Source organism: Rhinoraja longicauda, chromosome 8 (assembly GCF_053455715.1).
Source record: "Rhinoraja longicauda isolate Sanriku21f chromosome 8, sRhiLon1.1, whole genome shotgun sequence".
Taxonomy (NCBI): Eukaryota; Metazoa; Chordata; class Chondrichthyes; order Rajiformes; family Arhynchobatidae; genus Rhinoraja; species Rhinoraja longicauda.
Window position 1 is genome coordinate 31180524 of NC_135960.1, and position 72089 is coordinate 31252612.

Below are 72089 nucleotides of genomic sequence, written 5' to 3' on the forward strand. Positions count from 1 at the left end.
TCGTTGGATGCTTTCAAGAGAGAGCTGGTAGAGCTCTTAAGGATAGCGGAGTGAGGGGGTATGGGGAGAAGGCAGGAACGGGGTACTGATTGAGAGTGATCAGCCATGATCGCATTGAATGGCGGTGCTGGCTCGAAGGGCTGAATGGCCTGCTCCTGCACCTATTGTCTATTGTCTATAATAGAATATTGTTGCACAATTGTCAATAGAAGCGATAGCTTGGCAATTTTAACAGTCAATTGCAGTGAAACTGATGGGACTGTTCTTGAGAGACAATGATGTCCAAGGACAATGATGTAAGGAGGTTGCATTGAAATAGTTTTTCCCCGCAATAACCTAATAATTGTGCATTTCAGCCAATAACCACTGTGTAAAAAGATATCCCTCAGTTATCTTTTAAAACCCCTTCCTCTCACCTTAAAACTAGGCCATGTTTCTTTGGTACTCTTATCATGGGGAAAAAAGATTTTGACTATTTGCCTTCTTATTTTTATGCCTTCATAATTTTAAATCCTTTGTCAGGTCACCCCCTCAGTCTCCTTCACTCCAGGGGAAACAAGCCCAACCTATCCAATCTCTCCCTCTAACTTAAGTCCTCCAAACCGAGCCACATCCTGGTGAATCTGCTCTCCACTCTCTCCAGTGCAATCACATCCTTCCTATATTGTATAAGAAAATAACTGCAGATGCTGGTACAAATCGAAGATATTTATTCACAAAATGCTGGAGTAACTCAGCAGGTCAGGCAGCATCTCAGGAGAGAATTATATTGTGACAAACAATATTGCACAGTATTCCAAAATACAATCCAACCAGTGTTTTGAGTTCGTTCATGACAAATCACTCCAATTGTGTTTCAAGAAAGGGAGACAAAACTTGAAACTGCAATCTGTAAAGAACACTGTCTGTTCAAATCATATTGCAAAGTTAATCAAGTACTATAGATTAGTAAAAGCCTTGGAAACAAAGAATGCAAGAAAATACCTTTGAATGCATCAGAATCCATTTAAAGATGTGGTGTAACTGGGTGGAAATAATTGCCTGTGAGTTTGAACAACCAGTTTTGTCCCACCCCCCCCCCCCCCCCCTTTAGACCAGCTTTCCACATTCACCCCAGTCATATTGAATTGGCTGATTATAAGAAAAGACCACTCAGGTGTTCAAACTCATTCTTGCTCTAACGTTACTGAAAGGGACAACAAAGTACAGTAAAAATCCTCCAGTTTAAATTGTCTTAAATTTGACCCCAACATCGCTGGTTTATCCAATAGCTTTCATGTAGATATGGGTACAGTTAAATGTAAGTGATCACGAAAAAGGAATTTGTGTGTATGTGTGTGGTGGGGTTAGTTCTCTGAGTGCTGTACCTCATGGCTCCACGGTCACAATCAGTAACACTGAGGATGGTTTTTTTTGGTGCCAGCTTAATTACATAGAAACATAGAAAATAGGTGCACGAGGAGGCCATTTGGCCCTTCGAGCCAGCACCGCCATTCATTGTGATCATGGCTGATCATCTACAATCAGTAACCTGTGCCTGCCTTCTCCCCATATCCCTTGGTTCCACTAGCCCCTGGAGCTCTATCTAACTCTCTTTTAAATTCATCCAGTGAATTAGCCTCCACTGCCTTCTGTGGCAGAGAATTCCACATATTCACAACTCTCTGGGTGAAAAGGTTTCTTCTCACCTCAGTTTTAAATGGCCTCCCCTTTATTCTTAGACTGTGTCCCCTGGTTCTGGACTCCCCCAACATTGGGAACATTGTGTTCACATATTCTGTTCTTATATTCTGTTGTGCTGCAGCAAGTAAGAATTTAATTGTTCTATCTGGGACATATGACAATAAAACACTCTTGACTCTTAAAGGCCGTTGGTTATGCCACCTTGAAATTCATTTATCCAGACAGATCCTTGCAGTGATATAATTTATCCCAAAGTTGTAACCAGGAATAATACGAGGCAACAGCCCAAGTGTTTTCAGTAAGGTAGCACAGAATGAAAGAGATGGTTCCTATGTTTGGACCCCTTCAGATGGGAGATTCCTAATGATTACATCTTGATCTCTAAAACAGCACTGAAATAGGATTCATTATTTTAATAGCACTAAAGATCACAGAAGCTGCCATAGACTATTACATTTTGGGTAAATAATTAAGTCATTAACCATGTACTTGTCCCACTTAAATATAAACATTCATGCTCCCTGTACAGATTCAGACCATTTACCAACAAAACAGGTGGTGCTGCTAGCTTTAGGCTTGGGTATTTGGAGAGTTCCTCTACATGCCCTACTGTGCTGGAAAATTAAACTAAACCTTCATTAACCTTCATTAATTAACTTCTAACTTGAAGGCAACACATGGATTGAATTTTAGCATTCAGCTTCATGAATGTACCTTTTTTTTAGTTTCGTTTATTATCATCACATTTACTGAGGTACATGAAAAGCTTTTGTTTGCATGCTATCCAGTCAAAGAAGACTGAAAATGTATACAATCAAGCTGTCCACAGTGCACAGATAAATGATAAAATGGGGTACATCATTCAGTGCAAAATATAACATTGTAGTCCGATTAACGATAGTTCTAAGGTCTCCAATGAAGTAGATGGGAGGTCAGGAACGCACTCTAGCTGATGGGAGGACCGTTGGCCTGCTTCCATGCTGTATGATGCTATTCCTAGTACCATTTCCAAAACATCTGGGATATGTTTGAGGATCGCAGAGTGCAGCAATCCACAATCTCCTCAAGGCGTCAACCTGAACTCTAGCTTGTTCACAGATGCAGAAAAAACTAGAGGTTCTGCTAGGGACAGTTATATTGGTCCCTGGTGTCAATTGGTATTGCTTTATTATTTTCATTTATAATAAGATAGTGAAAAGTGTTTTTTGCATCTTAATTAAAGCAACTCATATTATACATGCATACAGCCAAGCCATACACAAGTAAAACTAGTAGTGCAAAGAGAAAATATCAGTGCAGAATACAAATATCATTACAGTTGCAGAGAAAAAGTACAGCATCCACAATAAAGATAGGTTGGAAGATTGGAACTTCTCACTAACCTACGGAAGGATCATTCAGTAGCCTGATAACAGTGGGGATGAAGCTGTTCCTGAGTCTGGTGGTCCGTGCTTTAAAACATTTGTATCTTCTGCCCAATGGGAGAGGAAAGAAGAGGGGATGGCCAGAATAAAAAAATGTCTTTGTTTATGTTGTTTGCTTTCCCGAGATAGTGTCAATTGTAGAAGACGGTGGGGAGTCTGGTGTGTGATAGACTGGGCTACATGCACAATTCTCCACAATTTCTTGCAGTCTTGGGAATTGTTCCCAAACCAAGCTAAGAGTTGTTGATGATGTGCCAAACTTCGTTAGACTCCTGCGGAAGTAGAGACATTGGTGTGTTTTTTTCACCAGATTCAATGTGGCTTCCAGGCAGATTATTGGTGATATTTACACCTAGGAACATGAGGCTCTCGACCATTTCCACTTCGGCACAATTGGGGCATGTGATCCACCATGCGTCCTGAATTCAATACCTAACTCCTTCGACTTGCTGGCTTTACGGAGTTGTTGTTTTGATATGCTACAAACTGTCTATCACCTTCCTATACCCTGTTTTGTCATTGTTTGAGATCTCATCCACTACGTGGTATAATCTGCAAACTTATAGATGAAGTTAGTACAGAATCTGAACACACAGTCATGAGTGTATAGGGACTATAGTAGGGGGTTGAAAATTATTGTCAAGGATGTTTTGTTGCCTACCCTCACTGATTGTGATCTATGGGTGAAAAGGTCAATGATTCAGTCGTGGGGGGGGGGGGGAGGGGGGGATGCTGGCTCCTAGTTCCAGGAGTTTGGTGATGGGATTATGGTGATGAAGGTAGTGCTATAGTCAATAAACAGAAGTCTGATGATGGTGTTCTTGTTATCTACATGTACACGTACATGTAGGGCCAGTGATATGCCGTGGACATGTTGCGACGGTCGGTAAATTGCAGTGGATTAAGGCTATCAGGGAGGCCGGAGATAATGTGCACTATGACCAGTCTTTCAAAGCTGGTCTTCCCTTCAATCGAGAGATGAGCAGAACCTCTACCGACTACTTAGATCACAGATACCCAAGGGCATAACCTGCCCATGCTGAGAGCTCCTGCTGTGCCTTAGAAGGGATCTCGCTTATTGAAAACCACTAAGCCATGAGATCAGAAGCCTGTGGATGCTAAGTGTTTCCACCAGTGGTAATGGACACCAACAAAGCAAAACAATCTAGCTACCAGGACTGAACACATATGTCAAAGTATTAAAAGATCATCTCCAGAACATTAGTCTGAGCAATCCTGGAGTAAAATAATGCGGAGTATTATTTTAACAGAAAGTTTTGCTTACCTTTTCATCAAGTACTTCTGACTGCCAATGATAATTTGGGAGAACATTGAAAAACAGTGGTCTGATTGACAGTGAAGAATGATCCGGCCTGGTAATAAAGTAGCTTCTTTCTCTGTTGTTAACAAACATTTTTTGCTCAATGTACAATATTGAGTTGGGTTATTATGTCAGAAAGCTGACCAACTAACAACACCCAGCAGAAGCCCTCCCATAATAAAAGCTTTCAAGATTAAATTATTTGTTCTGATCAACGGTAAGAATAAGGGTGGCTGATGATATGGTACTCCAGTCACTGGGAGAGAGGTTGATTTAAATCTGAATCAGGTCAAGGAAAAGGTAGATGAATTTATTCCATTGCTACTGCAGTGGTGATAGTGGCTCTTGGGGTCTTCAACATTCTTCACTTCTGACATTATTGGAAAGTAAAAATTGCCACCTTGCTTTGGACAAAATCTGGCTTTGCTCATATAGCCACATCAATAACCAAGGCAATGCTTGGTACCTAGCCCCTCATTCAACTGCAAAGGAAGCTAAAAGTCACACTGTGCTGCCCAAATGTTGTGCACAATTATAAAGAAAGAATAAAAGGAATAATAACAACTTTTCCGCAACTACGGTTTTTAATGAATTAAATAGCACACAATTAATTCAGCCCAGAGATACCATCTGGCATGATACAACAACTTGCCAAAACATTAGTAACATACTCCAGTGAATAGAATAAAGTGCTCTTAAATGCATAAAGCTAAACACAAAAGTAAAGGGGTTATTTTACAGTGTGGAATCAAACTTATTTTACCACACAGCTTATTAGGAAATAGTCAATTAGCCACATGATAGAAACACTGAAGAAAGGAAATGTTGAGTAACACAACTGTACTGAACACTATCAACAGTAAAATCATAGGTACTCATTGATAAACACTATTAGCATTAAGTGGAATGAGCTGGCAGAGATCAGTTTTTAAATCACAGAATTCTACCTTCGTTCAAAAGCTCTGCACGACTGTGCAATTAATTTGTTTGCAGACCCGAGCCAATATTACAGTTCACAACCGCCGCTGTCCTTGCTTGCCCTGCTGTTTGCCGAGGACACATAATGTGAAAAATATATCAATGCCAACCGCCAAGGGCAATCCTGAAACAGCAGGGAAGGAGGTCCTATTAAAATATAATGCGAAATCCATGTACATTTGCAGCAATAGAAAGATGGAGCCACAAAACTGGTAGCAACAGAAGGAATCATCTAATGAAAATGGTAGTAGTTTTTTTTAAACTCATACTCTAATCAAAACAAAAACTTTGAGAGGCTGTTTCACTAAAACATTGAGCTGATACAATAGGCTGAATTTTAAAGTTTAACACTGGAGTTTAAGCCTGATGCAATCCACTCCTGGGAGTTGTACTCAACGCCCAACATCTCACAAGCATAGCAACTCATCCCCAAACAGAGAGCGCTTCCAACATCTTGACTAAAAATTAGGGAACACCTGTTTCATCATGTTCTACTGAGCTGGTGGCAATCCAAAGCTGTAAAGTGGGTGATTTCCAAGAGAGCCTTTAAAAAAAAACTTATTGTCAAAAGAACTTTCACCAATTTAAACCTGCACGATCATTAACTAATCTCTGCTGCTCCAATGTGAACATTCCCAATCCCAGCTGATTTATCACAACTAGTGATTTGCCAATTATTTTAAACTACAACTCAAAATCACTTTGCTAATTACCACCAATTAAGTAAATTCAATCGGAACCTGCAACTATAGTTTTAACAGGATCTGAAGCGAGCGTTATCAAAGACAAAAACCAAAATATTGTGCATCAAACATATTGGGATGGATGCTCAATCCATGGTGCGCCACATGGTTTTGCCTAACAGTACCAAGCCTATCTTCTGCTCCCGGCTTTGGCATCATCTGCCCATTGAATGGCTGTTGAAATCTGTTTGGTGTGGGCAGCAATCGGTTAATAGAAATTAAAGCTTCAATCTAAGACAAATATAGCTGCAACAGTAAAGGTTGTTTTGAGTGTCTGCATTCCAAAGGTGTTTGAATAAGCAGAGGTATTCTCGTCAGTTGAGATGTGCTCCTACTGTAATTATGTAATTCTACAATGCCACTTGTCCATATCGAAAATGCTGAAGTGAATTATTTAATTGTATCTATCAAAACTGTATTTAATCACCAGCTGCTACCTTTGTGCTTAAAGAGTATAAAGCCTCAAACTAGGGAGATTTTACCAAGAGGGTGGCATGGTGGCGCAGCGGTAGTTGCTGCTTTACAGCACTTACAGCGCAGGAGACCAGTGTTCGATCCAGGCTATGGGTGCTTATCTGTACGGAGTTTGTACGTTCTCCCGGTGACCTACGTGAGTTTTCTCCGAGAACTGCGGTTTCCTTCCACACTCCAAAGACGTACAGGTTTCTAGATTAATTGGCTTGGTATAAATGGAACAAAATTGTCCCTAGTGTAGAATAGTGTTAATGTGCGAGGATCGCTGGTCAGTGCAGACTCAGTGGGCCGAAGGGCCCATTTCCCCGCTATATCTCTAAACTAAACTAAACTAAAAGATACCCCACTCTTCCTCAATGTCTGCTTGTGCTGAAGACTTGTCACAACCCCAGCTCTGGTCTTTATGTGGCTCAATCAATGTCACCATGGACAGTATGCAATCATTGGCCTTTCTGCTGATAGGTGTCATGTAACGAACAACCCTGTCAGTTGTTTTTCAGTGCTGTTTCATCCCTTGTCGGTTTTCAGTCATAGACAAACCCTTCGGCCCACTGAGTCTATGCAACTACCAACCACCCATTTTTACACAAATCCTATTCAAACCTATGTCATTTTGCCATATTCCCATCAACTACCCAACCCATCCTCAGATTCTAACACACCTACACGCTAGGATAAATGTACCTACCGACCTGCATTTTTGAATGTTAGAGAAATCAGAGCGCCCAGTAAAAGACCACGCAGTCACAGGAAGAACGTGCAAACTTCACACTAACTCTAGGTTATTGGAACAGTGAGGCAGTGGGCTCGACCGGCTGCTTCGCTGTGATTCCCTAAACTTAAAGTATTTAGCATTTACCTTCCCCTTTTTTCACAAAAAACACATCAGCTGAAATGCATGTCAGTCTTCACCCATTTTAATTCCCCGTCACATTATAACATAGCCCCACATGATCCTGTGCAGCGTATTTTCCCAAATATCAGGCATTCGAGTGAGGTTAAAAAAAGAGGGAAAGAGCCAAGCGCTTGCACGAGGTGTACAGCGGGGGTCAAAAAAATCGAAAATGTTTGGAAATTTACACACAAAATGACCCGTTTCAAGTATCTTTTAGTGCATTTCGAAGTAAAAACGGACATTACAAAATAATGTGAATATGCCACTGTACACTAATGACATTTTGAAGTAAATTCGCACATTAATTGATAATCAGCCCAAAAAGGTGGTAATTGGCTTTTCTGCTGTGTTTTATATTTTAACCCCGTCTTAATTAATTTAGTTATATAATCTTGCACTTAAATTTAATATTTACTCATTACAGTTCCACCACTGATTTTCTGACACTCTTGGTTCCAGAGCTTTGCTGGTTTACCAAGGAAGTCGGCTATGGGGATAGATGTGCTGGCTCCAGCTAGGCTGGAGTTCCAGAGCCCCGGCCGCAGCTTGCAAATTCAACCCACTGATTGGCCATGGAAGCCCCGATGAGGTCGAGATTGGCTGCCTTGCCCAGCTTAGGTGCCACATTTTCGGGGAGACTTCCAGGGCGCGGGGGATTTCTCGCGGAAACCCTAGCAATCTCTAACGGAACCCCAGTGTTCATTACAAGTCTATACATCGTTTATTTTCTTTTTTTTCCGATCTGCGGAAACTTCACATGCCTGAACTATACATACAGTCTAGTGTGTGCGGCATCAACCAGTGCTCAACGTCATAAAATCCTAAATCTGCTTCTCATGCTCTCCACATGGTGAGGAAACAAGCAGCAAGAGTAAAAGGGAATAGATGAATTTGTCAATTAAAATCGGAAAAATGTAAATTTGGCAAGGGGTCTCAAACCTGAAGCATCAACTGTTTCTCTTTTCACAAATGCTGCCTGATCGACTGAGTGTTTCCAGCATTTTCTGTTTCTGTTGCAAATCTCTGAAATTCTTTAGCACAGAATTCTGCCAATAATAAAGACTGCTGCATGCATTTCTGATGAAACTGAGTGTTTCTTGGGAACAAATGAAATCTAGGAATCTAGGAATTAGAGGACTGGCCAGTCAAGTGCATCTAATTTGTAAATTCCGCCTTGTGCATAAGCAGGCTAAAAAACAATGAAATCTGATATGCCAAGTGCAATTTTTCATCGCAAGAAATTCCCCACTTTGGAAACAAACTTATACCAAGTAAGGAAATCCTTTGCAAGAGGAATAGTTCAAAATGCAGAGCCTGAGCAAAGAATTGATTGAAAGCTTCACTAAGCTATTTCAAGAAAACATGCTGGTAAACCTCCGGAACACGAGAAGAGAAAGTGAAGAGGAAAAGTGCGCAGTTTGAAGCCACCATTGGAGCAAAAAATATAGATTGTAAAACGACACACACAAATCCCACATGGTCACAGGGAGAACGTACAAACTCCGAACAGACAGCATCCGCAGTCAGGATCGAACCCGGGTCTCTGGGGCTGTAAGGCAGAAATTATACTGTTGCACTGTGCCGCCCAAGTCCCACTTCCTAGATACTTGGAAAGGTATTCGGAGGTCGAGTTATCCCATAGTCTGAAGTAACAGAGGAGAATAGGCTGAAGAAAATCAGCAGTTGGTTCAAAACTTTTGAGTAATGCAAAGCTAAAGGCCATTCTTCAGATCAAGAATGAAGGTAGTTCTCAGATCTATTACCGAATAACATCACTAAATACCCTCACAGAATTTGACAAGAAGATAAAGAAAACCAGAAAACTTTTGCACTTTACCACAATTTACCACAATCTGCTGTGCAAAAAAACCTGTATGGAAAAGTTTATATAATTATAATAATAATAATAATAAGCATTTATTTTATATAGCGCCTTTCCAGATGCTCAAAGCGCTTTACATAAACAATCATAACATAAAAACAAACAGACAAACTATCCTAACGGAGAAGCGGCGAATAAACAATTGATGCTCAAATCCCATCTGCCAACATCTAGAAATTCAAATCTCTAAAATTCACATGATGTCATCATTCAGGCATCTTTTCCATACTGTGGTGGAAGAAACAATGCCAAAATAAAAAGACTGAAAAACTTGAAAGTACCAAAAAAGACTGAAGGATTCCAACAAGCTAATTGATATTACAACATAGACGAGGACAACCAGCAGTCAATACTCCTATATAAAGATATACCAATTGCCACTTCAAAGAGAGAAATGCCACAACCAGCAAATATTTTGGAGATGAGACTTCAAGAAATTAAGGATCCCTAGTGCCAAGCAAGGCACGGGAATCAGAACAACTGAATTCCCACTAATATTGGAAGTTACTCCAATTGATTGTTCTTAAATCCTGTATCCCACAGCATGCTTCACAAATTACAGCTGATTCAATATTAAATATGTGGAGAATAACTGAGCAATGGGATCTCAGCTCATATCTGGAATATGCCCAGCATCAAACAGCTTAAAAACTATGGAGAGTTAAAAAAAAAGATTTCTAATATAGATGGACTTGTACAGAGCCCACATTAAGATAACATGATGACACAATGAAAGTTTTTAAAAGTTCATAAAAGAACAGGAGGTGTTTGTCACCCTTATACTAAAAAATAAATACATTATGGCAGTAATGGCATTGAGATAATATAAAATCTAGCTGATAGTGCACTTGTGATGTATACCAATTACTCAATTTACAAATTTTCACTATATCATTTTTTCTTTGGGGGTTATGTGTCTTTAATTTATGGAATTACTGTTTGCTGTAGAAAATAATATAAAGGTCTCTGCCCGTAATGCACTCTAAAGAGATTGCAATGATTTAATGGAATTTATTTTGTGTAACCTTCAAGATGGCATCAAAACATCCAGCAGTTCTAAGCAACAAATTTGCATTAATACCATGCTGAATCCAAGTTATAGAAGTGAAAAAAGGATGATTACTGGGCATTACTATTCATCCAATCAAAATCCTTAAAATCTGGACAAAATACCACTTTGTATCCAGAATGTTACCTTTAGAAGCGCATTGCCTGTTATGAAGGGAAGACATGTAATGATGTAAGAAATGAATAAACAATTAAATGTCTGGTAGTGGAAAACCATTCCAAGGAGCCAACATTCATCATTGAGGATGCTTTCCTCTCTCCTAAACAAGTATTTAATGTGGATGAGGCAGGGTTCCGTTGGAAGAGAATGTCCTCACATCTGTTCATTTAAGGCATGAGAAAACTGTTCCAGACTTTATGACAGTCAAAGATCACTGACACTTCTCCTTGGACTTAGTCTCCTTGAGGCGACTGTGAGCTTTAGTCTCCCTTAGTCTATCACTCAGAAAATCTGAGGGCTCTAGAGGAATATTCAACAACTAATCTTCTAGCGATGTAGCAATGCAACAAAAAAAAAAGACAAACCTTGCTATTCCAAGATTACATCACTTCATTTCTCTCTCGCTTCACTCAATCATGTTGTGCGAGGAATAAACTGGACAACAAAGCCTTGTTAATTGTTGACAATGCCTTGGATAAGCAGAAATGGGCTGGTAACTTCCAGATAGTTACGGTATCCCCGAACACCACTCTGCTGTCACAAAACTTGGCTACAATTACCTTCTAGGCTTGTAGCCTGTAATGAGGTATGCCATTTTGGAGTTGAACTGCAAAGGGAAACAAACCATTCTGGAAATTTGGAAAGAGGTACAATTACAAGATAGCCAAAGACTACAACAGTACCTCTTGGGATGATATAACCTAGGCAACAGTAATGGTTAACAAACCTGAAAAATCTCAGAGAAAATATTGTCAAGTTGGCAATCGATTTGAAGTAGATCAATGTGACATGGCAAACGATGGAATCTCATGCTGCAGAGCTAAAAATAATATATTAGTGCTCAAGCCACAGAGATCTCAAGAGGAACAAAAGCCAAGCAACACAAACCACCCCCACCATTTGCCGCAAGGGACTTTATCTGGTGAGAAAGGAGAGCCAACCAGATTTTTACTGAAAACTCTTTTAAGCCTTGTTCTTCAACCAGCTAGGAAAACTCACTCAAAATAATCCTTGCTTCAATGTCACAATGTCTACTGAATCCAGATTCACCACCAGCAGCCAATGAACACCAATAGCAACGCAACTTTTCACCTCCCTTTCACCATTCCAAGAGTCGCCACTTCAACTCGTTGATCCGCCTGAAAAGGGACATTATTTTTATGTCATTATCTTACATGTTAAATTATATTTTATTTCCGATCATTGTAGATTGTTTTAATTGCTAGTTCTGTAACACAACCCAAATGTGTATCTTTAAGCAACATTTTGTAAATCCCAAAAGGTTTTTCTTATTAATTTAATGAAACATTTTCCAGAACCTTTTGTAAATCGAGGAATGGAATTGAGGAATGCAGTGGTAAATGAATAAACCAGAGAGCATTAGAAGGTATAATCACATGTTAAGCTGAAAAAGAACTAATGTGTGACAATAACAAGGTAGATAGCCACGCTCAGTACTTTCAGCAAGAGCATATCAACAAATCATCATAACCATGTGTCTGTCCACCATTACATCTAATGGATAAATCTACTGTGGCACCTAATACCCAAAGCATCTCATTGCCATGTGCATACCTAACAAAAACAAACACTGCTCTCTAATTCCTGCATCATTTGTGAAAAGTAACTGAACAATTAATTTTGTGGACCAGCTATGCCATGACTTGGAAGAGGCATTCATTATGTACTGTGTCAAGTGAGTACGACCAAGTCAGCCAAGATGCTAAAGTAAAAATTGCCAAAACTTCAACACAACCTGCAGATTTCCTTGCAGATGGAACAAAGGTTACAACTTCAACTCCCAAACCATGCAAGCAGATAAATATGAGCTTTACCAATAATAGTCACTTCCTGTGAATACACAATTAAAAAAAAGATAACTTGCTGTATTTTACCTGACAGAACAAGAGTTTTATCCAATTACTGGTGCTCAGCTCAAACCAAAGTCATCAGGTAGTAAACAATATGCTGTCCGACTTCGAACAATGATTTTGTAAAACATTTCAGAGGTTCATAGTATCATTAGTTTAATTAATTATGCGTACATCATTTTGAATCTTTGGGCAGTTCATGTAAAATGCATTGGGATTCATCCCAATGTAGAACAGGTGAAAGATAGGTAACGTTACAGCTAATGCCTCTGCCTCTCTCAAGTGAAACCACTCTGCTTATATCAACAGGTATGTACCCACTGAAAATTCCAAAACATCCTTTTTGTTATCAACAAGTAAAAAGGTACGAATTTCAGCGACTAGTGTTTGATTAACCTACATAATGTTACAAAGATTGATTGATGCCTTAAATTCGCCAAGAGATACTGCATATTATTCCGGGCTTCTCTTGCTTGCTTTATGCCGACATTGTTGTTGATTGAGGACATGGTCATTTCTTTGTGAATTGTTTCTGTTCTTTTCACAAATGCCAGTAATGCAGAATTCCATGAATCTTAACAGGACAAATCTTTTGAACTATTACATGGAAAATAAAGAACAGGAAAGCAAAACATTGCTCTCCAAGATACATTATATCATATTAGTGAGGCAGAAACCAGAATTTCCTGCGAACCAGAATAATCTGCTGCCCCAGATTAGCGCAGTGAAGTTTCAATCCAACAGAAATCCTACAGAGCAGCAAGATGTGATCCTCATTCAGGTGTCTTCATGTAACAGGAAGATTTTGACCGTATCTGGTATAGGCAGTGTTTGGATCAGATTAAGACGAAACTTCCCCAGTGCTCTGCGAATGACTATCCGGCAGGAAGAGGTCAATGTCCTAGGAGTACCTGTTCAGAAAAGAATATCCTTTTAATGAAAATTTCAACGAACAAACGTTAACCCTCTGATTCCCTAACTGGCTAAAAGACTGTGCATTCATCCAATTTATTCCCGTCATGATCTTACACACCTCTATAATTTCTCATCCTCCTGACTCCCAAGGAATATAGTCCTAACCTGAGTGCCTGTTTGATGTTTTTATTGTTGGACTGTGTTTTTGGGGGTTTTAGGGTGTGTGATTTGAATGCCTATTTAATGCTTCTATTGTTGGACTGTGTTTTGGGGGGTTTTTGGGGTTGGGTAATTTGGGTGCCTGTTTAGTGCTTTTATTGTTGGACTGTGGGTGATCATTGTTGGACTGTGGGTGATTGAATTAACATTTTGTTCAAGATGGCCGCGCCGTTGTGTTTGGCTGCCTGCCACTGTATGTTTCTTTTTTTTTTTTCCTAGTCAGATGTGCAGCACTTTGGTCAACGTGGGTTGTTTTTAAATGTGCTATACAAATAAATTGACTTGACTTGACTTGACTCAATTCCAGGCAACGTCCTCGTAAATCTTCCATGCACTCTTTCCAGCTGAACAACATATGTCCTATAGCAGGGTGACCAAAACTGAACACAATAATTCAAATGCATCTTCACCAACATATTATATAACTGTAACATAACATCCCAACATTTATACTCAATACCCTGATTGACGAAGGGCAATGTACTGAAAGCCTTCTCAACCACCCTATCTACCTGTGACGCCTCTTTCAAGGAACCTGCACTGCTGTATCCCTCTGCTCTGCAGCATTTCCCAGGGCTCTGTACAGGACATGCCCTTGTTTGACTTCCCAAAACGCAACATCTTGCACTCATCTGCATTAAAGTCTTTTAACCATTCCTCAGCCCACTTGCCCAACTGATCAAGATCCTGCTGTAATTTTTGACAATCATCTTCGTTATCTATACCACCTACTTTATTGTCATCTTTTATGTCTGATTTTATTTCCCCCGAATCTGCTTCTACCCATCACCAGTTGACTCTGTCTCCCCACATCCTACCTCTCCCATCATCTTTCACCCTCCTCAGTCCACCTATCACTGGCTGGCCCTTTTTTCACCCACCCCCCTCCTCTTTATAGCTGTTATCTACCCACTCCACTCTCAGACATAATGCAGGATCTTGACCCAAAACGTTGATAATTCCTTCCCCATCCAGCCAAGATGCTACTCAACTCACTTGGTTTTTCCAGCAATTTGTTTTTTTGCTCCAGATTCCAGCATCTGCTCTGTGTCTCCATTTTATTTTATGTAAATGTTTGACTGAGACCGAGGAAGATATGAGATCCACCTCTGAAACAATTGTTTTCAGAATGGGCATGCGATGAAACTTCTGAGAAACAATTTAACACATTTTATAATCTTTCTGTCCCGGTGGGCCAATTAATTGGAACAGCTGGTTAACAGGATCGAGCACATTGGCGATGGAAGGAGTATCTGTGGTCTTGGAGATCAAACATCCTGTGTGTAGGATGTGTAAGATCAAGTATCTTGTGTGTAGGGTGGCCATAGTGACAGCAGGAAACCTCTGCTGGTCCTTCTCATGTGTAAGGCTGGAACTCATCAGTCTGAAGCCACCAACAGATTGCCAAAAGGGAAGGCTCCAATGTTAAAAAAAACTTCATTCCATTAACTACAAGTAAACCAGCTCTCATTATTTTATCCACTGTAACAATCTATCTTTACAAATTAATTCCCTCCACTAACCACACTATTAATGCAGCACCTCATCCTTTGCTGGGAAATGCCATTTTCCTTCTTTCTTTGTTCCTTCTCCCCTCAGTTTGCATTTTCAATTTTCCTTTTAACTTTAGCGAAAGATTTGACGAAATGTCTTCAGTTTGTGTTTACATACAACTTGAGGGGTCACTAACCTGACACATTAAATCTGTTTCTTTCCATAAATGTTGCCTTGCTGGTCCAGCTTCTTTAGTTTTAATGTAGTGTAACTGCTGCACTGGTAATTTTGTTCTACTTGAACCTTTTGATTCTAGTTATTCAAGCAGCTCCTCTGAAGAGAATGGGATATCTCCATTGTGCCCCACAGTGAAACCACACTTCTGGTGAGGGTTGAGAACTCCAGGCAGATCGCACATCACTTAAAGAGATTATCAATCGAGACTGGTGAAGTACAATACCACATCAAATGATTCATTGGTAGAATCCAGAGAAAAGAAGAGAGGATCAATGCTGGCACATTGACACAACAGAGCCAGCTGTAGAAGATGCATTGTCCTCAGGGAGGTGGTTCCATCTCAAAGACCCAAAATCATGCATCTGCACAAGGCAGCATCAATCTTAGACATTGTGCCCTGTGCAAGCATTTCATTCAGCTGGACTGTCATGGGGAACAGCCTGACAATTAAAAGTAGCTGAATTCACATCTGTTTAGGGAGACCGAACTTACATTTAAATTGAGCTTATTGTTTTCAAGATATCCCAAAACACTTTACAGCCAATAAAGAACTTCACCCTTGCTATAATGTCAAAAAAAGTGACAATTCTGTGCACAGCATAATCCCTCAAACACCAATGTGCTTAATGGCCAGATTATCTGTTCCTTGTGGGATACTGGTTGAAGGATATATATTGGCGAAAAGGACAGCATTCTTCAAATTATAAGGTGGTATATTTTACATCCAAGAGACCAGATAGAATCTTGACTCAAAGGAATTAACTTCAGCAGTGCAGCACTGTCTCAGCACTGCACGTCAGCCGAGGTTAGCTCTTCAGGGAATGGAATGGGATCAATCCACAAGCCCTTTCAGGATTCAAATAGGAAACAAGAATCACCCAATTTATTTCAACTTCTATATTACTTGGAAGAAAAATTGCAGCACTATTATCCTAGTATAAGCTATTCTCAAATACACAATTTAATATTTAAAACAGAACTGTTAATTTGGGAACAATTAGGAATAATGTTATAAGGGTGACAATAAGCTTTCATTGACATCAGATTTTGTATCTGCATAGAAGCATAGAAAAATAGGTGCAGGAGTAGGCCATTCAGCCCTTCGAGCCAGCACCGCCATTCAATATAATCATGGCTGATCATCTAAAATCAGTACCCCGTTCTTGCTTTTTCCCCATATTCCTTGATTCCTTCAGCCCTACGAGCTAAATCTAACTCTCTCTTGAAAACATCAGGTGAATTGGTCTCCACTGCCTTCTGTGGCAGAGGATTCCACAGATTCACAACTCTATGGCTGAAGATGTTTTTCCTCATCTCAGTCCTAAATGGCCTATCCCTTATTTTTAAACTGTGACCCCTGGTTCTGGACTCCCCCAGCATCAGGAACATTTTTCCTCCATCTAGCCTGTCCAATCCTTTAAGAATTTTATATGTACTAGAAGATCCCCTCTCATCCTCCTAAATTCCAGTGAATACAAGCCCAGTCAACCCATTCGTTCATCATATGTCAGTCCCGCCTCCCAGGAATTAACCTGGTGAACCTACACTGCGCTGCCTTAATAGCAATAATGTCCTTCCTAAAATTAGGAGGCCAAAATTGCACACAATACTCTAGGTGCAGTATCACCAGGGCCCTGTACAACTGCAATAGGACCTCAATGTTCCAAAATTCAAATCCTCTCACAATGAAGACCACCTTTAGGTATTCAAAGGTATCCTAATCTGCAATTAGGTTAATAATAACAAATCAGGAATGACAACCAAGATGTGATTCATAATGTTACCTTTTGCAGCTCTGAAGAACTGCAAGGCCTCCTCCTTCACCTTCATGCGGCTCATTGTTTCAGCATCCAAGCCTTCCCAGTTAACCAGGTTGAGGTTAGCACCAAAGTCGATCAAAAGTTTTACAAATTGCACATCACATCCATGCCGTAGGACCGCATCCAGAATGCAGGTGGGCGAAGCCCTGGGAAAGGCCTTAACATCCACCTGTCCCCAGTAATTATAATTGGGGTTAGCTCCGGCTTTCAGTAGCAACTTGAAACACTGAAGATGATGATAGGCAGAACTGATATAGAGTGGGCACACTCCTAGTGATGTGAATCTCCGAGCAGCAGGTGCTGAGATGCGACTGGCTAAATGATAATCAACATCAACATTAGCACCATATCTGAAAGCAGAGAGTAAATGGGGTCACAAGACTGTCAGTGACTTCCATAGAAAAATCAACTCACTGCTTCTCACAAAGTATTGTTGCATGATGCTTCTATATCTTGCGGGGATGGTTTGTTTGGTCACTTTACAGCAGTTTCTCTGTAACTGTAACGCTGTTACGCTAGATTTTGCACTCTGCTTATTTCTTCTCTTTGCACAACCTGTTGTACTTGCAAGTAGACACAAAATGCTGGAGTAACTCAGGCAGCATCTCTGGAGAGAAGGAATCGGTGACGTTTCGGGTCGAGGCCCTTCTTCAGACTTGTGTATGGCTTGATTGTATAGTATGATTTGACTGATCAGCATACAAAGTTTTTCCACTGTATCTCGCTACAAGTGACAAAGATAAACGAATAGCAAGACCAATACCAGCATGTAAGGTTAAGGGGATGTTGAATAAATGTGCTCAAAAGTCCAAGATTTTATTATCGCGTAATAACGGGGAAATTATTTCTGGAAAAAAGGCTAGTAACACATAAATGGTAATAGAAATAATGGCGGGCGTTGGGCTGCTCTTCATTGGAGAGCCTCAATGATCTGGAATCAACCACACATCAAAGAACGAGCAGGAATAGATTCAAAAGGTACCAGCAAATGGCAACTGAATGTATTCTTGATGGGGAAATAAATCTGTAGGACGAGGGAGAAAGAACAAGAGTTGGGACTAATTTGTTAACTCTTTCAAAGCAACAAATGATGGGGAGCCTCAGGTCAGGCAGCATCGGTCGTGGGAAATGGTATTGGTATTTAATTGTCACTTGTACCAAGATTTGCTACCCAGGCAAATTATACCATACATGAATACATCAGGTAGTAGAGTAACCTCTGTCAGGTTAACATTCAACATTCTCTTCTCAACATAAAATAGACACAATCAGTTCATTCGCTGCAGATGTGTGCATCTTCCCATTTCTAGTTTCACCATAATAGATCTTCTTTGTACTCTCCCCATTGTCCATAAATCTTTTAGTTTTATAAAATATGTCAACCAGATGTTGGCCCAGTGGCTCATCTGATGGAGCTGATACCTCACATCTCTAAAGACTCAAGCTCAGTCCTGCCTTGGATGGAGTCAGTATGGCATTTGCACATTCTCTGTGACGGTATCCCACATTCCAAAGATATATAGGTTAGTAAGCTAATTGGTTGCTGTAAATCACCCGCATTGTATAGGTGAGCAATAGAATCTGGGAGAGTTGATGAGAATACGGGATTAATATAGGATTAGTGTAAATGGGTGATTGGTCTGCACAGACTCAGTGGGCTGAAGAGCCATTTTCCATACTGTCTCCCTCCGTCAAGTTTGATACAGGTTTGGCATTCCCTGTTACCAATTCTATCCCTCAAGGAATGTAATTTTGTGCTCAGTTTTGTTTTTAAAATGGACTTTAATCTGTATCTTAAATTTTACCATTTGCCTCAGGAATAGGTCTTTCAGTGGATAGTGAATATGTCTTAACCCCACCCTATCAAACTTACTTGATTAGTTCTTTGAGAATGTCCGCTCTGCCCACCCGGGAGGCATGATGCACAGGTTTGCTGCGGTGGTGGCAACTTCCATTCGGGTCAGCACCTGCCTTTACGAGGATGCGGGTACATTCCACATGGCCATTCAGAACAGCCACATACAGCGCAGTCTGTCCCTTGACATCAACCAAGTCCACCTCAGCTCCTTGCTTGAGCAGGTAGTCCGCGCAGTCAGCGTGGCCCGCAGTGGCAGCAATCCGCAGGGGAGTGCACGGCAGCCAACCACAGCACCAGACCGACTTCTCGTTGATTCTCCTGAAGCGCAAAAGAGCCTCCATGAACAATTCACTCCAATTTCACTTTACCTTCAATAACGTTCAGATAAACCACAACACACATACTCACACACACACACACACACACACACACACAGGACAGGAATGAATTGAACAAGAATTAATACTCCTCTGGACATGATGTGCAAATCTCCACATCACAACCCTTGCACTTGAAACCCTTGAAAACCAAAACAACAAGGAATCTTTGCTTTAATTTAAGAAGGGTCACTGCTCAAAATGTTGTTGTATTCTTCTCCATCTCTACAAATCACCACAATTTCAGACTCAAAATTAAAAAACACAACTGCCAGAAATATAACACAAAGACAGAAAATGCAAAAGCTACATCTGTGGAATGACCGTTAAAGTGTCAAGCCGAAGATCCTCAGTCAGAACAGCAAAGGAGAAAAATAAGCTTGTTAAACTATAGGGGTGGACAGTGGGAAAGAGGTGTATATGATGGGATGACCACAGTGATAATCAATGAGTGAAATGGTGCAGTTTGAGAATGAGAATATAGACAATGGAATACAGACAAAATAATGTAGGAATTATGAATTGCAGAGCAGGAAGACATGTTCGTCAAGTGAATCCGGACACATTCTCCACTCCATTCTTCATCATTTTTCTTTTTTCACTTTTCATATCATTATCAATTTCCATGGACTTGCACGACATCTGACTACCAGCATTTTTCCAATGTGTTGATTTTCATATCTCTTTTAAGTTTTTTTAATTCTCTCTTTATTTCACTGTTACTGTTTTGTTAACTTTAGTTGGTTCTGCAATTCATCAGGATCGAAGTTGGTATTCACTTTTATGCATGCTTTTTCTCTTAGGTTTTATGTTGTTCCTTATTTCTTTGATCATCCATAAATGATTCTTTTGGCAAGTCGAGCTCTTGGCCCTGAGGGGTATAAACTAGCTCTGCATCACAATATTAAAAAACACCTCCTGCTGATCTACCAGAGTTTTACCCTTTACAGATGGATGCAGTTTCCCATGGGCTGTCTTAATGTCACTATGTTATCCCTGTCACTGTGTTATCCCGAGTTAGAAGCTTAGTAACTATTTCAAGTTTCTCCATTAGAAACATTGTATTAGACTTGATAATTTGATGATCACAGATAAATTCTGAAATCTATATATGCCTTTTCTCTTGCCTAAAAATGACAATCACTGAAATCTTAGATCCTTTCTATTCTTTAGTTCAACCAATAAAGTAATTGCCTCCTCGTCTCTTTTTATACCTTTCATTAGTGAAGTGATTCCATTCTTTAGAATCAAGCCTTCTACTCCATGCTACAAACCCTTTTTTCCCCCATCCCCTCTACCAACAATCAAGTCATGCCCTCTAAGTTGAATTCACATCTTTAATTCATTTAACATCTACTTTCTACAATGAATGGTTTATCTGGCCACATAACCTATATGTCCTTCTGCTCATTTCTTCTTTCCATCTCCATTTTTTAAGATTTCCGGGGTAGTACCTAAAACATACCACTTTGTCATTCCCATCTCCCCATTTTAAAGTTCTGTGGTATATACTACTTAGCTTTCCTGCTGGGTTCTTGTTCAACCCAGTTCAGTTCAACTTTCTCCTTATATTCCTACATTTAACTCCTGCTATTTTCTACATTTCTCTTTCATAGGATGCTAGCAGAAAATAAGAATAGGAGTAAGCCATTGAGCACTTTTGAGCCTGTTCCACCATTTACTGTAATATGACCATGGCTGATCATCCAAATATAGTAATCTGTTCCTGACTACGCCCCATATCCCTTGACCCTTCTAGCCCACTTCATCAGCCACATTTTCACCTCTACTCTGCCTATCTCTGTGCCAAGTAATAATCTGATGGTAAAATATTACAGGTGCTGGAAATCTCAAACAAATTGCTGGATATACTCAGCAAGTCCAGAAGCCTCTGTGCAAGCAGAATATTTTTTTTACTTGATTTTCCAGTTTAAAGTGTTAAGTCATACATTCTTGAGCGCATTTGTTCTCCAACAATGGAGGAGGAGAACACAAACAAGTCACTCAGTTGAATATAACAACAAAGATATCTATATATGATCCCTGACAATTTCCATAGATGGGAGTGAAACACTGCTTATGGAATTGATCTTTGGCAGATTAAAATTAACACTCATGAAGAAATGATGGTGACGTAATGAATATCACATTCCACTATCACCGTGAACGTACCCAATTTGGGACTATAAGGATACCATGCCCACATTCCTAAATATTCACCTGCTCCACCATTACGTCATGAGGACAACCATACAATATTCACTGAAGTAACCTTCTGACTGCTTCTCCCAAATCATGACCTCTATCACCTAGACCATGAAAAGTAAGAGATGCAAAGTTTTAAACCTTTGTTCCATCATTTATCGTCAAAATTCTGAAACACCCATTGTAAAACCCCATGGATGCATTTTCACCAAAAGCGCCACAACGCTTCAAAAAGATGTCCCACCATCAACTTCTCAAGAGCATCCTATTAATGAAGGCATTCAAGTAATCGTTAAGTTCCAAGAATTGTAACTCAAAATGCATTTTAAACATGCTAATATGTGAATTCTAATACATTCTGATTAGAGTAAGGCATTTGAATATGAATCAAGCAAGGGGTAGGGGAGAGAAAAGGGGGGGGGGGGTGGGATCTGGAGGAAGTGAGATGGTCCTTTCCAATGTTACACATCCAAAGGTTCATATCAACCCTGTTCCAGTTATTCACCTTAATTGAACAAGTCTACAGTCTTAAATTCCCCAATGGATGGTGAATAAAGATAATGACTGGTCACTCTGGTCCACATTTACATTATTATAACACAAGCTGGTTGGTAAGGAGAGAAGTCAAGTTTATTGTCATATACAAGTACAGTGAGTTACAGGGATAATAAAATCTTGCTTGCAGCAGCATCACTGGCACATGGAGACAGACACAGAAACAAATAATACATAAAATTCTGCACGGGAGCAAAAATAAACCGTACAAGGGTTGTGGTAAGAGAGAAGGTGGTTACAAGGATGCAGCCTTGTTCTCGTTCGAGAGCAGAGCACTGCGTCAATTGGAAGGCGAAAGCTGAAGCTGCACCGGGGTGTGGGCTGAGATGGGCGGGGTCCGCAGAACGAGGGAGGGGTTCAGGAGGGCAGGATCCTCGGGGGAAACGCAGAGAGACGGGGTTCTGAGAGGAGGGGGGATCTGAGGGGATGGGATCTGAGAAGAAGAGGGGGATCTGTGTGGAGGGGATCTGAGTGGGAAGGGGAATCTGAGTGGAAAGGGAAATCTGTGGGGAGGGGTATCTGGGGGGTGGGAGGTATCTGAGGGGAGGGGATCTGAGGGTCAGGAGGATCTGAGGGACAGGGGGATCTGAGGGGAGGGAGGTCTGAATGGGGAGGGGTATCTAAGGGGTGGGTTATCTGAAGGGTGGGAGTAATCTGGGGAGGGGATCTGAGGGGCGGGGGAGATCTGAGGGGAGGGGATCTGAGGGGAGGGGGATCTGAGGGGCAGGGGGATCTGAGGGACAGGGGGATCTGAGGGGTGGGAGTGATCTGAGGGGAGGGGGATCTGAGGGGCAGGGGGATATGAGGGGCAGGGGGATATGAGGGGTTGGAGTGATCTGAGGGGAGGGGGATCTGAGGGGAGGGGGAGGTATGGGGAGGGGGATCTGAGGGGTGGGAGCATCTGTAGGGAGGGGGGATCTGAGAGGAGGGGGATCTGAGGGGGTGGGATCTGTGGGGAGGGGGGATGTATGGGGAGGGAGATCTGAGGGGGTGGGATCTGTGGGGAGGGGGGATGTATGGGGAAGGGGATCTGATGGGTGGGGGGATCTGAGGGGAGGGGGGATGCATGGGGAGGGGGATCTGACGGGTGGGAGGGGAGGAGGGGGATCTGAGGGGAGGGGGATGTATGGGGGAGGGGGATGTATGGGGAGGGGGATGTTGGGGAGGGGGATCTGATGGGTGGAGGAGATCCTGAGGGGAGGCGGATCTGAGGGGAGGGGGAATCTGATGGAAGGTGGGATGTATGGGGGATCTGACGTGTGGGAGGGGGATCTGAGGAGAGGGGGGTGTATGGGGAGGGGGATATGATGGGTGGGTGGGGATCTGAGGGGAGGGGGTGTATGGGGAGGGGGATCTGGGGAGAGGGGGTGTATGGGGAGAGGAATATGACGGGTGGGTGGGGGATCTGAGGGTAGGGGGATGTATGGGGAGGGGGATGTATGGGGAGGGGGATGTATGGGGAGGGGGATGTATGGGGAGGGGGATGTATGGGGAGGGGGATCTGAGGGGAGGGGGTGTATGGGGAGGGGGGTCTGAGGGGAGGGGGTGTATGGGGAGGGGGATCTGAGGGGAGGGGGTGTATGGGGAGGGGGATCTGAGGGGAGGGGGTGTATAGGGAGGGGGATCAGAGGGGAGGGGGGTGTATGGGGGGGGGATCTGAGGGGAGGGGGTGTATGGGATATGACGGGTGGGAGGGGTATCTGAGGGGAGGGGAGTGTATGGGGAGGGGGATCTGAGGGGAGGGGGATCTGAGGGGAGGGGGATGTATGGGGAGGGGGGATATGATGGGTAGGAGGGGGATCTGAGGGGAGGGGGGTGTATGGGGAGGGAGATCTGAGGGGAGGGGGATCTGAGGGGAGGGGGATCTGAGGGGAGGGGGATCTGATGGGAGGGGGGTGTATGGGGAGGGGCGTGTATGGGGAGGGGGATCTGAGAGGAGGGAGGTGTATGGGGAGGGGGGATATGATGGGTAGGAGGGGGATCTGAGGGGAGGGGTGTGTATGGGGAGGGGCGTGTATGGGGAGGGGATCTGAGGGGAGGGGGGATCTGAGGAGAGGGGGGATCTGAGGGGAGAGGGGGGATCTGAGGGGAGAGGGGGGATCTGAGGGGAGAGGGGGGATCTGAGGGGAGAGGGGGGATCTGAGGGGAGAGGGGGGATCTGAGGGGAGAGGGGGGATCTGAGGGGAGAGGGGAGATCTGAGGGGAGAGGGGGGATCTGAGGGGAGAGGGGGGATCTGAGGGGAGGGGGGGGATCTGAGGGGAGGGGGGGGGATCCGGAGGGCCGTGTCCGGGGGGGGAGGGGGGGGAGCCGGGGCGTCCTTCACCTCCTGAAGTGGTCCTCCTGCAACAGGGCGGCGACGGTGGCCAGGTCCCCCACGTAGGTGGCGTCGTGCAGCCGGGTGTCCTCCGTGCCCTCGTCCGCCGCCCCGTCGCAGAACTGCTCCCGCAGCCATTCCTTGAGGTCGCGGCCGGCCCTGGCGCCGACGGCCGCCGCCGCCGCATCTTCCTCCTCCTCCCCCCGCTCGTCGGCGGCGGCGGCGCCACCGCAGCCCTTGGCGGCCTGCCGCTCCGACATGATGGTGGTGGTGGTGGTGGTGGTGGTGGTGATGGTGTCCTCTCCCCTCCTCTACACCGTGGCCGCCATCCCGGTACCTGAGGCCCGTGCCGTGTCGTGTCGTGTCGTGTCCCGTCCCGCCCCGCCCACTGGGGCCTCTGCAGCTGCGCGACCCCGGGCGCAGCACGAGCTGTGAAAACACGTACTGATATCATATTCTTTTGTGAAGCTCATTCGTGAGATTGCAAATCTTCGTTCTGTTTACGCGAAGCTCATTCTTCCTATCAAGAGGTTGAGAAGCCCATTCTTTGTATTAAGGGTTTGCAATTCATTATTTGTCTTTGGTGAGGCGCATGTCTCCAATCAAAAGGTTGCAATTCTTTATTTATCGTTTTTGTGAGGTTTGTTCAATGAATCAAAAGCTTGCAATTCTGTAATTATGTTTTGTAAAGCTCAACCCTTCTATCGATGTTTCCTTCCATCAGAAGGATGCAAAGTGCTGATAAAAATTCAGCTTAAATCTTTATCCCATAATCAACATCATTGTCATGGAATAGTGATGATGATGTTGATTAGGTCATGAAGATGAAGGGGTGCTGTCATTGCAGATATGACCAACATTGATTGCCCCTATGTCCTCTGTTGGCAATGAGCCATAGTCTTGGCCTGCGCAGTCCTGGGGAAGGAGTTTTGTTATGGAAATTCTGAATTTGCACCTACCATCTTCCCTGGTGGTGGAGTCTCAGTGGCTTGAGAACATCATCTCAATCCTGTATGCAGATGTTTAGCGTGCCCAAAATGTCTACCTACTTCTCACATTAGTGTTGGTAGGCCCCTTAAAGATGCTACTTATGAAAGTGAAAGAAAAGCTTTCATACAGCATAGCTAGAGCTGAAAAGGAGAACAAAGGGTGTCGGAGAAGAAATGAAGAAGAGGAGTGAAATATAAAACCAATGGGAAGGATATGGGTAAAATTGAATAAGAGTGAGAGGAAAGAGAGGGATAAAAGGGAAATAGGTGACTAGGTGATGGGAGGGATGGGACATGAGTACAGATGAGGAAAAGGGAACAGGATAATGGGATTGATGGGAGATGGTGGGTGAAATGTGTGGGAGATGGAGTTAAAGGGGAAGCGAATACAGGAGAAATTGCAAAGGACTCTCGAATAAATGGGAAGGAAAGTTCTAGATGGGATAAGAGAGTACGGTCAGGGCCAATGGTGACCGGTGCGAGAGCGGAGGTGAATACCAAAGTTAAAGTGTTGTATTTAAATGCACGAAGTATAAAAAATAAAGTGGATGAGCTGGAGGCTCAGTTAGACATTGGCAAGTATGATGTTGTGGGAATTACAGAGACATGGCTACAAGAGGACCAGGGCTGGGAACTGAATATTCAGGGGTATATGACCCATCGAAAAGACAGACAGGTGGGGAGAGGAGGTGGGGTCGCTCTGTTGGTAAGGAATGATATTCACTCCCTTGCAAGGGGGGACATAGAATCAGGAGATGTAGAATCAGTATGGATAGAAATTAGGAATTGTAAGGGTAAAAAGACCCTAATGGGAGTTATCTACAGGCCCCCAAACATTAGCCTCGACATAGGGTGCAAGTTGAATCAAGAGCTAAAATTGGCATGCCGCAAATGTAATGCTACAGTGGTTATGGGAGATTTCAACATGCAGGTAGACTGGGAAAATCAGGTTGGTACTAGACCCCAGGACAGGGAGTTTGTGGGGTGCCTCCGAGATGGATTCTTAGAACAGCTTGTACTGGAGCCTACCAGGGAGAAGGCAATTCTGGATTTAGTGTTGTGTAATGAACCTGATTTGATAAAGGAACTCAAGGTAAAAGAGCCATTAGGAGGCAGTGATCATAATATAATGTTTTAATCTACAAATTGAGAGGGAGAAGGGAAAATCGGAAGTGTCAGTATTACAGTATAGCAAAAGGATTACAGAGGCATGAGGCAGGAGCTGGCCAGATTTGACTGGAAGGAGGCCCTAGCAGGGAAGACGGTGGAACAGCAATGGCAGGTATTCCTGGGAATAATGCAGAAGTTGCAAGATCAATTTATCCCAAAGAGGAGGAAAGATTCTAAGGTGAGTAAGAGGCACCCGTGGCTGACAAGGGAAGTCAAGGACAGCATAAAAATAAAAGAGAAGTATAACATAGTAAAGAAGTGTGGGAAGCCAGAGGATTGGGACTCTTTTAAAGAGCAACAGAAGATAACTAAAAACGCAATACGGGGAGAAAAGATGAGGTATGAAGGTAAGCTAGCCAATAATATAAAGGAATATAGTAAAAGTTTCTTTAGGTATGTGAAGAGGAAACAAATAGTTAAGGCAAATGTGGGTCCCTTGAAGAGAGAAGCAAGGGAATTTATTATGGGGAACGAGGAAATGGCAGACGAGTTGAACCTGTACTTTGGATCTGTCTTCACTAAGGAAGATACAAATAATCTCCCAGATGTTCTAGTGGCCAGAGATCCTAGGGTGACAGAGGAACTGAAAGAAATTCACATTAGGCAGGAAATGGTGTTGGGTAGACGGATGGGACTGAAGGCTGATAAATCCCCAGGGCCTGATGGTCTGCATTCCAGGGTACTTAAGGAGGTGGCTCTAGAAATCGTGGACGCATTGGTGATCATTTTCCAATGTTCTATAGATTCAGGATCAGTTCCTGTGGATTGGAGGGTAGCTAATGTTATCCCACTTTTTAACAAAGGAGGGAGAGAGAAAAAAGGAAATTATAAATCTGTTAGTCTGACATCGGTGGTGGGGAAGATGCTGGAGTCAATTATAAAAGAAGAAATTGCGGAGCATTCGGATAGCAGTAACAGGATCGTTCCGAGTCAGCATGGATGTACGAAGGGGAAATCATGCTTGACTAATCTTCTGGAATTTTTTGAGGATGTAACTAGGAAAATGGACAGGGGAGAGCCGGTGGATGCCGTGTGCCTTTCAGAAAGCCTTTGACAAGGTCCCACATAGGAGATTGGTGGGTAAAATTAGAGCACATGGTATTGGGGGTAGGGTACTGACATGGATAGAAAATTGGTTGGCAGACAGAAAGCAAAGAGTGGGGATAAATGGGTCCCTTTCAGAATGGCAGGCAGTGACTGGTGGGGCACTTACAATATACATTAATGACTTGGATGAAGGGATTAAAAGTAACATTAGCAAATTTGCAGATGACACAAAGCTGGGTGGCAGTGTGAACTGTGAGGAAAATGCTATGAGGTTGCAGGGTGACTTGGACAGGTTGTGTGAGTGGGCAAATGCATGGCAGTTGCAGTTTAATGTGGATAAGTGTGAGGTTTTCCACTTTGGTGGTAAGAACAGGAAGGCAGATTATTATCTAAATGGGGGCGTACAACGAGATCTGGGTGTCCTAGTGCATCAGTCACTGAAAGGAAGCATGCAGTTACAGCAGGCAGTGAAGAAAGCCAATGGAATGTTGGCCTTCATAACAAGAGGAGTTGAGTATAGGAGCAAAGAGGTCCTTCTGCAGTTGTACAGGGCCCTGGTGACACCGCACCTGGAGTACTGTGTGCAGTTTTAGTCTCCAAATTTGAGGAAGGATACTCTTGCTATTGAGGGCGTGCAGCGTAGGTTTACTAGGTTAATTCCCGGAATGGCGGGGCTGTCGTCTGTTGAAAGACTGGAACGACTAGGCTTGTATACACTGGAATTTAGAAGGATGAGAGGGGATCTTATTGAAACATATAAGATTATTAAGGGGTTGGACACTTTAGAGGCAGGAAACATGTTCCCAATGTTGGGGGAGTCCAGAACCAGGGGCCACAGTTTAAGAATAAGGGGTAGGCCATTTAGAACGGAGATGAGGAAAAACTTTTTCAGTCAGAGAGTTGTAAATCTGTGGAATTCTCTGCCTCAGAAGGCAGTGGAGGCCAATTCTCTGAGTGTTTTCAAGAGAGAGCTAGAGAGAGCTCTTAAGGATAGTGGAGTCAGGGGGTATGGGGAGAAGGCAGGATCGGGGTACTGATTGGGAATGATCAGCCATGATCACATTGAATGGTGGTGCTGGCTCGAAGGGCCGAATGGCCTACTTCTGTACCTATTGTCCATTGGAGAAACTGATCTGGAAATATTTGCAGCCAATTCATGAAAATATAACTGAATAATCGAGCTTTTGGTTGGTAAAAAAGGGAACAGCTCAGTGCCGAACTCTGTTTTTGAGACATTCTCTGTGTGCTCTCCCTGAACCTTTGGAAGGAATAGCAACAAAAGTCTCGTGTGCTCCTGTTAAAATGCCAGACTGTAGAGTAGCTCATAAAGGGAACAGAATGACACAGCCATCTGCCACTTGCTGCATTTAGTAAGTGACTTCTTCCATTAATTTCAACACTGACTTTTCCTGCCCTTTCTTTCTCATAATTAACTTTCTATTCTTTTGCAAGTTACCTTGCAGCTGTTTATCCAGCTAATTAAGGCCCCAGAGCCCTATTGATTAGTGACAGGGTGATTGACAACCTTGGAAAACTTGACATGATTTTGTTTTCATCTGAAATAAACCATTTCAGATTTCTCTACAAAAGAGCGAAAGAAAGTTATCAGCTGACATCTGATGTTGGTTTGAAAATCCTCTAAGAATCAACACTACAGCAAATAGGTTATGAATGTACTTCAGATTCAAATGCCATTCAAGTCCCAGGCTACACGACTAACTGCTGCCTCGTAAAACGTACGGATACTTAATTCTCTATCCAAGCATACAGAACAACTGCATTTAGTCACTTAAACAGTCTTTCCTGTCATTCACATTATTGTTACACAGTTTAATCTTATATTCCTTCAAATTAAATCCCTATTAATTTGTTATTGCTTCAATAGAAAGCTGAAACATTTGCTGATGTGTCACATTGTTCTTCAGCCAATCAGTTTTATGAATTGACTCCAGTCTCCCAATGTTGAAATGCTCTCGCCTCGTGGTGCTTCTATAATCTCCCTCATTAATCACATAAACCCTCTAGCCCCCAGGCTTCCACTTAGTTTGACAAGATTTTATATGTAATGAAGCCCATTACTTAGAAATGGGTGATTTTAATTAAACCCCTACTCCTTCCTGCAATAATCTTCAGTCTAAGACATTTCATTCACCCCTTGCCCATTCTACAGCAGGTAATGGTTGCCAGTGTGATTGTGAAATTACCCCAGGGGTAATTAAAGAAAACTAAATTCCAGAAGCTAAGAAATAGGAGCAGAGACTGGCAAGTTAGCTTGTCCATTAAAACAAAGACAAGTGATATCTACAATCTGCAAAACATGCTCTATTGTATAATGCCTTTAATAGAGTGAAGCAAAGGAAAGGAAAAGCAGAAAGGCACTAAGATTTAGGAGGGAGATTGCAACTCTAGCTCCTTTGCCTTGCTGACTTTGAGGGACAGGTTGTTGTCTTGATACCATGTGACTAAGCTCTCTATCTCCTTTCTGTACTCCATCTCATCTTTGTTCAAGATGCAACCCACTACAGTGGTGTCATCTGCAAATTTGTAACTGGAGTTAGAGCAGAATTCGGTTGCACAGTTGGGAGTGCATAGGGAATATGGTAATGAACTGAGAAACCATCTTCTGAAACATCTGTGTTGAGAATTATCATGGAGTGTTTAATTGTCTAGTCTGCAGATATTTCAGCTATGGGTCTGGAGGGGATTATTGTGATGCACCTCCTGATTCACCATATCTTTTCGAGCATTTACAAGGCAGTGCAAAGGAATACTCTCCACTGACACTCTTTGGAGCATATAAGGCATATAAGGGTGACCTTATTAAAGGGCATGGATAAAGGGTATCCTTGTTTCCCAGGGTAGAGGATTCTAAAACTAGAGGGTGTAGGCTTAAGGTGAGGGAGAGTGATTTAAGAGAGACCACAGAGGCAACCTTTTCACTCAGAGTGTAGTTCATGTCTGGAACATGCTGCCAGAGGAAATGGATACAATTACAACTTTCAAAAATATATTTGCACAGGTATCTATATATGAATGGTTTAGAGAGATATGGGCCAAATGCAGGCAAATGGAACTAGTGCAGAATGCCAACGGTTGGCATGGACAAGTTGGACTGAGGGGCCTGATTCCATGCTGAACAGCTCTGTGACTCTATGACTTACCTGAATGAGTGAGGCTCAGCACATGTCAAGAAGCTCAACACTCCCCAGGACAAAGCTGCTCATTCAACTCGCACGCTGCCTATCACACTATCTTTTCACTCCCTTATCTGCATTCACTGTGTGATACTGACAAAATACACTTCATTTATTCATGCTGCTGCACTCACATTTCCCCTGTTTAAACCTGTGACCCCTGCTACCAAGAAGGGCAAGGTAGCCGGGCTAAGGGAGCACCACCACCTGTAGGTTTCCCTCCAAGTCACACAGCTTCTTGGCTTCATGTCATTGGTCCTTCCACAACAGGGTCTACATTCTAGAACTCCAACAGCGGTGTGGGAGCACCTTCAACAGAAGGACTGCAAGGGTTTAAAAAGGCGGCTCACCACCTGCTCAAGGGCAATTAGGAACGGGTAACCTCTCTACTACACAATCCTGCAATAACCTCTACCTCTGCTGTCAATGTCTTTGACTGACAAAGGCCAGCATCCCATCTGCCTTTGTCACCAAGGTACAGTGAAAATCTTTGTTTTGCATGCTGTCCAAACAGATTGAATCTATGCAATGCTATATCCAATCAGTTCAAATTCAAATACAATGGATAGGGCAAAAGGAAGATACACAGTGCAGAAAAGCATTCTCAGCATTGCAGTTTATTGTAGTGCATCAGTTCCTTAGACAAAGTCCGATGTCCTCAATGGTGTAGAGGTGAATCGAACAGTATCCTAGCTTGTGGAAGGATCATTTAGAAGCCTGATAGCAGAGGGGAATAAGCTGTTCCTGAGACTGGTCTTGGGTGCTCTCAAGCTTCTGTCATCTCCCAGGCAGAAACAGAGAGAAGAAAGAATGGGACAAGTCTTAGATTCTGTTGCTATACATGTTAACCCTCAAGGTTCCACCAGTGTATCATGTACCAATCACTACAGAAACCATGTTTGTAATTGAAAACAGTTGTATCAATCCATGTTGAAAATTAGTATCAAAAGTTAATTTTTGAAAATGTTTTCTTTCAGATGCCTTTTATTGCCAGATAAATCATGGGCCATAAAGGGAGAAATGTTTTCACAGACCCAAATGTACAATGTTTGGAAGAGTCATATGTTCGTTCAGAATTTCTAGTTTTTTAATCAATGAAGTTCAAAGCTCACAAACGTGCGTTAGTACCTTTTTGTAGGAAGTGTAGGGATATCACTTGAAGATGCCTGTGAATGTATGCGTTTCCCCTAGGTGGAATGGGAGCAAATTGATCACAGAGAACACATACAACCACTAAAAGTTATACTAGAGTTTCATTGTAGAGGAATAGGATTGAGAACAAACCAGCTTTAGACCTTGTTTAGACCACCAGTAAGAGCAATGCAGAGTGATGCATTCTAGTAACTATAGAGAACACCAAGGATGAAAGGGTGAAACCAGAAACATAAAAGCAACATGTACCTGGAAGGGGTCCCTTTTCTCTTGAAGGACATGAGTTGATCTGAAAGAGGTCTTTAAAATCATGAATGCTGTGACAGGGAGAATACTCCAACTTTGAGAAGGACACACATAGACACTATTGCTTTTCACTAAGAAATCCAAGGTAACATAGAAGAAATGTTGTTACTCAAGGAGTGGGAGGATGTGGAACACATTGTCCAGAAAATGGAGACGTCATTAGTTATAGATACAGTTAAGTGGATTCTGAAGAAGTGTATGAGAGAAAAATGAACAGACTGTCACACTGCCCAATTAACACAAAGAAAAACAGGATAAGGCTTGAGTGGAGTACTGATGCTGGTACAGTATTCACTGGTTGGGCCAAATGGCTTGTTTTTTCCCCACACATCCTATGTAACGTAATCCAATGGCTCTGAGATGCATGATTTGGTCTGGAATAAGGCCTATTACAAAAGCACTTAATGTTCTGTTTGTATGAGATCTTAACGGACTGGTGTACTCAAACTCAGCAGCTGCAGACACTTCAGAACAAACTACAGTAGCTCCTTTTATGAAAGCTCTCAACACAGATCTGTTTAAAACACATTAGATTGTTTGTAAACCCAATTGGGCAGAGTTTGTTTGAACAATATAGTGTTGTAAAAGCAATGATATTGCAATGGCTATTTTACATTTCAATCAGTACCCTTTTGTTTTAACTTTTCACCATTAAGAAACCATTATAACATTCATTTCAAAATTCAATGACATTTAGGTTAATGAATAATTTATTTATTGTAGACTTTACAACTTTCATTTCTGAGAGAGAAAGAAAAGAGTTTTCTTTGCGCTCATCAGCCCCACTGTTGGAACACAACTCGTAGGTTCAGCAGCAAGAAATACGTAACAGAAAACATCCATATATGTTGTTAAAAAGATTTGCTTACCGAAGGTGATCCAAAGTAGAGCAGCGAAAGTCATTCACTGCTCAGTACGAAACTAAGTAAAGAGAGAGTAATTTGAAAGATAACATTGTATCATCCAAGGGGTCAAGTGGTTGTATCTATACCCAATGATAAAATGACATGTTGAGTGATTATAAACAAAGGCAGTTAGGGATTGGCATTGGTTTATTAGTGACATGAGTACTGAGATACAGTGAAAAACTTTGGGCAATAATTGCTGCACTTGCCAATGAAGTTCGCATCCTGATATGTGAATAAAATGCACATTTTGAAAACAAAAGACAAAATCTGAGGTGGAGTAATAATCTGGTTCAGCAGATGAGAATCGACTTTGCTTGAGTTTATAAGAGTGAGAGGTAAGCTGATTGAAACATGCAAGTTCCCATGGGGTTGAGGGTGGATGTATAGAGGCTGGTTAGTCAGCCACTTACTCAAAGGGAGGCAGAATATTTGGATATTTCTAAGACAGAGCGACATTGATTTTTGACAAGCCAAGGACTGAAAGGTTATTGGGATAAGCAACGGTGCTAAACTGAGGTTACAATCAGGCAGAGGTTCAAATGGCTGAAATCTTGCTGCTTTCATCACCACAGTAAAACTTCAATAATCCTGCATCCAACTGTTCAGAAATCCTGCTGCTTCGGCACTGGACTCACTCATAGTCTGGAGTGTTGTAGGGGCCATGGTCAACACGATGTTTGGGAGCTGGGTTTGGGGCCCAAATATGATGGGTCATAAATGAGGGTGGGTTTGCAGCAGAAGCTGGAGTCCAGAGGGCTTGTATATTTCCTGCTACCTCTAAACTCATCAGGTTAACTGGAGAATTTATGGGAACATGGGGAAAAGTGAGGTTACGGTGTGTTTGGGTATTAATAAGAGTAACATCTAATCGTCAGAAAAACCTGCAAGACCGCCGCTGCCTGGGTGTATAGGAAGGAACTGCAGATGTTGGTTTACACCAACGAGAGACACAAAATGCTGGAGTAACTCAACAGGACAGGCAACAGGACAGGCCTGAGTGCTGTGATGCCAGACTATTGGAGTTTTACTCAAATAGTGGTCAGGGGATAATGAGATTTTATTCATTTTCCTTTAATAGATCTCATTCATACTTATGAATTAAATGCAAGGTTATTGCCACAAATATAATGCTGCTTACCTGGTGGTGAGTAACTCACCTCTGATTCATTTGCTTGTGGATTCACTCAGCCCATCCAGAGGCTTGAGCACATTAATCCAGCCCAACACCAGTGCAGTACTGAGCAAGTGGGCTTCACTGTTGGATGAGATTTGTACTGAGGGCCAAAGGATAGCACTTCTCAAGATGCATGACACTGCAGGCGCTGCCAGTCTAGCACATAGTTCTATCTGTAACTACATGATCCTATAGAGACGGATAAAATTATAAAAGGACTGGACAAGCTAGATGCAGGAAAAATGGTCCCAATGTTGGGGGAGTCCAGAACCAGGGGACACAGTCTAAGAATAAAGGGGAAGCCATTTAAAACAGGTGAGAAGAAACTTTTTCACCCAGAGAGTTGTGAATTTGTGAAATTCTCTGCCACAGAAGGCAGTGGAGGCCAATTCACTGGATGAATTTAAAAGAGAGTTAGATAGAGCTCTAGGGGCTAGTGGAATCAAGGGATCATGGGGACAAGGCAGGCACAGGTTACTGACTGTGGATGATCAGCCATGATCACTATTACGGCCAGCATCTCGTCTTTCTTATCTTCAAAGCTGCCGTTGACGTAGTTGGAATGATATTTTCTTGACGCAAACAATCAACAACAGAGATCTCCACAACGTTTCATTTGATGTCCGTCGTTTATTTGAAGTTGCAATATAACATATTGGCATATCTCTTGTCATCGACTTGTTTTTGATTAGTTTGGTAAAAATCTAATGTCCCACCGTATCCTACATGACTTATACAAACTGCCAGATCTTATCTCCAGCAGATATTTCTTGCTGATTTTCTATCAGCAGGTTCTTTTAGCCGATTTTATCGGCAACTTCTGGCTGATCTTCTATCAGCCACTTCTTTGAGTTCAAACTGAAGAAATACGTTGGAGCTGGAAGCTCTCTGGCTCCGCCCAGCCCATACGTAAACGTAGTATTAACCTTTTAGTGTCCAAAATAATACAGGATACAAAATAATATAATATACTAATAAACGCAAAATGGCTCCTACAATCATAATGAATGGCGGTGCTGACTCGAAAGGCCAAATGGCCTCCTCCTGCACCTATTTTCTATGTTTCTATGAATCAATAAACAAACTGGGAATCTCAGCATATAATTAAACCTAAACATATACCAGCAAAAAACAAACTGCCGGAGGAACAACAATTTGCGTTCCCGCAGCACTTTGTTCTTTGTTCAAGATTCCAGCAGCTGCAGTCTTTTTGTCTCTAAAATATATAATTCTAATCAGGAGGAAACAACAAAAAGATGATCAGGAATAAGAAGTCCCAGAATAAAGTAGTATGGATTCTGCATGAAAAGAGTTGAGTCTGCACGTTATTTCTGCAATACAATTTGGAGGTTTTAAACCACTAAATATATATATCACTGCAATTAAATTCATGGCTTAATATTTGACATTTTAAACTATAGGCTCTTAACCTCCACTTGTTATTTGATGTCAGAGCACTTATCACACATAAAAGTGCAGGCTTAACTGTTTTAAAAAGTAAACCAGCAGTGTAAGAATAGTGGAATTAAGAAAATAAATGTTTGGCGTTTCACTGTAAATAGCAAATGAACAATATTGTCTTAAACAATAACTCTCTTTGACATTATTCAAGGCAGCCCGTGGCTCAGGAATTATTTATATGTCGATTGCTTGTTTAGGATCTGGATTGACAGATTTCTGTTGGAGATTGCAACTTCATTTATGTTTGGAAGACATCAGAAGATGGTGTGAGACTTGGAGGGAACCTGCAGGTGATGGTGTTCCCACATACCTAGGAGCCCTGGTTCTTCTTGATCGAATGTGTAGGAGAAGACATCGAAGTCTTAGCAAGCTGCTGCAATTTCTTTTGCAGCTATTATGTACTGTATGATGCTCTGATGATGGATGAGATTATCTAATCAAGTCTGATGTACAATGGAGTATTTAACCACGTATCCATAAGTGCAGATTATTGCTACTAAAACATGGCCAATCCAACACTTCTGATTCCCAGGTATTTATTCACAAAATGCTGGTGTAACTCAGCAGGTCAGGCAGCATCTCGGGAGAGAAGGAATGGGTGACGTTTCGGGTCGAGAACAAGAAGGGTCTCGACCTGAAACGTCACCCATTCCTCTCCCGAGATGCTGCCTGACCTGCTGAGTTACTCCAGCATTTTGTGAATAAATACCTTCGATCTGTACCAGCATCTGCAGTTATCTTCTTATACTTCTGATTCCCAATCGGGTTCGCTCACAGCAAAGAGATCTGTTATCAGGAGATGTCCACTACTTTGTAAGAGTACTAATTGATTTGATGGCACAATGGGTAGATGTAAAGTATTGGGTACATTTTGTCCATATATTTTTATGAATAAATATATTTTTGAAGTATAAAAAGGAAATCTCTGTAAGAGAATGCTACCAATCGGCACACTCCATGTACCAGCTGAGATGTACCAGCATTAAAGCGCCGTGCAGACACCTCAAAGGCTCTATGGAAAAGGCAACAGAGTCCTGCTGCCACTGGACACAGAGGAGTGAGGTCTTGTTTAACAACCTCTCAATCAATTCATGGGTGTATTAGTTAAGGGGGAAACATGACAAGTTGATGGGACTAGAGAAAGTTATGTACTGATTGTATTTAATATGTATACATTTTGAATAAAATATAGTTTTGAAATTCAAACAAAAATTGAAATCCTTTTGGTTAATTTCTGAGTTGTAGCCCAGCCACCTGGGCCAGCTCCGAATAAATTAAAACTTTAAATTAATGAGCTTCCCCATAAGTGCCATCGTAAATCTTTCTTCCGACAAAGATTTGTCATAGAATTCTGCAATCATACACCATTGAAACAGGCCCTTCAGCCCACCATGTCCACATCAACTAAGAGGTATCGATCTTTACCAAGGCAAGTACCTATCAATACTAAAGGAACAATTTAGAACATATGGAGATGCAGGGGACCCCTAATAAGGGTAATTGACCAAGCATAAGCCAGCGATTTGAGATATTCATAAACAGCATTGAATTGTTTCCAGATGTAACATCCTCTGAGTTAAATAGATTCAAAATTGTGTGAACGTTTTTCCATTTCTAATCATGGCTTCTATTGGAGACAAATAATATGATCTTGGTATTATAATCTGTCAAATTGATTCTAGCTTCAGAATTGTATTCTTTAATGGTGTCAATATATATCACACAGCCAGGTTTATTGGGTTGACACAAAATGCTGGAGCAACTAAGTGGGTCAGGCAGCATCCCTGGAGAAAAGGAGTAGGTGATGTTTCAGGTTGAGACCCTTCTTCAGACTGAGACAAGGTGTCAGTCTGAGAAAAGGTCTCGACCTGAAACAACACCTATTCCTTTTCTCCAGAGATGCTGCCCAACTGGCTGAGTTACTCCAGCATTTTGTGTCTATCTTCGTTGTAAACCAGCATCTGCAGTTCCTTCCTACACAAGTTTGTTGGGTTGTTGCTCATAAATTGCAGCTCTGATTTCGAATGTTTTCTTTTCACCTGCACTGAAATGGTTAGGAGATAATGGTAGTTTACTTATCCAAGTTTCAAAAGCTTTTTTTGACAATAAATCTCTGCTAGAATCTCACATCTCTATCTTGTTGTGGACATCTGGAATTTTGCATTTCCTGCGACAGAGATTACCATTCCATCACAACAAAACCATTGTAAATAAAGTCAGGCAGACCTGGAATTTTCAGAGATGTTGGGCAATGGAGAGTACAGGTTGTCAAACACAAAAAAATGTGTTAGATAAGATGGGACGCATGCAATGATGTTGCACAACAAAGAAAAAAGACTTGCATTTATAAATCACAATCTTTGGTATGTGAAATGTAGAAAGCACGTACAAAACAACGTGATGATAGCCAGATGATCTGCTGTAAGGATAAATACTGACCAGGGTATCAGGAATAATTCTTTGGTTTTCATCAAATACTTTCATGAGACCACGAACACCTTCTCAGCTAGATACGATTTCAGGCTTAACATCTCATATTAAGGTAACATCTCAGATAGTGAGGAGCACAGAGGATCAATCAAAATGATATACCAATGTGACTGGAGAGAGACTCCAGAATAGATCAAAATCTACATAATACCTTTACATATAAATGCCTATTTCATGTTCTCAAAGTTCATAATTTCCTCACTTTTAACTAGTTATATTGGTTGAGAAATTCTCTTCTTTGAACTTTGATGCTTCAAGCACCGTGTAAACATTGTATCACATTTCCTAATGGCAACCTGGAATTTACCTCCAAAATTATCTAATTGTTTGATTTCACAGTAACACTGCTCTGGGAATCTATGTGGGATTCCTCACATACCCCACTAATTTCAACGTGACAGTGTCCAATCAGGACTTAACAGCACAGCAGATTTTATTACATATATATATATTTACACTTGGACGTGTACAGAAACAATATTGTTAGACATAAATTATAGTGTGCAAGACACAACATTGGTAGCCTGAAAAGGGGGGGGGGGGGTGAATTAACTTAATCTTCCCGATCTACATGATTTGTTTTTTCTTTGCATTCTTTGTATATGCATCTGAGGGGTGCAAATTATATTTATATTTAAATCAATGTCTAAAGAAGGGGCATGACCCGAAACGTCATCTATCCATGTTCTCCAGGGATGCTGACTGACCTGCTGAGTTACTCCAGCATTTTGTGTCTTTCCTAAATTTATATTTATGTAATCGAAATGCAGGAAACTAGTGAACCATTGTTTAAAGCCAGCAGGCTGGAATTCTTTTGTTGTGCTGGTTTTCTTTCTGATTAAAAACTCAATTGAGCCTGTGGTTGAATTTTCTATTTACATCATATGGCCTTTTGTACCAGGGGTTTTAGTATTTGTTTTCAATATTAGGTGGTCTGATATCAATCGAGTAGCCAATAAAAAAGGTTTCACATCACACAGACCAGACTCCCCACCATTGACTCCATCTACATTTCACGCTAACTTGAGAAAGCAGCCACTAAAATCAAAGACCATTTTCATTCCCTTTTCACTCCTCTCCCATCAGCAGAAGATACACAAACTTGGAAGCATATATCACCAGATTGAGGAATGGTTTCTTCATTGCTTTCATCAGACTACTGAACAATCTTCTCATAATCTAAGTGTGTTGACCCAAACTCCCAACATGTCTCATTGTGGCTTTTGCCTTTTTTTTAAATCTGTATTTTATTTGTAAACTGTAGCACTAAATGCTGTAACACTTTCTGCTGCACTCTGGCATTTTTCTTTACACTAATAATAATAATAATAATGTATTTTATTTATATAGCGCTTTTCATATACTCAAAGACGCTTTACACTACCAATGTATTCATTGATTGTACACATACATTGTGTACTATCTAGTCAAATACTACTAAGTTCTTCACTGTATCTTGGAATACATGAAAAAAATAAACTAAAACCAATACCAGAAGGTTGTAACTTCAAACCATGCTATATTCTTAGTTGAAAAATGAAGGCCGTACTGAATGAGTCGACACCATTGGAAACACCGTCCTTCAGAAAAGCTGTTAAACGAGGAGCCTGCTCCTCTATAGAAGTGCCTGAGATCCAATGGTACAATTTCAAAGACGTGGGAGAATTAACCCTGATCTCCTGGCCAATATTTATGTCTTAAAAAAAACATTAAAAACAAATTATATGGTCATTATCACTTTGTATCTGTGAGAACTTGCAGGCCACAAACTGGCCATCGTTTCCAACAACCAAAAAGCCTATGTGCCTGCCAATGGTTAAAAAGCATTTTGGGATGACCTAAACCTATGAAAATAAAAATTAAAATGCAAGTTTCTCTTTATAAAGGACCTTATCAATTCTTGGCAATTGAAACTAGGTTAGAGTCCTTGAATATATTATCTAATGAATTAAGTCTGTTTGTCTAAGTTTAAGTTCCTGCAACCAATGCAATTGTAAATGAATTTTGGGTTGTGTACAATGCATTGCTCCATATTTTTTAGGATATAGATTGATTTCCCCCAGCAGAAAGGAAACAGCACCTTCTGCTGGCTGCGGACAGGGAGTGCAACTGAGAGAAACGTTTTCCTAGAAACGTATTCTTTTTATAACCTAGTTAAAAATATGGAATATGTGTGTATATATAAAACCTTCTTATAAGTAGAACTAATGTTGTTAGACAAGCTGCTTGGCATTACATTAAAAGCTTTCCTTTTAAAATGAAACCAGATCAAATGTTAAATAATGCCATCTCTACATACTGCACTCCATGTATGTATGCATTTGAATTTAGCTCACTGCCAAGCAGATAACATGAAAGAAGCCCTACCAGCGTTTCCTGTTCCTGCTTCAACAAAATATGACCATTTGTAAAACTTTTTTATTCCTTTTTCTTTTGTACAATCCTTGTTTAAAACAGCTTAGAAAAATTAAATTGAAAAATCATATTTTGATAATCAATAGGAAAAACCATTACTAACTTCCACTGCAACAGAACCTACTTTCTCTCAAACGCCTCTCCACTTTATTTTGAAAGCCCTGATTAATTGATTGACAACGTGAGGAATGTCTGAAGAAGGGTCCTGGCCCAAAACGCCACCTATCCATATTCTCCAGAGATGCTGCCAGGCCCACTGAATTACTCCAGCACTTTGTGTCTTTTTCTGAGACAATGAAAGGTCATTGAACTTAAGCACTAAATAGAACCAGGAGCCTAATATTTACTACAAACCCACTTACTCCCACATTTTCCTTAACTACACCTTCTCCCACCCTGCGTTTTGCAAGGACACCATCACTTACTCTCAATTTCTTCATCTCCACCACATTTGCTTCCAAAATGCTTCCCACTCTAGGACTTCCTTCTCTTTCTCCAATTAACATTGTTTTCCCCCTGCTGTTGTGGGTGGATCCCTCACCTGTGTCTCCACTGGGTCCTACAGTTCTATTTGTGTAGACACAAAATGCTGGAGTAACTCAGCGGGTCAGGCAGCATTTTGGGAGAGAAGGAATAAGTGACGTTTCGGGTTGAGGCCCTTCTTCAGACTGATGTCAGGGGAGAGAGCGGGACAAAGATAGGATGTAGTCAGAGACAGGAAGACTAGTGGGAGAACTGGGAAGGGGGAGGGGATAGAGAGGGGGAGCAGGGACTACCTGAAGTTAGAGAAGTCAATGATCATACCGCTGGGGTGTAAACTGCCCAAGCGAAATATGAGGTGTTGTTCCTCCAATTTGCACTGGACCTCACTCTGACAATGGAGGCCCAGGACAGAAAGGTCAGATTGGGAATGGGAGGGGGAGTTGAAGTGCTGAGTCACCGGGAGATCAGGTTGGTTGAGTCTGACTGAGCGGAGGTGTTCAGCGAATAGATCGCCGAGCCTGCGCTTGGTCTCGCCGATGTAGAGAAGTTGACATCTAGAACAGCGGATACAATAGATGAGGTTGGAGGAAGTGCAGGTGAACCTCTGCCTCACCTGGAAAGACTGTTTGGGTCCTTGGATAGAGCCGAGGGGGGAGGTAAAGGGACAGGTGTTGCATCTCCTGCATCTATTTGTGTACCTCCTCACACTAGACAGAACATGGATAGAAGAGATCCCCTTGCCCTTGCCTTTGACCACAACAGCTTCTGCATCATTCTCCCATCAATGGCACAATCTAGACATAACTCAGCACTATGACAGAATACTCTCTATATACCTAATGAGTGTAGTTCCATTACTCAAGCAACCTGCTAAATTAGCACCGAAGCCATCCCCTTCACCAACATTACACAGTGGCTACAATATGTATCATCTACAAAATATACTAGAGATACCTGCTTGGACTTCACTCGATGCCTTCCAAACCCTCAACCGCCACCACAATGCCAGCAAGAACATGGGTGCACCACTACCTGCAGGTTGTTCTATACACCACCCAACATGCTCACTTGAAAATATGTTGCAATTTCTTCATTGTTACTAAATGCTGTGATCAGGACCCAACTGCATTCTGGGAGTATCTTCACCACAGGAACTAGCAGTGATTCGAGAATGTCGCTCTTCACGGTCTTCTCAAAAGCAATTAAGGATGGGCAATAACAGCTCGCCCTACTACTGATGCCACATCCTGAGAATCCTGATCATCTCTGCCCTCTTATTTAATATTAACAAAGTCGCTATTGGTGTAATCAAAGTCCTTCTTGCATGTCCTTAATTTCCCAATAGAATTCCTCCTTGATATCTTCTTTTGGGCAGACTACATAATACTTCCAAATAGTGTTTTTTGTTCTGCTCCAACCAAAAAGTTTATTTCCTTATCCCCCTTCCAGCCCCATTATATCTTTCTTAATCAGTACTGCCACGCTGGCTTTCTTTTTAAACATACCTCCTCTCTCCAGGAATATTAAGTGCCAAGTCTTACCCGCTGCATTTGTACTGTAAAGCCTGTGTCCTGCTGAGTAAATCCACTAATTCATATAATTTCAGTTTCAGAATCGATGTCAGTATATTGTATCTAGGTTCCGAGGATAATATCATGGCTCTGCTAAAGCATATCGACTTTTTAAAAATAAAGTCATTGGCACCAAGTCAGAATTTTCTCTTTGAGTATAATAAGCAACCGACCTCAGCCAAAAGAATGAGCTGCAAGTTCCTGGATATCCATCTATTCTTAGTGACACCAAATAAAACTTAAATGTCATTGGTTTGCTTACTTTTTATACTCAAGTATTAAGTATTAAGGCTTTGCTAATTTTCCTCTCACAATAATGGATATGTCCCAGAATTACTATTATTTGTAATTGGCACAAAGATAGTAGCATTTTAACACACAATTCATTTTGACAGAAAAATAATCAGAATCCTATAGCATCAAAATGGGTGTTTTGGCCTTGTATATGTCTATTCTATCTATGCAAATTTCAATTATCTTCATTTGCAACCTTTTATGCCTTGACAATTGAAGTACTTGGCTGGATACTTCATAAATATTGTGAGAAAGTCTGCCTCCACCACCCCTCAGGCAATAGACAATAGGTGCAGGAGTAGGCCATTCAGCCCTTCGAGCCAGCACCGCCATTCAATGCGATCATGGCTGATCACTCTCAATCAGTACCACGTTCCTGCTTTCTCCCCATACCCCCTCACTCCGCTATCCCTAAGAGCTCTATCCAGCTCTCTCTTGAAAGCATCCAACGAACTGGCCTCCACTGCCTTCTGAGGCAGAGAATTCCACACCTTCACCACTCTCTGACTGAAAAAGTTCTTCCTCATCTCCGTTCTAAATGGCCTACCCCTTATTCTTAAACTGTGGCCCCTTGTTCTGGACTCCCGCAACATTGGGAACATGTTTCCTGCCTCTAATGTGTCCAATCCCCTAATTATCTTATATGTTTCAATAAGATCCCCCCTCATCCTTCTAAATTCCAGTGTATACAAGCCTAATTGCTCCAGCCTTTCAACATACGACAGTCCAGCCATTCCGGGAATCAACCTAGTGAACCTACGCTGCACGCCCTCAATAGCAAGAATATCCTTCCTCAAATTTGGAGACCAAAACTGCACACAGTACTCCAGGTGCGGTCTCACTAGGGCCCGGTACAACTGTAGAAGGACCTCTGCTCCTATACTCAACTCCTCTTGTTACGAAGGCTAACATTCCATTGGCTTTCTTCACTGCCTGCTGTACCTGCATGCTTCCTTTCAGTGACTGATGCAATAGGACACCCAGATCTCGTTGAACATCCCCTCTTCCTAACTTGACACCATTCAGATAATAATCTGCCTTTCTATTCTTACTTCCAAAGTGAATAACCTCACACTTATCTACATTAAACTGCATCTGCCATGTATCCGCCCACTCACACAACCTGTCCAAGTCACCCTGCAGCCTTATTGCATCTTCCTCACAATTCACACTACCCCCCAGCTTAGTATCATCTGCAAATTTGCTAATGGTACTTTTAATCCCTTCATCTAAGTCATTAATGTATATCGTAAATAGCTGGGGTCCCAGCACCGAACCTTGCGGTACCTCACTGGTCACTGCCTGCCATTCCGAAAGGGACCCATTTATCCCCACTCTTTGCTTTCTGTCTGTCAACCAATTTTCTATCCATGTCAGTACCCTACCCCCAATACCATGTGCTCTAATTTTGCCCACTAATCTCCTATGTGGGACCTTGTCGAAGGCTTTCTGAAAGTCGAGGTACACCACATCCACTGACTCTCCCCTGTCAATTTTCCTAGTTACATCCTCAAAAAATTCCAGTAGATTTGTCAAGCATGATTTCCCCTTCGTAAATCCATGCTGACTCGGAATGATCCTGTTACTGCTATCCAAATGCTCAGCAATTTCGTCTTTTATAATTGACTCCAGCATCTTCCCCACCACTGATGTCAGACTAACTGGTCTATAATTACCCGTTTTCTCTCTCCCTCCTTTCTTAAAAAGTGGGATAACATTTGCTATCCTCCAATCCACAGGAACTGATCCTGAATCTATAGAACATTGAAAAATTATCTCCAATGCTTCCACTATTTCTAGAGCCACCTCCTTAAGTACCCTGGGATGCAGACCATCAGGCCCTGGGGATTTATCAGCCTTCAGTCCCATCAGTCTACCCAAAACCATTTCCTGCCTAATGTGGATTTCCTTCAGTTCCTCCATCACCCTAGGTTCTCTGGCCCCTAGAACATCTGGGAGATTGTGTGTATCTTCCTCAGTGAAGACAGATCCACAGTAACGGTTTAACTCGTCTGCCATTTCTTTGTTCCCCATAATAAATTCCCCTGCTTCTGTTTTCAAGGGACCCACATTTGCCTTGACTATTTTTTTCCTCTTCACGTACCTAAAAAAACTTTTGCTATCCTCCTTTATATTATTGGCTAGTTTACCCTCGTACCTCATCTTTTCTCCCCGTATTGCCTTTTTAGTTCACTTTTGTTGCTCTTTAAAAGAGTCCCAATCCTCTGTCTTCCCACTCTTCTTTGCTATGTTATACTTCCTCTCCTTAATTTTTATGCTGTCCTTGACTTCCCTTGTCAGCCACAGGTGTCTCTTACTCCCCTTAGTCTTTCCGCCTCTTTGGGATAAATTGATCCTGCAACCTCTGCATTATTCCCAGGAATACCTGCCATTGCTGTTCTACCGTCTTCCCTGCTAGGGCCTCCTTCCAGTCAATTTTGGCCAGCTCCTGCCTCATGCCTCTGTAATCCCCTTTGCTATACTGTAATACTGACACTTCCGATTTTCCCTTCTGCCTTTCCATTTGCAGAGTAAAACTTATCATGTTGTGATCACTGCCTCCTAATGGCTCTTTTACCTCTAGTCCCCTTATCAGATCAGGATCATTACACAACACTAAATCCAGAATTGCCTTCTCCCTGGTAGGCTCCAGTACAAGCTGTTCTAAGAATCCATCTCGAAGGCACTCTACAAACTCTCTTTCCTGGGGTCCATTTCCAACCTGATTTTCCCAGTCTACCTGCATGTTGAAATCTCCCATAACCACTGTAGCATTACATTTGTGACACGCCAATTTTATCTCCTGATTCAACTTGCACCCTATGTCGAGGCTACTGTTTGGGGGCCTATAGATAACTCCCATTAGGGTCTTTTTACCCTTACAATTCCTCATTTCTATCCATACTGATTCAACATCTCCTGATTCTATGTCACCCCTTGCAAGGGAATGAATATCATTCCTTACCAGCAGAGCAACCCACCACCTCTGCCCACCTGTCTGTCTTTTCTATACGTTGTGTACCCCTGAATATTCAGTTCCCAGCCCTGGTCCTCTTGTAGCCATGTCTCAGTGATCCCTACAACATCATACTTGCCCATGACTAACTGAGCCTCAAGCTCATCCACTTTATTTTTTATACTACGCGCATTTAAGTACAACACTTTAACTTCTGTATTTACCTCCCCTCTCACATCGGTCACAAATGGCCCTGCCCTTAATCTCTTTTCCCCTCTAGAACTTCTGTTCCCATTCTTCCGAGTCTTCTGCAATATCTCCTGTATTCCCTTTAACCTCATCTTCATATTCACAATTTGTTAACCCCTCCCCCCCCCCACTACTTAGTTTAAAGCAATGCGCTCCTGATTCACACCGCTGTGTGAAAAAAAACCCCTATGAAATACTGCTGTCATTACAATTTTACAGTGACTTCAAAGTAATATTTTGAAAGTAGAGGCATGCTTTGACATTCAGTAGAAGCAATTATTTATCATCCCCCACCTTCCAAATGCAGAACTCACCAAGTTAATCTGGCATAGTTGGTTGGGAGCATACTCCTAAGAGCACAACTTTGTTTTTTTGTGGATACCACTGGCAGACGTTTGGCAGGAACATTATGATTTAGCTGCAGACAGTGCAGCAAAGGTGATGGCTTCCTGCAGGAACTGCTTCTCAGCCAGTGAATGTCAAAAGCAGAAAAGAAAATTTGAAGCGTATTCAGGCAGTGTGCCAAAGCACTATGAAGAAAGTTCTTATAGATGTGGAATGCAAAATCTCCTCAAAACCTTTTGGTTGTCCAGTTAATCTATCATGAAATGATCTATCCACAATATGCTATATATAAAATGACAGCATTCCAGACATCCCATTTTCATTTAATATCTAATCAAATTTCTGAATACATAAGAACCAGAATAGCATTTCCAATCTTTATGGGGCTGGAGAACAAGAAGGATTTTGTCAGCAAAATATACCCAAATACTGAATCATGTACCTTTGCTGAACCTTCACAACAAAGCTTAACTGTTGGTACAAGAAGACCAGTCAAAAAAGCTGCACAATTTATTTCACTCCACTAGAAAATTAATTTAACTATGTTACAGTGACGAAAATTTACAAAAATATACAAGCGTAACAATTAACAATGGATCAAACACATGAAGCTGCATAAAGAATTTTATTTCATCAAAATTATGTCAAAATTATGTCCCAGCTCACATTACTGCAAGCTGATGATCTTCTGCAATCTTCAGAAAATTCACTGCAAAACCTCTCGCCTTCACTACTTGTTTAAATTTGCGGTGTCCTTTGCTGTTGCTGCGGAGTTAACGGTATCAGCTTGAGTTTGTCATCTACTCTTGTTCAACGTTTCGTAAACCAATTATAAAACAAATACAAGTCTTGAGGTAATAATTAGATCACCACTATCATTAATTCATCCTTGAAGACATACTTGTAGCTTAAATATGAATTTGCAAAGAAAAGGTGTTGTTGCAATGGGTTACATTTAATGGCCAGTTGGAAGTAAGTAGAGCATAGCAGTGCAGAGATGTGCAAGATTATCCAACTGTTCACTGTACTTTAGGAATCATTTAAAGGGACATGCCTTATTCTTCAAAACAGGATCCATGGTGTAGTTCCATGACTCAAACAAAATATGAAATTGTAAATTTATCCCAAAGGTGCTGCTTAGCAATCAAGGCCGAGAATGAGAAAGTAAAAAATAAAAACACAAACACACTAATATGCATAAAGCAACCAGAATGGTAGTAAAAAACAATAGATATGTTTCTTCCAATCTTTCTCATCGCTGACTTAAACAGTTGAAACAAAATTTCAAACCTTACATCATGCTCTAGTTTAAATGTATTAAATGATCTTTCCTTTCACTCTTCGTTGTCATTTTTCAGTCTTGCATCTAAAAAAGAGTTCACAGTAATAATTTCCTTAGCCAACCCGAAGCAGTCTCAGCCAGCAGAAGTCACTAAAAAGCAATCAGTGCCTGGAATTGCAGCTGGTTTTCTTCCTCCCTGGCCAGAACAGAGGCAAACTCTATGGCCAAGTTAACATCATCTAAATTTAGCTCAAACCTGGAGTTCACTTCGGATGCTTCTCCAATTTAGCGTGAAGCATCTTAAGCCAGTAAGGCTAATCATCGGTGATTTGATCATTCAAAGGAAACCTATTTAAAGAAGCTTTAACCATTACCTAGTTAAGAGTAGTGGCAGAAATTTTGTATTGTTTTAATGTACTTCAGAGCACAGAAGCATTCAGTGAGATGTTACCAATTAATATTAAACAATAATGTATTTTCTTGGGGATGTATCATACAGCTCATTTTAACTGGCAATTTTATCCCAAAGATAAACACCGGTCAAAATACATGCTGCACAATTACCTTCTTCCAGTATGTTTAGCTGACAATGTACATACTGCAGACATTAGACTTGTGAAGCACTGTCAGAATGTCAACTGGCTCCAAAGAGTGCATTAGCTCTTTCATATCAATAATATATAGTTTAAAAGGCTTTCAAAACCTTCAAAATTGTATTGAAGGACATTGAATAGATAATATTATATCTGTTAAAGTAATAGTTAACCTTGTGATTTAAAAAAAAAAGTTATAATACAGAAATGGTTATATTTCCAAAGTTTATCAGGCATTGGCTCATAATTTTCATTACACCAATATGAACAAGTTTGCCAGTGATAAATTTAAAAGATGGTCCAGGGAACTATATTTAATTGATGTACTAGAGACAATTCCTCTTTGTTAGAAAGAATGAAGAAATGTTTTGTGTGCACCATCCTAGCAAGCAACAGACAGTGGCTACAACATGGAAAAAGTAGTGAAGCAACATTCATAGTTTGGTGTTCTTCAAAAGCAACAAAAAAAAACATGGATTTGCATGTCAAAAATATATTATTTTAATATGCAATTTGTTTTTTGTTTTATCCAAAACACAGCAGGTTTCTTCTCCAAAACACAGCAGGTGGGTATTCCCTTGGTTAGCTATCTTTAAAGTTGAAGTGGTAGCTGAGAATACATCGTGTCTCCTGTTTGCAAGGAATATTGAAGACAAATTATAGCTCCCTTGGATTACTTAATATTTCATTACATTTTTAGGGAAGTTAATTACAGGCAATTCAGAGAGCACTCAAGTGCTCTTTGAGACAAGTTTCACTATTTAATGAGGCCATGTAATGCCAGTGTAACAGAACTATCTTCAATCAGCATTCCTGAATTAACCAGGCTGCCCTGATATGCTGATATGCTTTACTGATCTATGTATATCTCAAAGTCAAGCTAACAGCATTTGCCTCTACCTGTAACGTTTTATCAGCAATAGATGCAAATAGTCATTTATTTTGTAATGTATTTTAGTTCTATGGACAATCACATTTAGTGGCTGAGATAATATGTGCGACGAGATGCTTTAAAGTTGTGATTAGACATTTTTTAAATCATATCAGTAAAGCAAATGAATTTAAGCATTAGACACAAAAGACTGCAGATGTTGGAATCTTGAGTAGAAAAACTGCTGGAGGACCTCAGCTGGTCAGGTAGCATCCGGGGAGGTAAATGAACAGATGCTTTTTTGGGAATTCTGAAGAATGATCCCAAACAGAAACATTGCCTGTCCATTTCTCTCCACCCAGACTGCCTGGCCTGCTGTGTTCTTCCAGCAGTGTGCTGATGAATCTAAGCAGCTAGATCAAATTACTACCTTCAATATACCAAATGGATAAAAAAATAACAAAAAATGCATATTATCTTCAAATTAGCATGTGAAACAAATAATACACTTCCAGGTGATCTGACCTCTCAGTCTCTGGTGATAAAAGTGAGCCGATGTGGTGTTGAACGCCATGAACACTGACCACGAGATTGTTATGTTTGTATGCCTCGGCGTTGGTCATTTATCTAGTTCCTGTGTTGTTGCAAACAACCTTGTAGCTCGTTACTCAAGTTACATATGTAGAATCAAGAGTAACAGTCAAATATGAAGTGGGCAACGTTTCTCTCATCAATCTAGCCAATTTGTTCCGCACTCATAGTTAAAGTGTTTTGTTAAAACATATCCTTGTGAACTTCTGCCCAAAGGAGGCAAGCAACAACAAATAGTAAACAGTACAAGTCCTGCTTTCAGAGCTGTAAGCAATTTATAAACAATTCTTTTATTTAATGTACTCATTTGTTTTCTTTAGAATGTGCAATATAATAAAGCTCTCTAGTGGAATGCAAATGACTGAGAGACTGGAATGCAAATAAATGGTTTGCACCCACTTAATCTGCTCTGCTATAAGATTCCTTCTAGCCATCATTCCTTCACATTATTAGCTGAACCTTATTCATAACTGTGCCGAATAATCAAGAGTCCTTCTTCCTCACGTTCTTGAAGTGAAGTTAATACTTGAAATCATCTTCTGGATCTTATCTTCATTTTTCAGTATATTTGCCTTGACAGCACAGTTCTTATCCTGCTGGTCCTTGATCAGCTGCTCCAGTTCAGCAAGTTCAGTCTTTAATGGTTCCACAGCAGTATCAGTAACGCTGGCAGTAGAAAAGAGAAAGCTGAGATTAGTAGTTATTATCATCATGAAAATGGGCAAAGATAACCTTGTATAACTAAGTTGGCGGAGGAAAAAAGGAAAAATAAAGATTCATTAGTATGCTTCAATCAATCAAAGCAGCATTTAGAATTGGTAAACTGTGCTTTACCCTTGCAAGCCCTCACACACTGAGCTCCAGATACATAGTCCACTGTTCTAAACAAGTTATCCCTCAGTAAACAACTTTTTTTGCATCAACTTCCCAGTCGCTGCAATATTCATCTCGCTTAATTTCAAGTATTGTGTTCTTTTCTAATGTGAATTATGTGTGGATTCACATTAGCGTGTTTCCAGTGTTCATTGCAGTGTGCACTGTAAGTAAATGGTGCTGAAGAATATCCTTTCTTGTTGTCTTGAGGTTACAGAGAGCATAGAATCCCAGATCTAACACCCTCTATGAAAGGATAGGATACAAGAGTTAGCAAGTTATTTGTTTTGGAAAGGGTGACATTAGTTGGTTTGATGAAAAGGAAGAAAACTAGATTGTACAAAAGGGACGGGTTGCACCTCAACAGGCGGGGGACCAGCATTCTGGCAGGCAGGTTTGCCACTGCTACACGGGTGGCTTTAAACTAAATAGTGGGAGAGGAGGGGGGTGTTTCAAATGGGATAGACAAGGATGGAGTTAAAGGGAAAGAGAGTAAAGGAATAATGAAGAAACACCCCAGAATTAACGGGACAGAAAACTCACGAAGCAATAGGAGAGAATGGCCAAATGTAATAGGAATCGATGTGGAAGCTGAGATGAGCAAAGGATTAAAAGTACTATATGTGAATGCACGAAGTATAAGAAGTAAAGTGGATGAGCTTCAGGCTCAGTTAGAGATTGGTAGGTATGACATTGTGGGGATTGCAGAGACGTGGCTGCAGAAGGATCAGGACTGGGAACTGAATATTCAGGGTTATCCTATAGAAAGGACAGGCAGGTGGGCAGAGGAGGTGGGGAAGCTCTGTTGGTGAGGGATGGAATTCAGTCCCTGACAAGGGGTGACATTGGGACTGATGATGTAGAGTCACTGTGGATAGAGTTGAGGAATTGTAAAGGTAAGAAGACTCTAATGGGAGTTATCTACAGACCCCCAAACAGTAGCTTGGATATAGGGTGTAAGTTGCAGCAGGAGTTAAAATTGGCATGTAACAAAAGTAATGCCACTGTAGTTATGGGGGATTTCAATATGCAGGTAGACTGGGAAAATCAGGTTGGTTCTGGACCTCAAGAAAGGGAGTTTGTAGAGTGCCTCAGAGATGGATTCTTAGAGCAGCTTATACTAGAGCCCACCTGAGAGAAGGCAATTCTGGATTTAGTGTTGTCCAATAAACCAGATTTAATAAGGGAACTCAAGGAAATGAAACTGCTTTGAGGTAGTGACCATAATATGATTAGTTTTAATCTGACAATTTGAGAGGGAGACAGTTAAACCAGGAATGTCAGTGTTGCAGTTGAACAAAGAGGACTATGATGGCATGAGAGAGGAGCTGGCCAAGGTCCAATGGAAAGGGATCCTAGAAGGAATGATGGTGGAACAGCAGTGGCAGGAATTTCTGGGCATAATCCAGAAGATGCAGGATAATATCATTCCAAAGAGAAAGAAAGATTCTATGGGGAGTAAGAGGCAACCGTGGCTGACAAGGGAAGTTAGAGATGGAATAAAACTAGAAAAGAAAAGAAAAGATGTATAAGATAGCAAAGAGTAGCGGGAAGCCAGAGGAGTGAGCAACTCAAAGGACAACAGAAGGTAGCAAAAAGGGCAATATGGGCAGAAAAATTGAGGTACGAAGCAAAGTTGGCCAAGAATATAAAGAAGGACAATAAAAGCTTCTTTAGGTATGGTAAGAGAAAAAGATTAGTAAAGACAAATGTGGCTCCCTTGAAGGCAGAAACGGGCAAAATTATTATGGGTAACAAGGAAATGGCGGAAGAGTTGAATGGGTACTCTGGATCTGTCTTCACTAAGGAAGACACAAACAATCTCCCAGATGTACGAGTGGACAGAGGAACAAGGGAGACAGAGGAACTGAAAGAAATTTGCATTAAGCGAGAAATAGTATTGGGTAGACTGATGGGACAAGGCTGATAAATTCCCAGGGCCAGATGGTCTGCATCCCAGGGTACTCAAGGAGGTGGCTCAAGAAATCATGGATGCATTGGTGATCATTTTCCAATGTTCAATCAATTCAGGATCAGTTCCTGTGGATTGGAGTGTAGCTAATGTTATCCCACTTTTCAAGAAAGGAGCGAGAGAGAAAATGGGAAATTATAGATCAGTTAGCCTGACATCGGTGGTGGGGAAGATGCTGGAGTCAATTATTAAAGAGGTAATAATGGCGCATTTGGATAGCGGGAAAAGGATTGGTCCAAGTCAGCATGGATTTATGAAGGGGAAATCCTGCTTAACTAATCTTCTGGAATTTTAGAGGATGTGACAAGTAAAATGGATGAAGGAGAGCCAGTGGATGTAGTGTACCTAGACTTTCAGAAAGCCTTTGATAAGGTACCACACAGGACAATAGACAATATACAATAGACAATAGGTGCAGGAGGAGGCCATTCGGCCCTTCGAGCCAGCACCGCCATTCAAGGTGATCATGGCTGATCATTCTCAATCAGTACCCCGTTCCTGCCTTCTCCCCATACCCCCTGACTCCGCTATCCTTAAGAGCTCTATCTAGCTCTCTTGAATGCATTCAGAGAATTGGCCTCCACTGACTTCTGAGGCAGAGAATTCCACAGATTCACAACTCTCTGACTGAAAAAGTTTTTCCTCATCTCAGTTCTAAATGGCCTACCCCTTATTCTTAAACTGTGGCCCCTTGTTCTGGATTCCCCCAACATTGGGAACATGTTTCCTGCCTCTAACGTGTCCAACCCCTTAATAATCTTATACGTTTCAATAAGATCTCCTCTCATCCTTCTAAATTCCAGTGTATACAAGCCTAGTCGCTCCAGTCTTTCAACATATGACAGTCCCGCCATTCCGGGAATTAACCTAGTGCACGCCCTCAATAGCAATATCCTTCCTCAAATTTGGAGACCAAAACTGCACACAGTACTCCAGGTGCGGTCTCACTAGGGCCCTGTACAACTGCAGAAGGACCTCTTTGCTCCTATACTCAACTCCTCTTGTTATGAAGGCCAACATTCCATTGGCTTTCTTCACTGCCTGCTGTACCTGCATGCTTCCTTTCAGTGACTGATGCACTAGGACACCCAGATCTCGTTGTACCTCCCCTTTTCCTAACTTGACACCATTCAGATAATACTCTGCCTTCCTATTCTTACCACCAAAGTGGATAACCTCACACTTATCCACATTAAACTTCATCTGCCCTGCATTCGCCCACTCACACAACCTGTCCAAGTCACCCTGCAACCTCATAGCATTTTCCTCACAGTTCACACTACCACCCAGCTTTGTATCATCTGCAAATTTGCTAATGGTACTTTTAATCCCTTCATCCGTCATTAATGTATATTGTAAATAGCTGCGATCCCAGCACCGAGCCTTGCGGTACCCCACTAGTTACTGCCTGCCATTCTGAAAGGGACCCATTTATCCCCACTCTTTGCTTTCTGTCTGTCAACCAATTTTCTATCCATGTCAGTACCCTACCTCCAATACCATGTGCTCTAATTTTGCCCACTAATCTCCTATGTGGAACCTTGTCGAAGGCTTTCTGAAAGTCAAGGTGCACCACATCCACCGGCTCTCCCCAGTCAATTTTCCTAGTTACATCCTCAAAGAATTCCAGAAGATTAGTCAAGCATGATTTCCCCTTCGTAAATCCATGCTGACTCGGAACGATCCTGTTACTACTATCCAAATGCTCCGTAATTCCGTCTTTTATAATTGACTCCAGCATCTTCCCCACCACTGATGCAAGACTAACTGGTCTATAATTTCCCGTTTTCTCTCTCCCTCCTTTCTTAAAAAGTGGGACAACATTAGCTACCCTCCAATCCACAGGAACTGATCCTGAATCTATAGAACATTGGAAAATGATCACCAATGCATCCACAATTTCTAGCGCCTCCTCGGGGATGCAGACCATCAGGCCCTGGGGATTTATCAGCCTTCAGTCCCATCAGTCTACCCAACACCATTTCCTGCCTAATGTGGATTTCCTTCAGTTCCTCCGTCACCCTAGGATCTCTTGCCACTAGAACATCTGGGAGATTGCTTGTATCTTCCTTAATGAAGACAGATCCAAAGTACCGGTTCAACTCGTCTGCCATTTCCTTGTTCCCCATAATAAATTCCCCTGCTTCTGTCTTCAAGGGACCCACATTTACCTTGACTATTTTTTTCCTCTTTACATACCTAAAAAAGCCTTTACTATCCTCCTTTATATTATTGGCTAGTTTACCCTCGTACCTCATCTTTTCTCCCCGTATTGCCTTCTTAGTCATCTTCTGTTGCTCTTTAAAAGAGTCCCAATCCTCTGGCTTCCCACTCTTCTTTGCTTTGTTGTACTTCTCTTTTATTTTTATGTTGTCCTTGACTTCCCTTGCCTCTTACTCCCCGTAGAATCTTTCCTCCTCTTTGGGATAAATTGATCTTGCAACTTCTGCATTATTCCCAGGAATACCTGCCATTGCTGTTCCACCGTCGTCTCTGCTAGGGCCTCCTTCCAGTCAATTCTGGCCAGCTCCTGCCTCATGCCTCTGTAATCCCCTTTGCTATACTGTAATACTGACACTTCCGATTTTTCCCTTCTCCCTCTCAATCTGTAGAGTAAAACTTATCATATTGTGATCACTGCCTCCTAATGGCTCTTTTACCTCAAGTCCCCTTAACAGATCAGGTTCATTACACAACACTACATCCAGAATTGCCTTCTCCCTAGTAGGCTCCAGTACAAGCTGTTCTAAGAATCCATCTCGGAGACACTCCACAAACTCTCTTTCCTGGGGTCCATTACCAACCTGATTTTCCCAGTCTACCTGCATGTGGAAATGTCATGTTGAAAAGGAGGTTGGTGAGCAAAATTAGAGCACATGGTATTGGGGGTAGGGTATTGACATGGATAGAGAATTGGTTGGCAGACAGGAAGCAAAGAGTAGGAATAAACGGGTCCTTTTCAGAATGGCAGGCAGTGGAGAGTGGAGTGCAGCAAGGCTCAGTGCTGGAGCCGCAACAATCTACAATATATATCAATGATTTGGATGATGGAATTAGAAGTAACACTAGCAAGTTTGCAGATGACAAAGCTGGGAGGCAGTGTGAACTGCAAAGAGGATGTTAGGTGGTTGCAGGGTGACTTGGACAGGTTGAGTGAGTGGGCAGATGCATGGCAGATGCAGTATAATGTAGATAAATATGAGGTTATCCACTTTGGCAGCAAAAATATGGAAGCAGATTATTATCTCAATGGTGTCAGATTAGGTAAAGGGGAAGTGCAACGAGACTTTGGTCACCTTGTACACCATATAAAATTATAAAAGGACTAGAAAGGACATTAAATGCAGGAAAAATGTTCCCAATGTTGGAGGAGTCCAGAACCAGGGGACACAGTCTAAGAATAAAGGGGAGGCCATTTAAAACTGAGGTGAGAAGAAACCTTTTCACCCAGAGAGTTGTGAATTTGTGGAATTCTCTGCCACAGAAGGTAGTGGAGGCCAATTCACTGGATGAATTGAAAAGAGAGTTAGATAGAGCTCTAGGGCCTAGTTGAATCTAGGGATATGGGGAGAAGGCAGGCACAGGTTACTGATTGTAGGAGATCAGCCATGATCACAATGAATGGCGGTGCTGGCTCGAAGGGCCAAATGGCCTCCTCCTGCACCTATTTTCTATGTTTCTATGTTTCTAAAATAGTGCAGACAAGGCTCAAGAGAGTTGGCACAAGGCAGGATAGGGCAATGCCACAGTGATGGAAGGGTGCCACATTGATTGGGCGAGTGTACCGACATGCCCGTCTGAGGGCTCCCCGACAGGCCGCGCGGCTATGGCCATGCCCAACAACAGGCCTGGCTCCCTGCCGTGGTAACGAGAACCAGCCCAGAGATTTCCGATGAGCCCGGCCTCCACTCACCCTGTGGACCAGAGAGGAGAGAGTCGGACCGAGGGACAGTAATCAGACTGGTGGCGGGAGGCAGTGGAGGGCCTCGATGGTGGAGGATATAATGAAGTAGGAAAGCAGAGAAATAGGAGAGGATGAAATAGAGTAGGAAGGCACGCTGCTGTTGGTTACTTCCTGCCTGATGTACTGTTTTTATTAAAGCTTTAACCAAAATTAGAGAATCGCTTCTGACAAAATTTGCATTCCATTAATAATAAATAACAAAATACCATATTAAAATTCAAGAATTATTATGGATTTCAGGGGTGAATTGCTCCCAGTCAGAATACTTAGACAGAAGTTCTTGTTCATTTTCTTAGCTTGCAAATATGTTAATGTGTTAAACCAAATAATCCTGTTAAGTAAAAAGGTAATGAAAAGAGAATGGGTGAAGATTTTTTTAAAAGAAAACATCACTTCTGTTGCTTTACCCAAAGTAAAATGACACTACATTTATTTGTACACATCTACTCATGGTTTCTGCAGCTCCTAACCTTTGTTCTCTCAGGAGAGATTCTGCATGCTTTTTGTTTTCCTTGCGCCACATCGATAACTCATTTTGCATGGAATCCATATCTTCCTGTATGTAGTCCATTATCTTCCCCAAAGGCAAGGCACTGCGACACAGGGTCTGGATGGACATGCGTAGTTTTTCTATTTCCTTGGTCACTAGCTCCTTTTCCTTTTTTCTTGCTGTTTCAGAGATGATGGTTTTCTCCTGTAAAATCATTTTATATCAATGTTAAATAAATTCAGAAGTTGGTTTCTGTATATACAGAAGTCTGAAAATGTAAAAGATTAAAATTGAAAAATGAAAGAAAATTAAATGAATTTCATGACACTTAAATAGGTGGTATCGTACACGGTGAACTTGATTATCAAGAATTCAGCAGGATATTGATCAGCTGGACGTGGGCCCAAGGAATGGCAAATAGTGTATTACTCAAATAGTATTAGATGTTGCATTTTGGGAAGTGAAACCAAGATAGCACTGTCATGGTGAATAGTAGGACTTGGGGAGTGTTGTAGGGCAGAGGATTCGAGGAGGACAAGTACATAGCTCTGAAAGTGGCATTGCAGGTAGATAGGGTGACAAAGGTGGCTTTTGGCATGCTGACAGTCACCTGGGTGTATGCACAGACACTTTTTCCCAGGGTAAAATAATTAAGATTCCCAAATCAGTAATTGAGTATAGAAGTTGTTACAAGTTGTTGGTGAGGCCACACTTGGGAGTATTAAGGAGAAACAAAGATTTGCAGAAGATGGAATCTTGAGCAAAATTCAAAGTGCTGGAGCAACTCAGCGGGCCAACCAGCATCTGTGTAGGGAATGGACAGACAACTTTAAGTCAGACCCTTCTTCAGTGTGAAGGGTCTGACCCTAAATGCCGTCAGTCCGTTCCACCACAGATGCTGCCTGATCCACTGAGTTCCTCCAACATTAGTGTTTACTTAAAGTATTGTATTCACTTGATCACCCTGCAATAGTAAAGATGCCTAAATTGGGATGGGTGCAGAGAAGACTTACAAGGATGATGCCAGGAAGCGGGTCTGAGGTATAGGAAGAGGTTGGACAGGCTAGGATTTTATTTATTGGAGTGCAGGAGGCTGAGCGGTGATCTTATAGTTGTGTTTAAAACTACAAGGGAAATGGATAGGGTGAACACCCAGGCTAAGGCAATCAAGATTCCTCAGCAACTGCAAATGCTGTTTTACAAAACAAGACAAAATGCTGAAGTAACTCAGCGGATCAGGCAACTTCTCTGGAGAATATGGATAGACGATGTTTCGGGTCAGGACCTTTCTTCTTTTGAGTCTGAAGAAGGGTCTCAACCTAAAGCATCAATTATCTATGATCTCTAGAGATGCTGCCTGGTCCACAGAGTCATCGAGTGATACAGTGTGGAAACAGGCCCTTCAGCCCAACTTGCCCACACTGGCCAACATGTCCCAGCTACACTAATCCTACCTGCCCGCATTTGGTCCATATCCCTCCAAACCTGTCCTATCCATGTAACACTGCCTTTTTTATAGGGGAATCAAGAACTGGAGGACTTAGATTTAAGGTGAGAGGGGAGAGGTTTAATAGGAACCTGAGGGGCACCTTTTTCCACATATGTGGAGCATGCTGTCAGATGAAATAGTTGAGGCAGATACAATAACATTTAAAAAGCAATTAGACAGGTACATAGATTGGAAAATTTAAAGGGGTATAAACAGGGCGCAGACATCTCTTGGATGGGGCATCTTGGTCAACATGGACAAGTTGGACCACGGGGGCCATTTACATGATGGATAACTAATTTATTATTATAAATCTGCCAAAAATATGCTATTTATCAATCATGTCTCAGAATTACACACTAGATAAAAAACAGCAAGTGCTGCCAATACACAACAGGTGTTTCAGCGTCTGAAAAAATAAAGAATTCTTTAGCTATAAATCTTTCTTTTGAATTGCTTAAATGAAAAAGGATATTTCGTAATTCAATTGTTAAATGGGCAAACAGACGTAGAATAAACAAGTTGATCAGCCAATTCATCAATTTCAATAGATTTTCAGTACAATTTAATCAAAATACACTGAATGGACCCAAGTGCACTGTAAATCATTGTTTCAATAATGTAAGATAAGACATTAGCTGGAGTAAACTCAGCGGGTCAGACGGCATCTCTGGAGAAAATGAATAGGTGACGTTTCGGGTCGAGATCCTTCTTCAGACTGAGAATGAGGGGAAAGGGAAATGAGAGATAGAGATGGTGATGTAGAAAGATAGAGAACAAATTAATAAAAGATATTAAAAAAGTAACAATGATAAAGGAAACAGGCCAATGGGTCTCATTGTCTCTACTCATTTTCATCTAGCACACAGCTAACAATGGCCTGTTTTCTTTATCACCATTACTTTTTTGCATATCTGGCACTCTTTCAGAAACCGTTGAGGGAGGGGGAAGAACACCATTCAGTCATTAGCACGAGATCTGGTTCTGAGGCACAGCAGGGAAATGAGATGTCAGACTGGGCTACAGTGATGGGAGATTTCATAGTTAGGGGGAAGAGGAAGGATATTTGGTACCCATCCAGGATGTCTCTGAGCTACAAGTGCAAAACATTCTCAAGGGAGAGGATGAGCAGCCAAAGGTTGTTATGCACATTGGCAAAAATAGGTAGGAAAAGGGATGAAGTCCTGCAAAGTGAATATAGGGATTTGGTAAAAGGTGAAAGAGCAGGATCTCAAGGTTAGTAATGTCTGGATTATTCCCATTGCCATGTGCTAATGAGGTCAGAACAAGAGGATAGTATGGATAAACGTATAGCTGACGAGTTCAATTCAGATAAATACAATGTGGTGCATGTTGGGAAGTCATACCAAGGCAGGACCTTCACAGTGAATGATAGGGCCCTAGGGAGCTTTGTAGACAAGGAATCTGGGAGTACAATCACACAGTTTCTGAAAGTGGTCTCATGGGTAGATAGGGTGGTAAAGTAGAATTTAACCCCATTTGACATTACCAGGCCCATTTGCCCAACTGATCAAGATTCCACTGTAATTCTTGATAACTATCTTCCTGATATCATCTATTTTGGTGTCATCTACAAACTTACTGAATATGCCTTGAACTTTGGTTGCTGATCCCAAAGTGATCATGAACTGACACTGCAGTCCCTTGCCATGCCCAATTCCCTAAGTAGAGGCATGATGAGGAAAGGGGATAAAATAGCTAGAAGATGGAAGTAGATCTTGGGTGCAACAGAAGCACAATAGTTGCGTTATGGGAAAATAACTCAGCGATCTGGATGTGCAGATGAATAGCTCAGATCTCTGCACACTCAGGAATTTCAGTTCAGTAAATCATCTAAAATTTGGAACAACCAGTCCGAGCAATGATAATCCAAAGAAACTAATGGAACATTGTATAAACCACCTGGTTTCAGTAATGTCGACCAGGAGAGAAAATCCACCATCGTTACTTGGTCTCGCTGATATGCCACTCCACATCTAGCCCTGAAACTTGACTCTTACAATATTACCTGAAATGGCTTAGGAATGGCCACCTTGACCTCGCCAGAATTTGATCAAATGTGGCATCAAGGAGACTTGGTAAAACTGAAGTCGATGGGCATCATAACTCACACAAAGGAAGATGGTGGTAGTTGTTGGAGATCAATAATCCTTGCCACAGGTCTTTGCAGCAGGAATTCTTCATGTTAGTATCTTAGGCCAACCGTCTTCAACCACTTTGCCAATAATATTCCCTCCATCATGAGATCAGAAGTGGAGATGTTCTGACAATTGTACAATTCTTTACAAAAGCTCAGCAAGTGAAGCTGTGCATACCTGCATGCAGTGAGAAGTATGCAACCATGGACTGAGATAAATTACAAGGAATATTCATGCCACAAAAATACCAAGCCATGTTCTACTCCAACAATAGAGAGAATGTAATCATCTCCCCTTGACATTCAACAACATTACCAATGTCAAGTCCTTCATGATTGATATCCTGGTCTTCACCATGAATTGCAATGGATCATCCACATAAATACCACATCTAAAAGAGTGCAGCCACCATCTTCTCAATGGTAAATAGGGATAAACAATAACTGCTGGCCGTGCGCAGAACATTAAAAATCCATGACACAACATTCCCTGAAATTACAACCTTAACACATTTTTCTTAAAATGTGATCCAAATGATCCTCTTCAACAGCAATTAAATTATACATGGCAGTTAAGAACAATGTCATTATGTGAGTGTTGGACCTCAGTTGCACATTTTATCTTATGGAAAGAAGCAAGCCATGTAGGGTCTTCCATTCCATTTCAAACTTATCTATGGTCAACAGTTTATATTTTGTTTAATCATTCCGAGGTTAAACACATCACTATGCAGAGTATGACATGACACCAATCAGCACCATCAATAAAATCTTTGTAAACAGACCACTAATATTTGGAGGTGGACTTACCTTGTGGGAAATGCTTGTGCCAAGTCATGTCTCTCGGTCCTTCCTTCCTGCACTTCCCCCAACCCCATTCTCTCCCTTTGGCTCAGTTTCCTCTGCAAGCCTCACACTGTTTGTACAGCTGTGTTTGTACACCCTGGGGAAACCTGCCAGTGCACCCAGTCCTGAAACCTACCTCCCGCCCAGTACCACCAAGACAAACACATTTGTGTTAAAAGTGAAACAAATAGCTGTGCAGACAGTATCCAGACTGAAGTTTATTCACTTTGTCAATTTTATAAGCATTTCGGCTCAGTTGCATGGTATTTCTTCGCTCTTTCTTATACAAATATATGGAATAGCTTTGAAGCTGTCGACGTGTATAGGGAGTGTGTGGGTGGCTTGCTGCACTGAATACCAATGACAGACACCCTGTAAAAATAAATCACAGAATATCTCCTCCTTATAACAAGGGAATAGGAATAATTCAGACCATGTATTCCTCACCCATACTGCCTCCTTAAACCACCACTTTTCCGTCTGGACAGCAATAACTCAACCATTTATCAGCTCAACTATGGCCTACAAATTCTGGATTCCAATATTTTTGTTATCTTTCAAAAGCACAAAGAAAAATATTTATGTTCAATGCCTGATTGTTTATGTAGAAACAGCCCGATTTCCCCATTACCTCATCAAATGAGAAACAGATTGTTTCCATAGGTAGCAGGTGGCTAACAAGCAATTATCTTTTAAAGAAAATGACTGAAGGTAATCCAGCTTGTTTAACATTAACACTCCCATAAATATTTGATTATTAAACATGAAATGAAAAAGTTATCAATATGTCTTACAAGGAGTTTGGACATACTGTTGGAAAGTGTCTTGTGGTTATTCTGTAACATGACAAATGCCTGTTTGACAATTCTACGAGTCAGTATCAAATTTCAACACAAATATAAAATAATAGGAAAGATGAAATCACTCTAATGGGATTGTCCTATAAGCCTCCCAACAGCCAGTAGGAGACAGAGGGACAGATATGTAGACAGATTATGGGATGATGCAAAAACCAGATTGTCATAGTGCGTGACTTCCCAACTACCACAGGTAGTTTCGACAGGTATTTTTCACAGGTAGAAACAACAGGTTTCCCCAGGGTGTACAAACACAGCTGTATAAAGAGTGTGAGGCTTGCAGAGGAAATTTCCCCAATATTGACTAAGGTGCAATACTTAACTTAGTACAAAGGGCTTAGATGGGACAGAATTTGACAGGTGTAAATGAGGGTGTGGACAGTCTAAGTCGAGGAGGGACCATACTGGACTTGGTATTATGAAACAAGCCTGGCCAGGTGACTGGTATTTCAGTGGAAGAGCATTTTGAGTATAGTGATTATAATTCCATAAGACTATTTTGAATTGGGATAACTCTGGACTTCGGGGAAAAGCACTAATTAATTGCAGCAAGGCAGATTGCAATTTATTAGGCAAGAGCTAGGGAGAGCAAATTACTTTTTACTCTTCTCTCATCACCAAAGACCCATGAGTAAAGAAGCTGGGAGGTCATGTTGCAGTTGTATAAGACGTTGGTGAGACCACATTTAGAGTATTGTATTCAGTTCTGGGTGCCATGTTATAGGAAAGATGTTGTCAAGCTGGAAAGGTACAGAGATTTACAAAGATGTTGCCAGGACCAGAGGGACTCTATTCCCTGGAGCACAGGAGGATGAGGGGTGATCTTATAGAGGTGTATAAAATCATGAGAGGAATAGATCGAGTAAATGCAGAGTCTCTTGCCCAGAGTAGGTGAATTGAGGACCAGAGGACATAGGTTTAAGGTGAAGGGGAAAAGTTTTAATAGGAATCTGAGGGGTAACTTTTTCACACAAAAGGTGGTGGGTGTATGGAACAAGCTGCCAGAGGAGGTAATTGAGACTGGGACTATCCCAACATTTAAGAAAAAGTTAGTCGGATAAGTCGGATAAGACAGGTTTGGAGGGATATGGACCAAACTCAGGCAGGTGGGACTAGTGTAGCTGGGACATGTTGGCCGGTGTGGGCAAGTTGGGCCGAAGAGCCTGTTATCACTCCATGACTCCATAAATTGACAAATCACAAATATATTGGTGAAAGGAGCAATAACAGAGCAAGAGGCCTCTTGTGTTTGCTCTGCCACTCAATAAAATGAGAGCTTATCTCAGCCGCCTAACATATTCCTTATTCGCTCATGACCGTGCAGCCAAATACCAATCCAATTAAATTTTCAAGTTCGCAGACAAAACCACCGTAGTGGGCCAGATATCAAATACTAATGAGACGGAGTACAGGAAGACGATTGAGAACTTCGTAACCTGGTGCCAAGCCAACAAGCTCTCCCTCAATGTCAACAAGATAAAGGAGATTGTGATTGCCTTCAGGAAACAAAGCAGTACATACACCCCGGTATACATTGATGGTGCCGAAGTATAGAATAGAGGTCTGGCCTACGTGATTTCACCAATGATGGTCTTTCCATCCCACAACCTTGGCAAGGCAGCTGCAATGACTAAACAAACACTCCATTTACATTTACAGGACTGTATATGTTTGGAATTTAATGGAGGATTTTGGATATCTTAAAATGAATGTGGAATCTTGAATATAGTATTCAGTTTTAACTCAATTTGAACTGAAAATATCAATCGTTTTCTTCTGTTAGACTATTTGCTGTCCACAATAAGTCATCATCAAGAGATGCATTAACAACTGCATTCTGTCAAAGACAACTGGGATCTATTCTAATCAGAAACCTCACCCTCGACAACTTCGCTTTTGATTCCCCTCACATACTTCAAATTAAAGGTGTAGTCATGGGCACTTGCATAGGCCCCAGCTATGCCTGCCCTTTTGTTGGGTATGTCAAACATTCCTTGTTCCAAATGTACATTGACAACAACCCCCAACTCTTTCCTGGCTACATCGACGATTGCAAAGGCATGCCTTATGGCTCACACAAATCTCTTGGATAGTTACCACTAACTTTCACCCTGCCCTCAAATTCACCTGGACTATCTCTGACACCTCTCTCCCCTTTCTTAACCTCCCCGACTCCATCACAGGATGCAGACTATCAACTGACGTGCACTAGAAAAACCCACTGACTCCCACAATTATCTGGTCTACACCTCCTCCCACCCTGCCTCTTGCAAAGATGCTGTCCCTAATCTCAATTTCTCCATCTCCGTTGAATCTGCTCCCAAGGACAAATTTTCCATTCTAGGACATCCGAGGTGTCCTCTTTCTTTAATAAATGTGCTATTCGTTGATGGACTCTGTTACATAGGTCTGTCCTTGTTCCCCACTTCTCCCAGAAGGAGTATCCCCTGTCCTTACCTTTCACACCACCAGCCTCCACATCCAACACATAATTCCTCATCATTTCCACCTCTTTCAACATGATCCCACCACCAGTCACATCTTCCCACCCTCAACTCTTTCCGTCTTCCCCAGAGACTGCTCCATCCACAACTCCTTGGTTCACTCATCCCTTCCCACTCAAACCACCCCTTCCCCAAGTACTTTCAACTGCAACCACAGGAAGTGTAACATGTGTCCCTATAACTCCTCCTTCATGTCATTCAGGGACCCCATCAGCTCTTTCAGACAAGACAAAGGTATACATGCACTTCCTCTAAACTCATCCATTGCATTTGGTGCTCCCGATATGGCCGCCTTTACATTGGCGAGACCAAATTTAGACTAGGCGACCATTTTGCCGAACACTTACGCTTGGTCTGCCAAGGCCTGCTGGACCTGCAGATTACAAACCTTTTAAACTCCTCTTCCCATTCCCACCTTTCTATCCTGGGCCTCCTCCATTGCCAGAGCAAGGTGACATGCAAACTGGAGTAACAACACCTCATTGTTCTGCTTGGGCAGTGTACAACATTGTCAAGAAAAATCTCCACAAGGCTTTCAGGAGAGAATAACCAAATGAAAACAAACTGGAGGCTCAATTCCATCAAGTGAATGCCAGGTAACTGTGGCAGGGCCCGAAAACCATCATGGGCCACAAACCGAAATCGGAGCGATCACTGACAATGACGCATTTGTACAGAATGAATGCCTTAAATGTCCGTTTCGAACAGACAAACTAAGTTCCACCAAGGTGTGGCTCAACCCCCCCCCCTCATCCATTCCAGTCCCCAAGAAAAATCAAAGTGACCTGTCTCAATAACTAGCACTAGTAGCTCTAACAATTATCATCACAATGCTATTCATTAACTGCAGCTCAGCCTTCAACATCATAATACTGAATAAGCTCATCCTTAAACTCCATCTGCAACCAACATCTGGACTTCCTAATCGGCAGACCTTAGTCAGTTCAAATTGGTCATAACATTTTCTCCAAGATGACCCTCACACCAATGCCCCTCACAGCCATGTGCTCAGTCACTTGTTCTTCACTCTGCACACACATGACAGTGTGGCCAAGGACATCACTAACTCAAACCAAGTTCACCAATAATACCACTGTTATCGGCCAGATGAGATGAAGTATAGGGAAGTGAGAACTTTGTGCCATGGGGTCAGGACACCAACCTAGCCCTTAACATCATGAAAGAGATGAAAGAGATAGTTGTCGACTGAAGGAAACCCGTCCTCATCAACGCAGTTGCTGTAGAGATGGTTTTCAGCTTCAAGTTCTGAGGCATGCATACCACCAGCACCAGAGACCAATGTGGTCCCTTCACACTGATGCAGTGATCAAGAAAGTGCATCAACATACTTACTTTCTTTGGCTTCTGAGAAGAATTGGCATGTCCATGAAGATATTCCCAAACTTCCACACATGTGCTATATAAAGATGAGATGCATCTCAACCTTTTATAGCAAATGCTTTGCACTTCACTGACTGCACTAACAGAGTGGTGAACACTGCCCAGTACATCGCAAGCTCGTCACATCCTTCCATCCACCTTCAGGGTGGGTTGCATCAAGAAGGCTAGAGCTATCATCATGATCTTTGCCACCCAGAGACCAAGGTCTCTTCTACCTTCCGAGCGAAGATACAGGAGCATGAAAGCATGGGTGTCCAGACTTAAGAATAGCATCTTCCCCACTTCTATCAGGCTTCTGAACAACACTCCCTTCGCAAAGGTGTTGCCACATACTCTTCACTCCACATCATTTGGTTACTCCGTTATTGTACTTTATATTTTGCACTATAATCTTACACCATTCTGCTGTTTTGCACTTGTCATTTAATTTATTGTTGTATTTACTATTAATGTATACTGTTTTCCCTGTGAGCTTCATGTGAACAAAGAATTTCATTGCACTGCGTTAAAGGCAGTAAACTGATCTGAACTTAATGTTTTGTCAAAATGATTTTAACCTTTTCACTTCCTTCCAAACCCTAGCTGAGCTCTATGCTGTATACAGCTAATAACCTCAAGCCAGGACCTCTTCACACATTCAGTAGCCAGGTAATTTTGTCATAGAATTAACAAGTGATATTAGTGGACTATGAATCATTACCGTCAACAAAACTGAAATACAAAACTGAAATTCAAAACTGCATTCTCTGATTTCAGTGGCAGGAAATTAATTAGGAAGATAAACAAGCATCTCTTTTAGATGAAATTTTCACGCATGTTATCTAAACATAAAACTTACCAACGCCAATGTGTGTCACATTACTAAGAAAATCGAGGATGTATGCAGAAACCTAATTAATTTTATAAAATACAGCCGAACGATAGAAAGAAACTAAAATGGGATTATGTCCACTTTCAGAAAAATTGATAATCAAGGAAGGTCCCTGGTTGGCGACCAATTTTCGGGGGCTCCAGCAACAGCATCTTCGTCCGCCTAAAATCGTGGGGCATGGGTCGGCCCGTTGCAGGACCTTTCATCGTCCGGCGCGGCTTAAAATCGGCCACGGGAAATTCCATTGCCTGATGGGGGCTTCAGAGTCGGGAGCCTTGATCGCCTCGACACAGCAGTTTTGACTGCCTGCCCATTGGTGAAGAAGCAAGAAAGAGATACGACTTTCTTCTTACCTTCCATCACAGAGGAGGTGCCTGGAGGAGAGTCACTGTGATGGATGTTTGTGTTGAATTATGTAGTTGTGTGTTTTTGTTGTTTTTTTTAATTGTTGTGACTGCATGGTAATTAAAATTCGTTCAAACGTGTTTTTGAATGACAAATAAAGAGATTCAATTCAATTCAATATACGTTTAATTTGTTCAGGAAAGTGTCTGTGGTGCCATATTAAAATAGCCTAATTTTATTCACTTTCATTTTACATTAAACTCTGAAATCAGGAAGGAAAAAAACTGTTGTCTATCCATAGAGATTTTGTAAAGAGGAATTGTTTCCATTTAACAATTTATTTAAAACAAAAAGGTTAATCCCTGACCAGTTAATTTGTACACTTTTTCTTGTTTAACCTAAACTAAAAAAAAAGAAAAAGCAGGGAATACTGAGGAAGCCAGGCAGCATCTGCAGAAAAAGAAATAGAATTAGTGCTTCAGGTCAAACTATTCTTCAGAACTGGGAAAGAGAAAAACAAGTTAGCTTTAATTTGAAGAGGAGATTGAGAAAGGGAACTTCATGATAGGTAAGGTTATGCTATGTATAATCTCCAGTATCCTCCAGTCAAATCCCTTTATAGAGACAATGATAAGTGGTAATACCATCAGGGAAGTTAATGTGTGCCAAATAGAAGGACAATGGGATATGCTTACTGCTCAGGCTGCAATATTGGAGAGGCAAAACACTGAACCTATGCCACAGCTGTGTGACTAAGAGCACAAATAACCAGTTCAGAAAAAAGAGGGAGAAAGCAAGCACCTGAAGGGGGAGAATTCATTATTAACTCCAGAAGATGCTCAGACAGATGGACTATTCTTCAGGCATGCAGTGGGCCTTGTTATGTGCAGGAGACCATAGATAACTCAGAATGGGAGTGGGAACTCAGAATGGGAGGAAGGATATTCTTGCTATTGAGGGCGTGCAGCGTAGGTTTATTAGGTTAATTCCCGGAATGGCGGGACTGTCATATGTTGAAAGACTGGAATGACTAGGCTTGTATACACTGGAATTTAGAAGGATGAGAGGAGATCTTATCGAAACGTATAAGATTATTAAGGGGTTGGACACGTTAGAGGCAGGAAACATGTTCCCAATGTTGGGGGAGACCAGAACCAGGGGCCACAGTTTACGAATAAGGGGTAGGCCATTTAGAACTGAGATGAGGAAAAACTTTTTCAGTCAGAGAGTTGTGAATCTGTGGAATTCTCTGCCTCAGAAGGCAGTGGAGGCCAATTCTCTGAATGCATTCAAGAGAGAGCTAGATAGAGCTCTTAAGGATAGCGGAGTCAGGGGGCATGGGGAGAAGGCAGGAACGGGGTACTGATTGAGAATGATCAGCCATGATCACATTGAATGGCGGTGCTGGCTCGAAGGGCGGAATGGCCTCCTCCTGCACCTATTGTGTATTAGCTATTAGGATCGAATATTGAAGTGGCAAGGTGGACGCTCAGTGTTGTCTCTGGAGCTTAATGCAGGTGCATCAAAAACACTTCACCCCAATCAATATTTGATTTCTCCAATGCAAAGAAGTCTATATTGTTAATACTAAATGTAGTAAACTCGAAGTTCAATTGATTCATTACTTCACCAGGAAAGACTGTTTGGGCCCTGGACTGGTGGGAAGTTAAGAGGTGAAATGTCAAGCATTGAACCTCCTCTGGCGGCCTGGTATAGTCTCGTAAGATGGGGTGGTTGTTGGGGACAGAAGAGTAGAACATGGAGGTGAAAGGGAAGGTCCATTCACAATACTGAAAGGGGAGGGGAATTTGGTGGTGGAATCTTGTTGGAAATATCAGAAATTCTAAAAGATGATCCAATGATCCATTTAGATTAATGCAGAGACTGGTAGGGTGGAGGATGAAGCCCATGGGAGCTCTAACCTTGCTCTGTCCAGGAGGTGAGAGTAAAAAGAGAGGCATTGCTTGGACTGATGCGCGATTCAGTTTATACCTTTAATTTGAAAAAGGTGCATGGAAATTAAGAAGTTGTTCAATATGAGCACTAGTTCAGCCAAGCAAATGAGAATTGGATGGGTCTCTCTTCAAGAGAGACTCATTTATAGAGCACCCTTCTGGATCTCAGGAAGTCCCCTGAGTATTTTTCAACTGCTGTAATCACTACTAAAGTATAGGAATCATACAAAGCATGCTCCTTCAAATAGAGATGTGATAAGGAGCATTTTAGGTACTGGTTGATTAATGAATATTGACCTAAATTTTTGGTGCACGATACATGATTTAAGGTTTAGAAGAGTACTTTAAAGTTGAATGCAAACATTTAAAAGAAAATGGAAACATTAAGCAGAAGTTCCTTCATTATTTTTAAGAATAAAAGCAAATAAATAAATTTGTGTCCCCAAAAGCTGTTCTTGTAAGTTCCAGAAAGATTGTTATCTTCATTTGTGGCAACCAAATAGCATTGCCAGGTTTCCAATATGTTCTTCATCTAAGCTAAACTTTAAAGGTTGTTCTATTCGTCTATTGCATGATCTTGCAGCTGTCGGCACCTGACCTTGTAGCTCTGGAGCAAGTGATTAAATGGATAGCTACACATCAAAAGCAGCATCCTTTCAGCTATCTCAAAGAACTGGAACTTAAAGAATGGATGCGAATGGAGCAACTATGCTCCCAAGTGCTCAGGGATACCTGGATAAACTGGTTGAGAACAGCACCCGGAGGCATGTTCTTCATGCAAGAAAGCCATAGCAACGCTACAGGACTACAGCTAGGTTTTCCCCAAAAGGAGTTCATCAGTGAGTTTTTTGTAAGAAGTGATTGTAGTCTCTGTATGCTTACATTTTGTGGAACCTTATGATGGGAACAAACCCTCATCGTACTCTACCTACTCCTGTGGGCAGAAGAAAAAGTAGTTGAAATCTTCTCTCCAGCATATGGAGTTCAGGTGACCTCCCTAATACAACTTTGAACAATTGTGGAAATGTAGCATAAATCAGCAGATTCAGCTTCGAAAGGTACCAAGACTAGAAGACAAAGGTGACCATGACCTTGTTCATGAAAATTCCACCTGGAAAGAAGAGGTTCCAATTTCCCACAAGATGGCAAGTTACCCCAAAATGGCATTAGTACTTGACTTCAGTTTAAGCATCTTTCAACCACGTCATATTTTTTGATCAGCATTGTGAGAACACATTTCTAGACCATAATTTAGTTTTATTTTTCTTTGTTTGGTTTCAGATGTACAATAGTTCTGTTAAGAATGGCTTCAGGCTTATTTTGTAGTTGTTGGATGTCGTTGTTATAAAAAGAACAGACATTATACATCTAAATTTCCAACAGCCAACAGTAATACTTCGAAGTAATTTTGTTTAAAATTTATAATTTTTTCCCCCTAGTTTTATGGTCGGATAGTTGAAGACACCTAAATTATCAATTTATTGTTCCTCTTATGCCTTGAGATACTTTGTTAGCTTTGAATTTTAAAAGAGTGAATATCTTACTCCCTTTAACAACAGCATCATCTAGAGGATCATCTGCACATTACTGAGAAAATGAGAAAAGCTAAGAGCTTACATCAGATAAAAATAATATCTACCTTCTCCAAAAATAGCAAACCTTATCTGGATGGATGCAAAGCAAAATCCATCATGAGAATGAAACTGTCACGATGTTGTATTTGAAGTCACCCGTGAAAGATTTTAAAGATATATAATAAAAGCAGAAAATAATTTTAAAACTGCTAAATTGACAATTAGTAAAACAAATTAATGTTGCACCAATTCTCTTCATTTTGACCCTGCATCAAAATTATGGAGTTAATTTAAGAGGAAACATTGCTGGGCATCAAACTATCTGTCCTAATAAGTTATGCATAGTACAGCCAAAACAATTTCAGAGGACCATCACTTCCTGCATGGCTTATTTTCTCTGCACAAGCACAATCAGGACACTCTCAAAATACAAAAAACAGATTTAGATCAGATTTATGGTACAGAACACGTTAGCAGAGGCCAGTCAAAAAAATTGTTTGTTTTAGATTGATCTATATGTCTGTTCTTTTGGCTCAAAAGTATTCAAAACTGCTGCCCACAAGACGGATTTTTTCCATGCAGTTAAGCAATAACACTACAAAGAGGACATTATATAACAGTAAGAATTAAAAATATGTATATGCCAATAGCTTGTTAACTAAAGTGCACCAACTTTAATATCCGATCACAAGAGTGCAGTGGCTTTGAAAACCAGAAAATTAAGGAAGTCACATGATCACATTTCTTTCCACACC

General features: G+C 41.5%; 2 protein-coding genes across 3 annotated transcripts in view; both read right to left on the reverse strand.

Annotated features, from left to right (window-relative positions):
- Positions 1-5001: 5001 nt before the first annotated feature.
- Positions 5002-24870, reverse strand: asb1 (ankyrin repeat and SOCS box containing 1). Its single transcript, XM_078403506.1, has 4 exons — positions 24504-24870; positions 19058-19360; positions 17149-17534; positions 5002-13410 (listed from the first exon to the last, which is right to left on the reverse strand). The coding sequence occupies exons 1-4, from the start codon at positions 24752-24754 to the stop codon at positions 13277-13279; spliced, it is 1074 nt and encodes a 357-aa protein (XP_078259632.1). The 5' UTR covers positions 24755-24870; the 3' UTR covers positions 5002-13276.
- A 22216-nt stretch (positions 24871-47086) lies between these two features.
- Positions 47087-72089, reverse strand: part of traf3ip1 (TNF receptor-associated factor 3 interacting protein 1) — an 83861-nt gene continuing 58858 nt past the window's right edge. For both annotated transcript variants that reach the window (XM_078403508.1, XM_078403507.1), the window contains 2 exons: positions 57315-57538; positions 47087-50701 (listed from right to left, as the gene is read on the reverse strand). In XM_078403508.1, coding sequence (XP_078259634.1) covers positions 50536-50701; positions 57315-57538 — 390 coding nt within the window. In that variant the 3' untranslated portion in view covers positions 47087-50535. The remainder of the gene's footprint in view (positions 50702-57314; positions 57539-72089) is intronic.

Coding starts and splice junctions, on each gene's coding strand:
- asb1 (XM_078403506.1), bottom strand. CDS start 24,754: ATGTCGGAGCGGCAGGCCGCCAAGGGCTGCGGTGGCGCCGCCGCCGCC. Junction 17,535..19,057: donor ATTCTCAAAGAACTAATCAA/GTAAGTTTGATA, acceptor CTCTGCTTTCAG/ATATGGTGCTAATGTTGATG. Junction 13,411..17,148: donor GTTCTTCAGAGCTGCAAAAG/GTAACATTATGA, acceptor TTTTCTGAACAG/GTACTCCTAGGACATTGACC.